Here is a 72,089-nt window from a genome sequence, read left to right as displayed (position 1 = left end):
GGTGGTTCCACAACTCATACACATAGACCAAACTGGGTTTGCCCCAGGCAGAAACACTTCACAAAACATATGCCGCCTCTTTCACATTCAAGACCAGGTTCGGGCCATTTTCCCAATGCTGCATGCCTCATATTAGATCTAGAAAAAGCATTTGATACCTTATCCTGGGATTGCCTCTTTGCAGTGCTCACCAGAATGGGCGTAGGAAAGTGTTTGTTGGCATAGACTTGCCTGCTGTACAGGAACCCCACATAGTGGATATGGCTGGGTCCCCTTATCTCAGACTCATTCGCAGTGGGCCGAGGCACTCGTCAAGGGTGCCCAGTTCCCCCCTGCACTTTGCATCAGCAATGGAGGCCCTAGCTGTACAACTTTGCAGGGAAAGCCAAGCATGGGGCATTTCCCTCTATGATTGGACACATACCATCTCACTCTATGCTGCCGATTTGCTCATATATCTCCTGGAGGTCACATCAGACCTTACCCCACTTCACATCATACTGTCCACCTTCGCCAACATTTCTGGACTATGTGTCAATTGGTCTATGTCAGCAATCTATCCACTCAGTCCTACCCAACCAGCACAAGTGGAAAGCCTGGGCGAAATGTGGCTCCATTGGTGCCATGATGCAATTTGTTACCTGGACTTGTCTGAAGGGAACCTCCATAGAACCCTGGTGGGCATTCACTCACAGGTAAACGTTTGGCAATCACTCCACCGTGCGCCTATTGGTAAAATATCCCTGTCGAAAATGGTCATCCCACCAGAACTGTTATACTACTTTGCCAACCTCCCTGTTATTTCCCTGTGGCTGTACTTCACTGAACTAGATTCCCTCCTGTGTGTTCTTATTTGAGGCCCCAAATGAAAGGTGCATTGCCCTTAAAAAATTATGACTACGAGTAGGATGTGGTGGGCTCGGCACCCCCTCCTTCTATCGTGGAGTGAGAAACCCAGTAGTCATGCAGACTTTCTAACTGCACAATTACAATGGGTCTCATGCTGGACTGCGGGCCGAGACATGGGTGAAACTAGTCATACCCTAGGAGTTCTGCCAACTACTACTGTGCATAATTTCCTACTCCCTAGGGTGTTGCCGCCATATCCCTGGCCCCTACTGGTGTCTGTAGTGTGAGCTTGTATGCTCAGGATCCACCATCTGGCACAAGATAGACCAGCCCATACATTCAGCCTTCTCCTTGTTGGCCTACCCAGATTTCCCAACTTTTTTTCCCAGCTGATATGACCGCCTCGACAGAGCGCTCACTAATTACAATCGGCAATCTCTTTAACAGGGGCAACTCCTGCCCTTTGAACAGTTAATAACAGATCACGCCCCCAGATCAGTTTACTGCTTACAGACAACTTCGTAATACTTGCCACACTTTATGTGTCACCTTGGACATGGCACCTTGACACCTCTCCGGTGCTACAGCAAGTACCCATGATGGGTGCGGGCCATCACCTCATCACCTGACTTTACAAAACGATCTGAGAGCTCCTAAAAGTCTCTCTTACAGTGCTAAGAAATAGATGGGATGAAGATTTTGAGCAAGCCTTACATGATAGGTAATGGGAACAGGCCCACAGTAGGTCTCACGGAACTCCCGCAAAAAATATCCAATTCTTCATACTGCATAGAGCATACCTCACCCTGCCCAGCTAAACTGCTACTACCCAGATGCACAGGCTAGGTATCCTCGATGTCACGACCAGGATTCTGACCGTAAGCATATACTATGGTCATCTACATTGCAATGCAGCTATTGGAACAATATACACACCACTTTGCAGGAAATCACGGAAATTACAGACCTACTCACATGGGAAGCGAGCGTCCTAGCTATCTTTATTTAACAGAAGAAACACAAAGTACGTACCTGATTCACAGCTCTAGTGTTTCTCCTCGCCAAACGTTCCCTCACACTTCACTGGTGCTCCTCAACACCTTTGCCAGTGGAGGCTTGGTATGGGGCAATGAGTAAGTGGGAAGAAGCCCTTCAGTTTAAGGAGGCTCTGCGCCTACGCATGCATTCCATCTCTGCCCAGTGGGCCACTCTCCTACTGAAATTCCAACAGAATGTGCAAAATGATGACTTGCCTCCCTGAGATCCCCTATTCGCTATTTCATTCATTATGTTCACATAGCTACCATCTCCCAATAGTCCTTTGCCACATTCCCAGGCCACGATCCCCTTTATCCCACTCCCCCTCTCACCAATAACACCCTTTCACTTAGCCCCAGGCCTCAGGCACCCTGCCCGTACTATAGTTCCACCCTCATTGACACGGTTACACACCACAACTGTATGCTACAGGGTGCTGTCATCACCTGTATCCGCTTGATGATATACCTACCCCACCCTTGGTTATACTACCCTTACCAGTTCTCAGCAAAGTGGTTAAACACATCCCAGAACTCCTTGATATCCTAAGCAGTGCTTCAGAGCCCTCTCCTCCCCACCTAGGCTACATTTACTAGCCTTCTTTTGAGTTATATTGAATAAATGCCTATTTGTTTCATTGTATGCTTTGGAAGAGCCATTCAATTGCCTTGCTGTGAATTGTTCTGTTGTCTCACTGATGTTGCACTTGTTACAAAAAATAAATAAACATATTTGTCACAAAAGGAGGGTTTTAATTTACCAAACTCGACATTCCTATTTGCTCCCAATTGAAAGTTATCACTTATTAAATTGAATAAGGGGACCCAATGTTATCCTACGGGGAGATAGGTGTTAGAGTAGTGAAACACAAATGTATGAGTTTTTTCACTACTAGGGCATGTAAAAGTAAAAAGTACATGTCCAACTTTTTTAATACACTCCACTCTTCCCTAGAGATGACTGATATATATATTAAACAAGAAGGTTTAGGCCTAGCAAAACGTTTGTTTTGCCAGGTCAAAATGGCTGTTTAAAACTACACACAGAGGCTGCAATAGCAGGCATAAGATATGTTTACAAGACCAACTTAAGTTAGTTACACAATCAATGCCGCAGGACCATCAGTAGCATTTAACTTACAGGCCCTGGGCACATGTAATATTACTTTACTTGGAATGTACAAGTAAATTAAATGTGCCAATTGGGTGTAAGCCAGTGTTACAATGTTAAAAGGAGAGAGCAGAAGCTCTTTAACACTGAGTAGCAGTGGTAACATGTGCAGAGTCCTAAAAGCTAACAAAAACGAGTTCAGAAAACAGGAGGATGAAAGAAAAACGTTTGGGGATAACCCTACAGAAAGGGGCAAGTCCAACAATGCTGTAGTATCAGTCATGCGTAGTACTTAGCTTCTACGTCAAGCGGAGCAATCATTTGGTAGTTGGCAGGATTACTTCTGTCACCCTCTTTAAAAATGGGGTGGATAATTGATCCCCCCAGGAATTTGGAACATCCTGTTGCAGGCTAAGTGCGCTGTACAGTTTGTCAAGATTTTCTGCCCAAAATGCTGGAATAATTTTAAAGAGTGCTTATGGTAAGCCGTTGGGGCCTGTGTCCCCGTCTGCTCTGCTTTTCTTTATAACAGCTTCAACGGGTGTGTCCTTTGGTCTGCAGCCCCTTGATGCCCATTAATTTCCTTGGACTTGATCATGATGGGGATGGGTCTTATTTCATGCCTGTTTTCCCCACCTTGGGCACTTTGCTCTTCCTTGTTGGCCTCTGGGTCGGATAGATTTTGAATTCCGTCACAGGGTTTACGCTGCCAGGAACATGTATTCTTCTGGTTTCTACTATGTCTTGATCTTCCATGCTATTTCCTACCCGTGGTCGCTTAGTGGAAGCTGCTGGGTGCGTTGGGATTTCGAATAAAGAACTGACGGGCCTATGCATTCCCTTTCCGATGGTCGTTGCAGAGCTTATGCAGTGATATTTTCTCAGGTAGGATACTCAAGACTCCTCACTTATATTTGTATTATATACGTCAATTGAGTCCTTGTCTACCTCGTTGACTATTTTCCAGGAACACTTTTAAAATTTTTGGTTGGAATGTATGAAATACTTCAATCAAAATGATCATTCTTGGCCGTCCAGACTGCCCTCTAGTAGTTTTGGCACAGTCTTCTCACCCTGTCTTGTTACGCATTGTGGAAGCAGTCTTGTTTTAATAACCAATACTCTCTATTTAGTGGTCTCTTTAGTATAAAAAGCTGTTTTGTCTCCCAAGGCAATTTTCTCCTTCTGTAAGTTACAAGGTGCGAAGAAACATTCTTTGTACTGTATGTTACCAGTAGGGCCTCACAGGACTGCTCCCAGGTGGTTATGGCAATATGTAGGGTGAACTGAAAAGAACCCAACGGCAAACCTTCCAATCTGCACCTCACGCTAGTTCCGTTCATCCGATATTCCTGCGCACAATTAACTCCACCACCTGTTGTTGCGCGATGCCCCTGTGTTCCAGATCCTTAGTCAATAAAGCAAAAGGAGGTGCACCAGGTAAGGTAGTCCAGTCAATCTTTTTTGTTCAAAAACCTTTATTTGCACTTTTTTTCATTGACGATAATTCCTTATTAACACACACTGGTCAGCCAACGCATTTCGTTCCATAAACAGTAGGAACTTCATCTGGGCTTGATCATCTATGATAGTAAATTCAATCTCCACTGAGAACTCAATATTCTTGTTCCAGCTCAGGTGTGCTGGCACATTAGAGATTATTCCAAGGCATCACTGTGCCCATTAAAGAATACCCTGATAAGTATCCTGCTCCTTCCTTAAATGTATCGGTGAGCGTGAATTAATGTTCATTCAGCAGGTTCATGTAGTTTGTTAGGAATTTATACTGCGAACTGTGCATGCCAGTTAGCCTCTTTAGGTTTTCTGTGTTTGTATTTGAAATTAGGATATTGGATATTGGGTGTAGATGTGGCTTGAGATTCATGACAATTATTTGGGTATGATGATCACTCTCTTTGCTCTTTTCACTTCTAATATACCCTATGTGTTTGAAGGAAGTGAGGAAGATTGGCGCCATTTGCTGAAATGTGAGTCCAAGCCGGGGGGTTGTCCCTCTTGAATCATCCAATCAAAGCTTGCTGACTTGAGACTGTTAATGAGGTGGAAAGTTTTAGGTATCCTTTCATTTATTCAGGAATGCTCTAAGCTGCATTTGGGATATCACGTTTCATTGTACTTTTGTTGGTAAAAGAGGTTAGAATTGAAATCCCCTGAGATCAGAATGTATTGAGCATCATATTTGCTAAACATTTACTGATACAGAAAATACTTGTTTTTTAAAGGTCATCATTTTTTTTCACTTTTGTCGGGCGCTCTGCACTTTAAATGTCTTTCATGGCCAGATGAACTGCAAATTATAATGAAACCAAAATGATTGTAAATTTTTTTTTTAAATATTAATTGAATATTGGAGCGTATAAATAAGGAAATTTTAACAGATACTTTTTATATCCCTGTGTGAGGAAATCATATCTTAGATGAGTTGACATGGCAGATGCATAATGTGTGCAAAGATTTTTTATTATGCTTTTGTCTTTTCTGCATTTTATGTATTTTTATGTTACTTTTATGGTTGTCAAACCGACAAAGTTTGGTGACTGACTGAGCATCATATTCTGATTTTAGGTTAGTGAATATTATTTCAGATTTCGTTATTGTTACTACTGTCACTGTTTCCCTGAAAAAGGGTTGATGCATACATTTAGCAATATAAGAGAATATTTCACTCCTTGGCCTAGTTTTGAATTTTAACAGCCTGAATCCATTTCTCTGGAAGATTTAACTGTTTGACCTTTATTTTCAAGTGACTTGAGATGTTTATCGCAAGCCCCCCCTTTTAGCCGGCCTTTGGGGCGAGATCTAAAAGCAGTATTATTATATTCCAAGTATCCCGGCAGGGGCACGGAGTGCTCCGACCATGTCTCCTGTAAGAATATGATTTGAAATTTCCTCAGATACTGAATAATGTCTGGGTCAGTAACCCTGTTGGGAATGCCTGATATATTCCATGAGCAAATGCAATGGTCTGCCCGGTTGTGTCTGTGCAACTGATGGCATGAGTAGTGGTCGGAGGTGATTGTGCTCAGACCCTTATTCAAGTTACCTTGCCTCCTACCAAGGCCGTACTTGCTTCGGCGGGGGATTTCTTTCCCAATGGAGCATGTGAATTGATGGCTTGGTTCCCAGCGTCGGATTTTGGGTGGTGCGTCAATGAGGTTCCTTTTGACAGAAAAAGGTATGTAAATTGATGGCTTGGTTCCCAGGGTCGAATTTTGGGTGATGGTTCTCTGTATTGTTTTATCACCTGTGATGCTTTGTCATTTTTCTGAGGATACCAACTGCGGGGATCTACTTAGGCATGTTGAGTCTGATATCTCAGGATTATTATAATTTTAAAATAATTGTGCTAGATTGCCCGGATTTAATATATCATATGCTCCCTTCGATTGCTATTGGGGAAGAAATAAAAGTTTGGTGGCCGTTATCTCACTCGATGGCCAATGATGTGGTCTTAGGACATAGTACTTTCTTTTTATGAAGGGGGTAATGTGGGGGTTCCAATGGCGTGCTGCAGGTCCCAGAGGTCATCTTGTTCTTGTGCTTCCATACTGGGTCGTTTTGTATCGCTTTGGTTTCTTTTTTATTACATTCTCTTAATTTGTCTGTACTTAAGACTGGTTTTAAGATCAATGATAGAATGAGTGGTTTTATTGGCATAGATAGGCTAATGTATGCCACTTAGTGGCTGCCTGTGGCTTGACTGCCTCCTGCTATGGTTTCTACCTCTGGGTTATTTGACTACATGTTTTCCCCTGGTGAACCTGATCCTTACGTTTCGCCTGAGTTTTTGGTGAAGATTGGAAATAACCTTCTTTGGCTTCCTTCTGTGCCAGGGCAGATGATCTGAATGCAAGTTTCTGGTTTTTATGAAGCGTTTTTTGTTCTCTCTTAGTTTCTGCCCATTGAATCTCCTTGTGGCACCGCTTTTATCATATTCCACTTCACCATGGGTTATTAATCCAAGTCGTTGAAGTGCCTGAGCTTGGGTGTCTGTAGGTGTTTTTGTTTTTTGTGCCTGCTTTGCTCTGTGTTGCCCCTTCTTGGTAGTCTTTTATGGATCCAGTTCTCTTGCCAGAAGGTTGTGGGGCGAGGTGAATTACCTATGCCACTCAAGGCATATTTTGTTGGCTCCTGTGTAACGGTGGAGGCGATTTCGAGTCGAGTCCTGGACATGCCCTGGTTGGAGAGGGAACTTCCTTGAGTTTATAAATCTGCAATTGGGGTTTGCACTCCCTTCAATCGAGGTGATTTCAGCATATTAGTTTTTTCTGAGACTGATTATTAGGCTCTGGTGCATCATGTTCCTACTGGCATTGTGATGGAGCTGTACTATCCTTCACACAGGTTCTTTCTTTGTCGCCATTTATTAAACGTCTTTGACTTGTGCTTTTTTTCATCTCCTCCACCAGGCTGTTTAAAAACTGGGGCCGCAAATTCAACTTTTCCACCATCGGGAAGCAGTAGCATATACTGAATACTGCGTCAGTGTGCCTCTGGACTCTGAGGATTAGGTTGTTTAGAGTCTCCAGTTTGGCGTCAGTTCCCAAAAACATAAGCGGACATGGTATTTAACAAATCAACCTGTAGGTCTAGTTTAGATGAGTGATAGTTCAAGGCTTCTGCAGTTGCCTGTGGGGTAACTAAAAGGGCCGCCCAACACTCTAAATAATAGTTGGTCCCTTTCTCAACCATTCTTGGTCCTTCTAGTGCTTTTGTCAAAGATTGCCTGAAGATGTTGACCCCTGTTGGCTTATATCTTTGAATGATTGGGCTGCACCGGATTGTGAGGGTATATGTGTTTCAATTTCTTGCCTTGACACGATGGACCGTTTTTCCCAGGACTTCCTCCGTGCTGGGGTTCGAGTGCCGGAGATGACGGGATTCAGGGGGTTATCCTCTTCCCTGATACGGTCTGTTTTACAAATATTATGAACCTAAGCCTGCTCTGTGACTTGCCCTCACTTTTCCTGCTTATGCTCTATGACCAGGCTTGCTGTGGTATCACCGTGACATGTTTCCTACATTATATTATCATGATTTATGCTTGCAAGGCATTGGCGTTAATGACCTGATGCCATCTGCTGTTGCAAACCTATGCAGCTGGTCTTAAATTTCCTGTTGTCAATGCTTTCTCATTGCTGTCTACAGTCACAGATTCCCGGTGATCACGCTAAGCTAACATGACGTATGCTCTGTTTATTGGAAGTAAAAAAAAAAACTAATAAAACTTGTTAAAATATATATATATACTAAACGCTGACAGGAGCCTCTGGAGATGATAATGCGACACTGACACGGTACACAAAACTCAAGGAAAGTATTGACCTGTTGAGAGAGCCTTCTGTGAATAACAAGGCGCGCGCTGCTGGCGCCATCCGTTACCTTGGCACGTGAGCATTGCAGCCTTCCGCCGTGAAGAACTAAATAGCCGTTAGAGTGCTCCTGCGGTCAATACACCCGGGCTGTTTACTTGTCTTTTGTGATTCCACTCTCAGGGGAGCGGGCATAGCTGAAGATGAAGCTGGAGCGATTCCTGCCGTCGACATCCTAAACGTAGACTGGTTACCCGAAGGTGCTGTGTAAAGCTGAGCAGAAATTCCGAACTACTCATCAGTGGGGGCGGGGCTCGCTGGAACTATTTCACCAGAGGCTGGACACTGAAAGGCGAATAAGGCCGGGGCGGTGTCAGTAGCATAACAGTGTCAGAGTTTCCACGGTTCCACTAACAAGCGGCCTCAAGATGTATACATCACACTGAGTCATTTGGGTCTTTTTATAGTCATTGACACTAACTAAGACTATACCAGTAACAGCTTAACTACAAGTCCCATAGTGCAAAGTGTTGTTGGCAAAAAACAGAGGTGTTTTAAATGGGAAGGTACTCACAGGTGCTCAGTACTTGCAAAAATGGAAAGGGAGAGTACTTACACTTCTTCCTAGCAAGGGTGCAACGCATTTAATGGGTGAATATCTGCACTTCTCAGTAGCAAATAGGTACTCTGGGCTAATGATTATCTGCACTCTTATATTTCCATTTCAAGCACAGCTAAAAAGGTAAGAATGGAGGAAGGTTGTCACTCATGGCCCAGGGTCCCTTGGCAGCTGCAAGAATATGGCTGAGGTTCGAGCTCCACTGGCAGTACCACAGAAAGGGCGGTGAGTAATTCAGATTTCCAGTGGTTTATTGTTCCTAGTTTGCTCTATGTTGGCAAGGTACCATGTTTCCAGTCCCAAGCATTCATTTGACAAACTGAGGCATTCTGGAAGTTACAGTTCTGCCCAGCTCAATGGAACCAATTAGACTAATGTACGTAAAAAAACGTGAATTTTAATAGACCAGCTCAGCACTGAAAACAAAGTGTTTGTTAATATGGAGCGACATGGAGTGTGGTGATAATCTGTGCACTTAACGCTTTTGGCCTCTTGACTGCCAGCATCACCATGCGACCATCTTAGCTTCAAACTGCACATGCCCTAACCCACTTCACATAAAAGTTAGGGATCCGGGTTTCATGGTGTCCATTTATCCAACTTTATTTTTGGTACATTAACAATTTAAGTTGCATTTAGCATATATTATTTTTACATACTATGCACTACTAATATATTGTATTATTTGGTCAAAGATCAATGCACACACTTTGATCTCTGTAGGATTTTGAGTGCGCCGAGTCCGCATATCCAATAAAAGGATTTGGTCACCTGGGGACATTGACATTCCAGGACATGCACGTTTGCAACTGCAGCTATTTAAGTATCCTTAGGACGTTTCATAACGTTATGCTTTTTTGAATGAGCACATGTGCATATTCGGCTAAAAACCAGTCACTGTAGTGGCAGATCTGTTGGGCCGATCTCTGTTTTCATTTTTTTTATCTGTTTTGCGATAAGTCATTCATTTACTTATTATTTTTGCAAAAATGTGATGGTCACCTTTAGATAGTCGCCTATTTACTTTTTATGCCGGAGTGGCAGAATGGCCAGTCGGCCATAGCGGTCACCCACATAACATGGGGCTCTTTGGACGTCAAACGCTGAATTGCTACCTGCCCCGACTTCTTTCATGCAATGGTATTAGAGGAGAAAGGCTCCACGACAGGCTGCGTCGAACATGATGAGCTACAAGGCTTCTTGGACATGGGCTCAGATCCAGACGCGACGGATCAATGTTGTGCTACATCCCGATCCAGGGTAAATGAGCATCTTATCTTTTTCCCTTGCACTCATTTCCGCTTGTTATCAGCCTTGTGTCCAGTGGCAGCAAGCTGTCTCTGGAATACAAAGAATATAAGAGAAGAAATAAAAGGACCCTCGCAGACATGTATTTAGCAGCGCGCCTATCTCCTTTGTCCTTCTTTAATATTTGTGCTCAGGAAAATGATTACAGACTATCTACTTAGCACAAACTTAATTGTGTCCTAAATCATTAATTAACTAATAGCTCCCTCTGTTGCAACAGCAGAAAGGCTAATAACCTTCAGTTCTGTCTGTCTCGTCCCAGTATTTACACGTAGGGCATCAGTACCATGGAGACGCCTGAGTGCTCCTCCTGCAGTGGTTCCGGTTTGGAGGCAGGAAGTATGGAGACTGCACATGGGAAGGGCATAAAGTTACACCACGAGGAATGAAGGGGACGAGCTCCTGCTTCGGGGTTCCTCTGTACATGCCAAGCTTACCACACCAAGAAAGTGCGACAAAATACTCCTGCGGAACAGTGTGAACATTATTCCCTAAGAAGTGCCTCCAGGAACTGGTGAAGACGCATATGCAAGGGCGCAGCTAAAAGGGGTCTTCTGTGGTGCTACACCCCCTAATAAATGCATTTTCCAGTAAAAAGTTGGGTACAAGTGCTCTCAGCCGAGTATTGTGCGGCGTCTGTTGGATTTCACATGGGATTTTCACATACACACAGACAAAAAACACACTTTCTCACTACCTCTGCTTTGAAGGTCTTCTAGAATTTTGGTTATTTTACAAAATCTTGTCTTTCCTCCCTCTTAGTACTACTAACAATCCACACTCTTCTCCTTTTCCACTGCCACTTATGCTCTGCTTGTCGTCTAATGTATTTCAAAAGTCTATGTCAGCGTGATTGTTGGAACATCTGAAGGTCAGATAAAGATAGAAGACGAAGAAAAAAAACTAACATTTAGTGAGAAGGAGCTGGAGGTGGCCCAAAATGATGAGCTTTTTGGCAAAAGCTCATGAAGTATTCCTGACTCCTAAAAAAAGAAGATTTGGAAAGTGATGCAAGAAAATATGCTTTCTAATGGTGTGACACAGGGTATCATTGAGGAGATCTGAAACGTTAGTATGATCTGTGCTCAAGCATAAAGGAGAAGGTTGCAAATCCTCTAACTGAGGTGCATGGAACAGGCGGGAGACCTTCGACACAGCAACAACCAACTCTTCTTGAAGACCTCTTAGAATTGACTTTGCAGCCAGAGAGTAACATACATCGACGCATTCAACCCACTCACTACATCTAAAGGTAAGTCTTAAAATGATGATGCTAACTTTTAAGTGTGTATTTAAAATAGCACTACGTATTAAAATGACTAGAATTGTGTAAACCACTCCATAGAAATGCTTACTTTTAAGTTCCTGATGCATTATTTGATTTATAGTTTATACAGTTTAATGGGCTTGTTCCACTCAATTAATCTTTAATGAGAAACAAATAGACTTTAAAACATGTGTTAGAAAATACTTTAAAGTTTAGGTAGTAATCAATGAATGTTTTAATAAAAAATGTTTGTGACTTTAAAATAAAAATTGCTTTAAATTTCACCATAGTAATCTAGAGATGTGTACATCACAGATGTTCCAACACAGAGAGGTGAAGAGACCTAACAAGAGGCACCTCAAAACAGTCTGTCAGACATGAAGGAAGCTGTAAAACCCACAGCCACACTGTAAGAAATTGGGTTATTAATTGAGCGAGGTGAGAGTGCCAATCAAGCAATAAACGCAATCCTTGTCAGGGTGAACCACAAAAGTTACTACATAAACCTGTGTTTACCCCTCTGGTAGCTTGCCACAAAAACAGCCAGGCTTAACTTAAGAGGCAATGTACCAAGTACTTATACAGCACTGAAACAGTAATAAAGAGAAAACACAACATAAGAAAAATCTCAACCCAATTTAGGGAAATGGAAAAAATGTTTATATACAAAATGACACCAAAATGACAAAAATCAAATAAGTAGAACCAGAGCTATGCATTTCTTTTTCTTCAGTAGATCACAATTATCTGGTCATGCTGGACCACGTCAAAGTAAAACATTACGGACTAACCTGGTGGAGCGTGGGTCGGATACAGGGATTGTGTTCATCCCAGTGGAAAGTTTTATTTTTCAATATAGTCCAGTTTTCAAGCGAGAAGCACTCATCAACAAAGTCGATGGTGGTAGGGATGCAGGCTGGATCTGTAGAAATGCTCGTTTCTGGCGTGTTGCTGAAACCCCAGCCCTTGGTTGGAACCTCACATTGGCGATGCTGCTTTCATTTGTGTGAAGAGCGGGTTGAAGTTAAGGACTTCGCAATGGTGGAAAAGACGGGACAGTTGTTGATGACACAAACAGCTACTGATGGCAAAGTCCAGGGTCTGTAGCCAAGAAGAGCTCGTTAGCAGTTTGATGCAGATCCCATATTGGTCTTGTGATAGGCTGCTCGTGTACACAGGGGACTATGGATGGTTCATTTTGATGCAAAGAGCTCAAAACCTCTGGCTTTATACCTGAAGTTCAGTTCTTAAAGTTTTGTGGATGGGGGAGTACACTGTAACACTAGCCAAGCTGCCAGGAGCTGGAGGGCACATCTTTGGGGTTAGCACTCACTCCAGCAGAGGCCAGGAGCAAGGTTCAGGGAGGTCCAGTTGCTAAAGGCGAGCTGGGCAGTTGCAGGGAAAGGCCTCTGAAAGATTGCTGTGACACTTTTGCAAAAATAGGAGGTCAGCCAACTGGCCTTGGAGTCACGTCTGAGTTCTGTGCTCAAGGGAAGGAGGTCCAGTCTTCCTTCATGCCTCAGATCATAGGGGAGCCCTTCTTCTGAGTCTTAAAATGTCCAGGAGTGTTCTGATGAGTAGCTCTGCGGGTGCCATTTTTATACCCAGGTCAGCCTGTGTGTGTGGGACAATTCCTTTGTCTACTTCTAAACTGGTGCTGGTCAGTTCTTCCCTCTTCTCTGGGCTTGGCTTCAAATTGTCCAAGGAAGCAAAGGGTAGGTAGTCCCAGGTGTGGACTACATTTGCCAGTGACATTGCAGGCATCTTCAGAAGTCAAAAGGGGGATCAATATAGCCCTCTGGCAACACTTTGAAGCCTAGGAAGGGCTGATGACAGCACCACAGGTCATCCTATTCAGAAGAGGAACAACCTTCCCCCACACTCAAGGTCCCTTTGTTCCCTCTCTGAATGGAATACACATCACACCACATAAGCGCCATTAACAGTCATCGATTAATCAATATAAGTACACAAAACAGTACATTAATCCTGTGTGTCAGTGTATATTATTCATTTGCCATATTGATCATTTACATCATCTTTTTACACAAAATCGCCACGTATCAAAGAAATCCACTTTACAGTATAAAAGTGGAAACAAAGGAAAAAGATTCCCTACATGCAAGAAAATATTATAACACCATAAAACATTTACTTTCAATGATCAATACATGCCACTAAATAAATTCTATTCAGAGTCCATTTCACCTATAATCTAGAGAAACTATCCATAAGGTCAATCAATGGATTAGCCTGAAAGAGTTCGTCAAAGGCCAAATGTTGCACTGAGGAATAAGGTGTATATAGATATTGATCCCCTCTCCACTGGTTTCAGTTAATTTTTCTGAATGCATTTTCACTTGATCCTTTCAATTGTATTTTACAATTGAAAGGAGCAAGTGAAAATTGTATCTCACAAATGAAAGGATCTTACAATTGAAAGGATTGTATCCTACAATTGAAATACAATTGCATTGTATCTTACAATTGAAAGGATGAAGTGAAAATGTATTATCAGAGAATTGACTGAAACTAGTGGAGAAGGGGGCCAATATCTATATACATACATACATACAGAGGCATCTTTGGTTAGACCAAAAAGTGGATCCCCATACTCAAAATCTGAATCTGAATCAATTGGTATATTGGAAAGACTCCTCCTTTTTGCAAGGTTATGCAGCATTACAAACGTGGCTATTATTTAGCAGCATATGCCTTGACCATAGTGCAGTGCTCCTCCACTTTTATCTTTCTTTCAAAAGGCCAAATGTGTGTTCAGCTACTGAATGTTTGTGCTTGTGCACTCGATTTTATCTGTGCTCCCTTCTCATTACCCTTGGCCGTAAAGCATTAGCATTGTGGCCTACAATCTACAGATGCCATCTTGTGAAAGAGATGGTCTAGCTTCTCTCTCAGGCTCACTTCCTCCTAGGATAAAACCAGAGGATGGCGCCGCGGTGCAGCGGGCGCGCCGCCGGCATGCCAAAGGCACGCCTAAGGCAAGCCCTTCTGCACCCGTCCACGCTTGGACCATGCCTAGCTCATGTCCCCCTGGTTGAACAACCCCAGAATCATGGTGGAATATTAGATATTCATGAGAAGCCCTACTAGAGCTAACCCATTGGAAGTGCCCCCGCATACTATGCCTAATACTTCTTCCCTGAGCCCTCATCATCATATAGGCCCTAATCCTACACATTTTAGACGCTCGATATCCAACTCTGTAATGAATCTAGAACAAACTGATATACTTGATCAGCAAAGTAATAATAAGGCCGGCATTGCCTAAACAACTATTACATGTATGCTTTGAAATACTAGGACCTTAGTGAAGCATCATGTAGAGTTTTATGATTTAGTTCAGGTGCAGCGCGCGGATATTGTGTTCGTTACCGAAACATGGGCAGATTCTAACTCAGGCCCAGGAAATTATTGCTGCTTCTCCCCCAGGATATGCTGTCCATCGTCTTGACAGACAAGAAAAAAAGGGGAGTTGGGTTGGCAGTTTTCTATCAAAATCATTTTAAAGTTAACTTTGAGCCTTTAACATCATCTGACTTTAAGGCCGTGGTATTTTCTGTGCAATTGCCCAACATGCAGCCCTTTAGGGGCATGTTAATCTACCACCCACTGGGACCCAGAATCGGTTTTGTGGATAAGCTCAGTGCGTTCCTTGAATCATCCATCCTCAACTCCAACTTTTCAGTGTTGGGTGATTTTAATTTTCTTCTGGAAAATCAGACTGATTTGGACTCCACAAAGCTGATCGATATTATGAACGGTCTTGGATTATCTCTAATATCCAGAGGACTGACACTCATATGTTATATGGCGTTTTTTCTAATCATCCATCTATTAACATATTACCTTCGCCTCCCCTCACGTTGTCTGACCACTGGGCAGTTAATTGGCAGCTAAAAATTCAGGAGACATCATCACACAGACATGAAGCTGAACAAACTCCAGGTAGACATCTTGCGCACATTTTCAATATAAAGCTTACGGAGGGTGCCTTCCCTGTGCATTAGAAATCTGCCTCTGTTTTGCCTCTTCTTAAAAAGGACAATCTCAACGCTCTTTCCAGAATACCTTTTGCCGCTAAAGTGGTGGGGAAAGTAATAAATAAACAGCAATCTGAGTATATTGAAGAAAACTGTTTGTTGGATGACACCCAATTTGGGTTCAGGAAAAATCATAGTACAGAATCTGCCCTGGTGGTAGCCACTGAGGAAATTCGAGAAACTCTCACTAGTGGAGGGAACTGCTGCTTTGATTTTGTTGGACCTCTCCGCGGCATTATACGGTCAACCATGATATTTTGGTTGACCGTATGAAGTAACTGGGGATAGAGGATACTGCACTTAATCTCCTTCAATCCTTTCTAGCAAACAGGCAACAAAGAGTGGCTCTGGGTAAGTTAATCTCCAAGTCCTTCTCCCTGCCTTGCGGGGTCCCACCGGGCTCCGCATTGAACCCGACATTGTTAAATGTATATGTCACGCCGCTAGCTACTAAACTTATTAAAAAATCAGTTTTTCCCTAGCCTCTAACGTAGATGCACACAAATTGTGGTGTCATTGGCGAAACACGAGAACAACCCTGGCCATGCCTTTAGAACCTGCATGAGCGGTGCTAGTTAATGGATGGATAATAACTGCCTGAAGCTAAACTCAGAAAAAACGGAGGTTATCCTTTTTGGCAATAATCCATCATTTTGGACGCTTGAATGGTGGCCTCTCGAATTGGGCCCCCTCCCAGAACTAGTAGCTAAAGTAAAAAAACTAGGATTTTTGCTTAATGGAGAACTGAAGCACAAAGATCAAGTGAACAAAGTTACATCTGCCTCTTTTTGTTCCCTGAGGCTCATGAAACAAATTGATTTTATTTTTTGCCATAAGATCTTCTGAAAACAGTAATCATTTTGCTTGTACTTTCAAGGCTTGATTACTTTAATAGCTTATATCTCAGTCTCTCAGTAGGATCTTTGAAGAAGCTTCAGACATTGCAGAATGCGGCAGCTCGACTCTTTTTTGAAATCCCTAAATTTGAATCAGCCAGAGGAGCCATCCAGAAACTTCACTGGCTCCCAGTCAAACAACGTGTTAGGTTTAAGGCCTACAAATCATTGCAGGGACTAGGGACTTCCCGGTTCAAGGATAAGCTCAAATTGTATATCCCAGGGGGGACTCTACGATCAGAGTCAGCTACGATCCTTTTAGTCCCTCTTTTCAGGAGATCAACATGGGGTGGGAAGAGCATTTTTAGGACCACAGCTTTGGTCTGGAATAGCCTACCCTTGGAATTCAAAGCTGCCGCCCATGCTACCTATTTTTAGAAAAGCCCCGAAAACCTGGCTCTTCTCTCAGGATTAGGAGCGGGGTTTGTCCCGTCAGAGTATCTACAAGGACAACTGTTAAATAGTATAACTTCTCATAAATGACGTTGATAGGAGATGGTTTTCATAAGTATTTATTTTCTAAGTACAGGTTCAATACAGCTCATCCACCCAACTGCCTCTGGCTCCTCACAACCTCATGCGCATTCTACATGAAGTCAGAGCAGTCTAGAACACATAGATGTCATAGGAATACATGAGCATGAACAGCAGAAGATGTCATAACAATACATGAGCCAGTTTAGTAAAACACATTATAACACATCTCCCCCCGTCATACCAAAACATAAATAGTAACAGTCAGCTAAATTACAAAGTACAAAGATTCCCATAAAAGTAAGAACGATAAAAAACAACTTAAGTAACATAGTCCTTCAAATATGAAGGTTCATGTACATCTCTCTTAGGCCTGTTAGGACCATCCACTATGCCTCTCTGACCAATATTATCAAACTCACCTCGTTCATGAATAGAATTCCCACACACCGCAACCCTGCTGAGGTTCCAAACCTTGTGATCAGAGGTCCTGATTGCATTGCCAAGGACCTTAATCACTTTAAATGGCTTCGAAAATTTAGAACTAGAATCACCAAAACCAGGTTTCTTAATTCTCACAAAATCACCAACTTTTACTTTAGTGGATTTAACAGCATGTCTCACATCAAAATTTTCCTTGCTTTTTGAACAAACGTGATCCTCCTTATTCTTCCAAGAACTTAAATCAGGAGTCACACCTTTATCCACCAGAAATTTGTTGACCCATGGCGGTTCTAGAAAAGTATCAGGTTGCCTCCCATGAAATAAAAGAAAAGGAGACTTCCCAGTAGTAGAGTGCGGTGCAAAACGGAAAATACAAACTCTCTTAGAAACTTCCTCCCTCCAGTTAAGACAATTTTGTTTTGCTAGTGAAATGGTAACCTTTATTACCCTGTTGAATCTCTCAACGGTTCCATTGGACTCAGGATGATAAAGAGCAGCTTTCTTGTGGACAATACCACAATTACTAAGAAAATCCTCCATTTCTTTGAACACAAGCTGCACCCCGTTATCAGTTAGAAGAGTCTCTGGTATACCCTCCCTAGAAATTATACCTTTCAAAAAATCAATCACCGTTTTAGTGTTGGTGTTCCTCACAAAAGAAATTTCAGGCCACCTGGAAAATAAATCCATCACAACAATGACAAAAGTATCAGAACCATCCCCATGCACAGGACCTAATATGTCTAGAGCAATATCCTTCCACGGACCACTCGGACGTGATCTCTTCACCATCGGTTGAGTTCTGATCTTCAATGACTTTTCACTGAGGGAACACTGAACACATTCCCTAACCAACCTTTCAATTTGGATATCCATCCCAGGCCACCAATAGGTGGAACGTATCCTTTCCTTAGTTTTAGAAATGCCCAGGTGTGCCTCATGAGCTAGATCTAACAACTCTTTCCTTAAAGACACAGGGGGAACAAGCCTATGACCTCTCCATAACATTCCTTGACAATCAGACAACTGGTCTCTCACCGACCAAAAATCTTTTACCAAAAGACCCCCTTGTTCCTTGTACTGCCATCCAACACGAATAAGATCCAACACATCTTGAATTGTTTGATCCTCACGACAAGCAGCAGACCATCGATCTTGGGAAATGACCTTATAATCTATACCACACACAAAATCATGAGGTCGACCAAAACTTGGATCATCATGACCATCAGAAGGGTTCAAAGGAACTAATCTGGAGAGAGTATCAGCAACAAAATTTTCCGAGCCAGGAACATGTTTCACTATAAAATCAAAGCCCTGTAATCCAACAATCCACTTAGATATTCTTGGTGAAATAGAGTCAATTCCTTTATTAGACAACACCTCACATAATGGCTTATGGTCTGTCCTCACAACAAACGAATTGCCCCAAAGAAATTTTTTAAACTTCTTAATGGCCCAAAATACAGCAAGCGCCTCTCTCTCAATAACCGAGTATCTAGACTCCGCCCCTTTTAAACTTCTTGAGATAAACATTATGGTGTTGTCAGGGTCAATACCCCCTTGATACAAAACAGCACCCAAACCCTTAAGACTCGCGTCTGTAGAGATAATAGAAGGTTTGGAGGGATCGAAATTCCTCAGCTTGGGTGCAGCTTGTAATTTGCCTTTCAACTCAACAAACTCATTCTCACAAGACTGATCCCACGAGAATTTGACCCCTTTCTTAAGTAAACTTCTCATATTGAAAGTGACTTCTGCAAAATTCTTAATGAACTTATTGTAATACTCCGCCATTCCCAGAAAACGCATGAGCTCTTCCTTCGATGACGGTGGAACCAGATCCCTGATGGTATTAACTAGTTCAGCTTTGGGAATAACACCATCAGTAGTAATAGTGTGACCCAAATAGTCAATCCTATCTAAACCAAATTTACATTTCACACACTTAATGGTAAGGTTGTTTTCAGAGAGACTATTCAGGACAGAACGAACTCTCATACCATGTTCTGCTTCATCACACCCATACACTAAAATATCGTCCTGATAGACACAAACTCCAGGTATACCAACTAGTACCCTTTCCATAACCCTTTGAAAAACAGAGGCAGCTGATACGAGCCCAAAAGGGAGCCTCACAAACCTGAATGTTCCAAAAGGTGTCACGAAGGCGGTCAAATCCCTGGAAGATTGGTCCAACATGATCTGATGATAAGCGGACGTTAAATCAATCGTACTGAAAACCTTGGCACCACGCACCATGCTTAAAAGCTCAGATATATTGGGTAATGGGTATTTATCCACAAGTACACACTTATTGAGTTGTCTGAGGTCCACACATAACCTCAGAGAACCATCCGATTTCCTAGCGGCCACAACCGGAGCCAACCAGGAAGTCCCTTCCACTTCTTCAATGATGCCTTGTGACTTCAGCTTTTCTAATTCTTTCAACATCTTATCCTTGACACTAAAAGGCACATTACGTACTTTGCTGGATATAGGAATGGAACCCGGCACTAATTTTATTTTGTGGCTATATCCTTTCAAACACCCAAGCTGATCCCCAAACACACGGGGAAACTCCTCCATGAGCTGAGACTGCAGTGACGAAGTATGATTTACAGATTTCACTACCTTTCTTTCTTTGAGGATTATGGAAGGAGTGCTATTAGGATCCAACATAACCTCCAAATCCTTTTGATGCCACCAACTGATGATGCTATCACCTTTCTTGGATACATAAACTTTCCCAGAAGTGTAGCAATTTTCATATTCTATCAGTCCAATGAAATATCCTCTCAACTCAATAGGGTCACCACCATACGCGGTAGGATATATGTCTGCTTTTAGCAATTTCACATTCTGACTCAGACAATCATCAAAAAATTTTGAAGAAACATTCGTGATTTTAGCACCAGAATCAAATAAAACTTTTGTTCTTTTACCCTCTACAAGAATATAATCTAAAGGTCCATCACCCCCAATCTGGACCACAATTTGACCACATTCATAATCATGTTGATCGCAAGAGTTTTCATGATTTATCTCATGAATGCTTTGTTTGGCAGACTTGATCTTGCAAGCCACAACAAAATGCCCTCTCTTTTTGCAATAGCTGCAAACAGCATTTAATGCAGGGCAAGATTTGTCATTAGCCCAGTGACCAGTATTGTTACAACGGTAACATTTATTGCTCCTATTAAACTGTATGCGAGGTTTCTGTAACTGTTTACCTTTAGTTTGGGACTTTGTCTTAAAGTCTTTTAATTTGGTATCAGGAACAGAACTTGTTTCTGTGTTAACCAATGAGACATCTTTGTTAAGGTCTTTTTTGATTTCTTTTACACACTCAACGGAATGTTCTATCCTTTTAGCCACAACAAGGACCTCATCCAGGGCAGGTTCATCTTTCATCCATAACTCATCACGCACTTTCTCAGACACGCACCCTAACATAAATTGGTCCCTGATCCTTTCTTCTATAAGGGTGTCAAATTTACAGGTTGATGCTAACCTTCTTAAATCAGTGACATAATTTTCAATACTTTCTCCCTCCTTCTGCATACGTTTCCCAAAATGATAGCGTTCAAGAATCGTACTGACTTTAGGCAAGTAGTGAGTGTCCAACTTATAGATACAGATTTCAAATTCATTTAGGCCAGCAGCTACACTTGTTGGAACATCTGGAAGATGGTCAAATACGTCCTGACCTTCCGACCCAAGACAGTGCATAAGTAAGGCTGTTTTCCTTTCAACGCTAAGGGAGGTACCACAAACACGAACATATCTATCAAAAACTTTCTTCCACTTAGACCATTTTATGGGAGGATCACCCGGTGTTTGTAAAAAAAATGGAGCGGCTGTGACGTTTTGCATGGCATGGCAGGAATGAGAAAGTGTGAGATGTACGTGTACAAATTAGACCTTTTCCTTTGAAACAAATACTTATAAATACTGGTACTATCTAACTTAAACAACTAGATAATGAAATACAGTCAAGATAAAAAAAATAAAGAGAACTCTGTTGTACTCCAGTAGAATTCATGAAAGTGTGCACACCATTGTGCCAAATGTAGTATATGTAGACACCATTAGGCTGTGCACATCAGCGCTGAAAATATATCAAAACGAAGAGACTGCATGCATAAAGCTGTGCACACCAGCGTGGGAATTAGAACGAGATAAATGTGTGCATGAGCGTTGTATTATAACAAATGTATACACAGGAATATAAGAGGCTGTGTACATCGGCGTAGAAATTAGTACAAAATCAAAGTTGTATTATAACAACAGTATGCACAGGAATACATGAGGCTGTGCATATCAGCGTTAACAAATAAAAGCAGATGTCTTTATCATATGAAGGTTGGAGCTGTGTATCTCAGCGTCAAACATGTCAACGAAACTGTGAGCACCAAGCTGTGCACATCAGCGTTGAAACCAGCAATTCATAGCGTGCGAGATGTCACTGACGCGTCTGATCCTCGTTGCCTAGTTACTAGGAAGAAACATACTGAAGCTACGTTTCAACGTTGAAACCAGCAATTCATAGCGTGCGAGATGTCACTGACGCGTCTGATCCTCGTTGCCTAGTTACTAGGAAGAAACATCCTGAAGCTTAGTTTCAACTCAGCACGTTGTATACGTCACTGAGCAGCGTCTTGTGCGTTCCAACTCGGCACGTTGTACACGTCGCTGGACAGCGTCTCAGGGAATGGAGAATGACGCTAGCAGCCGGTGATTAAGACAGAGAGACCACGAGCACGAGTCCCACAGCGCGAGAGAAGTTCTCGAGGATAAATTCAAAAGTAAGTCATTAACACCGCGATGTTATTCTACAGTTTTAAAGCTCAAGTAAACCATTGACTCCACAATGTTACTCTACAGTTCCAAAAAAAATCAAAGTTGGCACCAGTTCACACCAAATAAAAACGTGGAATATAACGTGAGAGAGAGCGCTAAGGGAAATCTTCACTTGTGATGGAAATGGCAATAAACAAGTTTCCAGAGGTAGTAAATAGATTTAAGCCATAAGCGCTTGTAGCAGGACAGAAAATGCCCTCTCAGACATTAACATGCAGTTATTTAAAAATCACTTAGTGATTATTTGTAGAGTACTTTGAATAAATGAAGTTATAAATGTTAAGGAACAGTCTTACTTCATTCGAAGGAGATGTAGAAAAGTTGTTTTTCTTTCTTCGCATCTGTGGTTTAAATTTATTCAGATTAAGCTGGTACTTGATCAAAGTAGAGAGAAATGAGCTTTTCCTTCGTAGCCAAAGGAGTCTTATCTTCTTGGAGTTGAGCTGTTTTCATATCCCATCCTCGTCGCCAGTGTTAAATAGTATAACTTCTCATAAATGACGTTGATAGGAGATGGTTTTCATAAGTATTTATTTTCTAAGTACAGGTTCAATACAGCTCATCCACCCAACTGCCTCTGGCTCCTCACAACCTCATGCGCATTCTACATGAAGTCAGAGCAGTCTAGAACACATAGATGTCATAGGAATACATGAGCATGAACAGCAGAAGATGTCATAACAATACATGAGCCAGTTTAGTAAAACACATTATAACAACAACCGAGCCAGTTTAGTAAAACACATTATAACAACAACCAATTGTGAAGCTGTACCCGTATCTATAGCGCCAAGACGCCACTGGGCAAGAGTTTGCGCTTTATACATTTCTTATTCATTCATTCAAACAATAGCAAAAAACATAACCCATAACTAAATCATATTTAATCAGTCTACGTGTGTTTGCTAAATATTAGACACACTTTCTTAGCAAATAGTCATCTCCAAAGTCACATCTAGAAAGATGATTATAAATCCCACTGTCAGACCATGTAAGAGTTGTATGTGCTGCCAAGGAAATGGGCTACAAGGTCTGAAGAGACATAATCCACAACCTGTATATTGAGCAAGTGGCTATGTTTACGATTGTGGAATAAGAATTAATTTGCAGATGGTGGAGATATTGCAATATGAGTTCCATCAACACAACCTAGAACATGGGAGAAATGTGAAATATGGTTTGCTTTGTAAGTCATTTTGTGACCTACAAAAAATATACTGATTAATCTTTACCAACATAACATCAAAAAATCTATGAAAAAACATGCTAATGCACTTTTTGAAACACTCTCTGTTACTGCAGAGACTCCCTAGAAACTCCCAGAATCTAAAAGGCGTAGTTAACAAAATACTTAAACATGCGGGGGGATTCATCCCTTCTCTCTCTTATCCTTTCTAAAAGTGGCTGTAAATAAGCAAATGCAGCTAAAATGACCTGAATCATGTATCTCCTCCTCTGTCTGTTAGAAAGGATTATCCTAAGCTAAAATTCCTGTCTCCTTCTCTACATACCAGCCAAAATTCCCATCCTCCTCGCCAACACTTATACAGCCACCACTGTGAAAGGACCTGCTGCATTTTGGGGCAGTTTATATAGGTTGCACCTGATTAAACTCATTTTGGGAATGACAGGACTAAATATAGTTGCAGATACTGGGTGGACTCCATGACGTAAGTGTGACGAGGGGCCCATCCACCTGTACTGTCTGTACTGTGGCACTGACCCATCATAATAAACATTAAAGCGCCAGGTATTTCCGAGCAAATGGAAAGAAACACTAATCAAAAAGTCGGTTTGCCTGTATGAGTGTACTTGGCATGGAATGAATGAGGAGAGAAAAACACTTGCAAATGATCAATGACATCCATGTAAGTCACTTATATAGGGATCCGACCGGTCTTGAAAAAAGCCGGGTCACCAAAGGGGTGATTTAAAAACCAGGCTGAAACATGTTGACCTACATAGACATGAGGACATAGTACTCTCCAGGCATATATCCTTTTGTTTTTAATATAGTGGAAAGCCCCTAGAAATAAAAATTTCAGAAGGGGATTCAGAGGCTATTTTAATTATAAAATAAGATCCCCAGAATACTCAATAAGACCAACTAGTTCCCATATCTAGGCAGGAGAAGGTAAGGGTTGAGCCCATCCAGGTCTATTAAAAAACAGATGAGGACTTGAGGATAAAGCATGCAATTGCGACACAAATTTTGTGAAGGTAAGTGTCCTCTGAAAATAATGAATATTCATAACAGTAGAGACACATTATCCAGCACAATTTTCATCATGAAAACCTTTAAAGTACTTACAGTAAAATTTAGAAATGACCCCCACCCGGGTCCTCAGATCCTCCTATGCTTTTGCGGGCCCAATTTATCTTATAAACGGTCTATTTTTCATTGGCACAATAATCTACCCCTGAGCCAATTGCTAATAAGGTGTCCACGCTCGATGTCAATTGCGAGCTGTATCTCTTTCACAATTACTCGGCCAGTGGCTCCCAGCAGCTAGGGTCCGTGAGACCTGTCCTAGTCACCCATGATTCCCAGGAGGGCACCCTTTGGTTCAGCAACAATCAGGATCCTAGTAAAATGCATGACAATGTCATGGATTTGTGCCCAGCAGTCTTGAACAATGGTACATTCCCATTCTGTGTGAAAGTAAGCGTCTATAACTGCATTACAATGCAGACAATTCGTGTTGGAGCGTTTGTCCATTTTCCACAGCCTTTGGGATTATAGTGAACTCTGTGGAAGTAGTTAATCTGGATAGGACAGAGTATTGGGCCACCATGTTGGCTTCCATCCTTTCTTCTTCCTCCAATATGCTCGAGTCTAGTTCTCAGTTAGCTCTAAGTTATTAAAGAGCGTCGGTGTGCTTACCGCTAGGTACCTATAATGTCTTGGAGATGCTATTTCTTTTGATTCTTACCATTATCAGTTTAGGTTCGAGAGGGATGAACTCCTGGAGGTGGCACCCGTCTGTCTTGATATGTGTTGAGAAAATTAGGCAATTGCAAGTAGCTGAAGAAATGTGATTTGAGAAATGAAAACTCTTCTGATAATTGGTCAAGGACTTGATGTGGTTGGAGTCTCCAAGATGTGGGTTCCCTCTCAGTTCCCAAAACATCCAGGTGGACCAACCCGCTAGAATTGAAAAATGGTGGTTTAGGCCAACAATCAACTTCTGCAGATAGAAAAATATACCTTCCTTCCACCCCTAGTCCTGATAGGAAATTAGATGAACTGTGGTTGAGTTGCAAAGGGTTCTGTTCTTTGGAATTTGCAAGGCAGCACCTTCATTTTTCTCCCATAATGTTCTACATTATTCTCTAAATGTTGATGGTGCTAGAGCAACCAGATATGGGGCTGCTCTTTCATATGTGTCAGAAAGTCCTTATGGAATAGAAGTTCATGGTTTGCAGAAACTTTTTCTTAGTATGATTTTTCTGTGGATACTTACTCCACCAAAGCCATGATCTGATTGGGAACACAACAATTGTAAGGGCAGGGTTAAAGAAGAGAGATGGAGGTAATGCTTAGTGATGAATCATATTATTCCTCTGTTTTGGGTCTTGCCTACTGGACAATTCAAGCCGTTGTGGTTGCTACAGGCCTTTTGTGGACTTCTAAAAAAGCTACACTGGGCTTAAAGCCCACCAATAACTTACCATTGGTTGGCTTTATCGTCACTCTCATTTGCTTGCTTTTTATTTGATGGCTTGCCTTCCTCTTCTTGTGCTTGTCTCTTCCCTGGAGCATAGCCTCTTTACCTTCCTTTTTATTGGCTGACTTGTATATTTCCATTGCTCACTTTTAGGGAACTACTTTTCATTTGCAATTAAGTACTCCATTTGAGTAAATGTGTTTTCCAGCCTGCCCTTCGCTTGGTATTGGGCTCTCCCACTTGCGCTGCTTACTCACTCCCTCGCGTGCTTCTCCCCTGCCCCCGTGTTGCATTCTCACTTTTGTGCTGCTTTTTCCCTTGCCCCACCTGTCATTATTTTTATGTTATTACCCCTTCCCTCTCCCTATAGCTTCCCCCGCACAAGACCGCCACCCTCTCCTATGTTGCTTCAGTGTTACTTTTAGAAAGAAAAATTATTTTAAAAACCAGCAGCAAATTGGTGCCTGCACCTCTGCCATACAAAAAAAGCGTTTTTGCACTACTTCAATTTCCTCTAGGGAATGAGGTCATCCTGCATGCATGCACTTATGAATCATTGTACTTTTTCTTTTTTGTTCATTCCTCGATGCTGCACACCATTGGCAAGACCTATTGGCCTTGCTGATGCCTGTTCTTTTCTCTCATCAAAGCCTCAAAGAAAGGGACTGCTGTCTTTTTTATGTCCATTTTGCATGATTGTTTTCAGGTGCTTTTTGGGAATACATACAGCGTCATTTACAGAGACCCTGCTGGACTGGTACTAGCTATTGGAAGCTCAAGCCACATGCTGGCTGAGCTCGAGGGCCTCTTGGAGCCTCAAGCCCAAAACGATCCGAGGTTTCACGTGCCTTCTGCCAGCCACCCACATTCTGACCTCATTAGCCAAGAATGAAAAACGAAGCATTAATCTTTGATGAAACACCAGTAATCCTGGAATCAATCCAGGCTTCCCTGTTTGACCAAAGTATCCTAGGCGAATGTTTTATTTCACATTGCCTCCTTTTTCTTGATTTAAGTACTTGATAGTGCCTTGAAATTCGTGCAGATTGTGCGCTATACTAATCCTCTCTTGTGATTGCTTTAATGGACTACAATGTTCCTCCATGTATGATAAGAATCTAGGTCATATGTAAGGTGCATACAACTAATTGAATTGCTTCTTGGCTAACTAATTGGCATTGTGGTTGGTGGAAGGGGTGATATGAATGTGTCTCTAAATTCATGGTTATAAAGTGCACCTTTAATAAACACTTTTCAATGCAGGGCTGTAATCTAATATATGAAGGTGAAACGCATGTTAAAGTCATACACTTTTTTGAAGACACTTTATCATATTTTACAATTTTTTACATGATGTTTTTGCTTGATTCACAGGCAAACTATTTACATGGCTCGGCTTGTGCATGGGCTCTTAGAGCCAAGCCAGACCTTGTCTCGGCTCTCCCTGAAGATTTGCTGACTTGCCCAACTCTCCTCCCAAAATATCGAATTTTAAAAAGCAATCTGCGCATTGACAATATCGACTTGTACAATATCATTAAGGCAAATAGTTGTAAACTTGGAATAGTACATTTATAGATCCCTAAGTATGCCTTCCTTGATGATGTAGTGGTGTTCGATATTTCAGATTCTTTATATCCGGAGTTTACTAGTTCTATAGTCAATGTTTTAATACAACCCTCATGTTCAGTGGGAGTGGCGAGCAGTTTCAAAACTGGAAGCAGGGCTGCCTGTCTCAGAGACAGGGTCCATCTCCTTTTTTTAGAAGTGTGATCAGTGGCGGCTCCGCCGCTATGACAGCGGAGTGCTGCGTACCCCCCGCCAGCAGCCCAAAAAATGAAAAATAAAATGATAATAAACCCTTGTTATAATAATTTTATTTTTTGCTCTTGGAGTCGCGGCTTAGGGGGCGAGACCAGGGGATGACAGGCACTAGGGGGGAGGTTGAATTACTTTCAGTGCGCATGACGGTTTGGTCGGCCGTCTCAGGACTGCCAAACCATCATGTGCACCAAAGCTCTCGCCAACCTTAGCAGTCTTACTGGGAGCACAAATAAAGGGTACTCAGGCCAATCCTGATCCTGCGCTCTTGTATGAAAGCAGCGTCAGGATTGGCCACAGTGGAGCCTGGAAGCCTGTGCCTGTAGTGGAGAGGAGCACGATGCGGAAGGTAGGTGTTTTTTGGTTTTTTCTTTGTTTGTCTCGCCATCCTTCCATCTCCCTTCTCCCCCCCCGCCACTCTATCAGGATACTGGTCACTACTGAGTGTGATGACCATTAATGCCCAGCAGGATGTGGCAATAGTAGAGTTATCCAAACCATCAAAAGCCATTTTGTCTTTCTCATAATGAGAAAATACCTAGTCATTCCTGCTGGGAGCTAGACCTGGCAAGTGAAGGATACACTTAGAGACCCATTAGTATAACAGGCGGATCGCCACCGCCCGTATGGCGGTGGCGATCTGCCCGTTAAAAACCTCCGCCCGCTGCCAATTTCCTCCACCACATTACCATGGCGGGGGGGACCCCAGCGGACGGGAAGACCGTCCGCCGGTTTTCCCCCGGTAGGCAATCCGCCCGATTGCCTACCGGGCGGAGAAGCAGTTTATATGGTGGCGGTGTCTGGTAGACACCGCCATCCATATTACTATGCAGGCAGGGACCTGCCGTTGCCGCCACGGAAAAGCAGGCGTTTTTTGACATTGGGGGCCCGTAGCGGGCCCCCAGGGATTCTGGGGGGTGCACATTGGGGGTATCTATGGTACCCCCCTGCATTTCAATGTACAACGTGGCAGGCACCGCGCGTTGCCTGTCACGTTGTGCATTGAAAGGCACGGGCTGCCTTGTGCATTGCGGCGGGCGGTGCTCTCTGCACTGCCCGCCGCAATGTTGCAGATGCGCCATACGCCCGCCAGTGTGGCAAGCGCATGCTAATCGGGAGTGTGGGACCGCCGCACCCTCAGCGGGCAGTCCCGTTTCTGAGGGTATGGCGGGTGGACAAAGTCCGCCCACCATACTAATGGGGCCCATAGTGCTTTACTGTATCTACTTAACCCACTAAGCTCTTTACTGGCATTCTGATAAAGCAATCCTTACCGGATCACTTCTATTACAAATTACTTTCTTCAAGAAAACTCTTTAAAGATTGTGTTACATCTTTTTTCCAGGCCACTAATTGGGACAAATGCATGGAAACGTCTTCAAATATTCACTCCCAACCCACATTATCACATTACTTTTATGTTTACCAGCGGGTGATCCCCCTGGTTTTATCATTTTATCTGCATTCTGCGTTTGATGTTTCTATAGCAACAGTCCTCTATCTGGGTCGCCCGCATATGAAATGCACATATCCTCCAGTCCTATACACAGGCATTTAAATATTTAAAGAACCGTGGCTGCGTGGTTACCATGAACAGCTTTGTGGTAATGCAGGCAGGGGTAGGTCCCCTGCTGTAGTGTCATACGTAAGCAGCTCCTGGCAGGGGATGTCCATTCTACCTGTTCGTGCCCCCTGATGACAACTCTAAAATGGAGAAAACCTGATGTTATTTAGAGAAACACACAGGAAAGACACGAGTGTCCGTACCTGGGATCTCACAAGCAAGAATCCAACATATAATTATCTAGAGCAACAAAAATATAAAACAAACACTTTTTTTCTGAAGATGAAATCACCAAGAGAATGTCACCTTGAAGCTAATTATAATAACTTGTTTTTTGCACAACGCTTTTCTGCAGTTGTGCCCTTTCTAAGTACTGTAAAGTGGGCCTAGCTGACGAGACGTGCAGACCACCGTGAGTCATCATGCCGGTGATATTCTAAGCAGGTCGCTTGGAATATAACTAAAATCTGCACTAAAATCGGAAAGTTAGGCCTTAAATTCATTGTGTCGTTAATAAATGCCCCCTGTATTAGAGAATGTAACATTGTGGTAAGATAATTTGGAATGAAGAATGTTGATAAATAATAACGTTTTTCACTGTATAAGAATCATCACTTTGTGTTCTCAAATGCATCGTGAGAGATCCAACTTTCACAGATAGGCTGTTAGTTTGTCTACAAAGTGGCACTTCTTGAACAAAATGCTCCTGCACCAATTCTGGGCTTCACCTAACTCTGAGATAGACTTCTCCTTGACCCTGCTCTGTTAAGCGAACACAAGGAGATGATGGACAGAGCACTGAAACTTTTCAGACACTCCATCATAGTTCTTTAGCTCACTTCACCACCCCAGTCCAGACCCAGCCATAAGCAAATCAGTCTTGACCCTGTTCCTCATAGGAACAGTCCAGCCCGAACTGCCAAGCCACTTACTAGCTGGGCATAGCCTCCACAGGTAGGCAGTTCCACCACAAGTATAGAATGTTTATTTGGTGTCTATTCAATGACAATGAATTCAGAGCAGAAAAACAACAACTCAGCTGAGCTAGAGAACCTAACAACGTACTGCTCCTTGGTGGTAAGGATGAATGTAGGGGAAGCCAGTAGCAGAAACAGATTCAGCCTCTACTATCCTCTTTTGGCTTTTTGGCTTCACCCTTACACTACCATCTTACAGTCCAAGAGAGGTTCTTCCCCTTTTCCACCAGTTGGGTGATGATCACAGCGGATTGATGGACCATCCAGTTGATCTGCAAGGACTACACTTTTCCCTTCCTGTTCCACTCTGTGGACTGTCCTTCTTTCACCAGGACATACCCAACAGTCCATGCATCGATTTTGAAAGTGTGAGTTCTTGCACGGCTGAATGAAGGCGCCTTGATGTTGTTGTGTCTTAAGGAATGGAGGTATTTTCCCCAAGAAGGATAGAGGTTTGTGACCCATCTGGATCTCCTCTTTCTGGACTTGCTCATTCAGCAGTGCAAGTTAATGATACTGTTCCTGGGCCAAGTATTGCTGGTACTGACTGTTGGGGATTGGTTGGCATCCATCAACCTCCAACACATCTATTTCCATCTTCCAGTGTTACCTGAGGTTCATTGTGGGATTCCAGTACAGTCAGTGCACAGTCTTTGCTCTCAGACTGATGATTGCACTGCATATTTCATGAAGGTACCGCTGTCAGGATTACATGCATTTACATACTTAGTTGACTGGCTGGTGAACGTGGAGTCCCTGGCACTGGCTGAGGAACACCTTCAGCATGCGCCTCTCCTCCATGACTTGGGCTTTACTATTAATTCCAAAGAATCTGACCTTAGTCCAAAGCAGATGTTAACCTTAGGAGTGGTGTTGGTGATGACAGGCAGGAAGGATTTTTCTTTCAGAAGATTGCAGATGTTCAGGAGATGATTCTGAGATTTCTGACACAGGCACAACTCCTGGTTCTGCATGTCTTTCTGACTGGTGTCAGAAATCATGTTGGAGATGAAAGGCGGATGGTGGATGTGGGCCCTCCAGTGGTGCCTGTCACAGGATCAAGGAGACCTCCTTGCTTGGGTGCAAATCCTCTGTCCGTTCATCCAGATCAACATTGGTGGATGAGCCCCTCCAACTTCATGGTGGGTTGTCCCTTCAGGCCACCACAGGCACAGGTCACCATAGTCATGGATGCCTCCTTACTAGGCTGGCATGCCCATCTAGTCAACATGATAGTGCAAGGCCTTTGACCTGCGTTAGAGCAGCATCTGCACAGAAATGTGGTGGAGCAGTGGGAGGTCTACCCTGCCATAAAGACTTTTCTCCCTTCCATCTCAGGGAGCACCATTCAGATTCTGTCAGACAACACCATGATTGTCCATTATCTGGTCCAGTGTGATGTCATTGACCCTGTGTTGAGTGGTGATTCACTTCACTTCACTTGTGCCAGTTGATGCAACAATAGGACAATTCCCCAGCCGTGTCTCATATTTGAAGTTCCCTCCGTGTGTGAGTAGATGTAGTCGGTCGCATCTTGCTGAAGGACAATGAGAAGGAACTACACCCCAAAGTAATGGAGGTGATTTTCTCCACACAGGGGTGCCCGTATGTGGTCCAGAAAGGAAGTGTTTCCATTTCGTGTCATGTATTTCCCCTCCCATCTCTGGGGGACGACTTCAGGTTCAGCTGGGCTTCGCCCTGCTAATTTCTACTGATTCTGCAGAGCATGTATGTCTTTAACACTGTGTGCACAACTGATTCAAAACCTACTCCGATTCCAAGAAACCTAAAAATTGTTCTTTCCTTAGCACGCTTCTTTAAAGATCTATAATTATGGGTCCAGCTTCTACTGTCTCTTCAGTACTGTACACATATTCTAATACAAAAGTAAGGGCAGTGATGCTCTTGTTGGAGAAGATCTAAGGCAGCTGAAGCATTCCATTCCTCCTGTGCCTAGGCTGTGCTATAAAAATATTACAAATGAAGTCAGGTTTTGAGGCCATAGGCCTGTGTCATCCTGCTGTATGCCAGTCTTCATTGGGGTTTGGCGAGTGAAAAGCATTAATCTATCCCTGCACTACTAGTACCATGACATCCCGACATAACATTCCCCAGGCAAGATCAGAAAAAGGTGTCAGCACATGAAGACTTCTTAAGAAGTGCACTCACGTTGTATGGGTCAGATAGCCTAAGCTACAGAGCTTGTTTTAAGATGATCCTTCCCTCCCTATCAATCTCCTCAACTCCTCTCCTGACCCAACTCCCGGGGCACTGTCCCTAATTCAAAATGCAAAACACGCCCACTGCTTGCATCTGGATCACCTCATCCTGCTGGGCACTTCTCATTGGTGATTCTTCAGTTAGTTTCGATATTCCCATCTCCTCGCTCGATGACCTTGAGTCCCAGGCCTCCTTCAGTGAGAAAGAACACCGTCTCCCAATTATCAGCATTCATTGCATAAAAGTATCATCTCCTCCCCAACCCTAACTCCTAAAACAAAAGGCTTGATTCTAACTAACAAAGACGACTTTCTCCACCTGCAACAGAAACGTGAGAACTGAACAAATCCAACATGCACATGAAATTCATCTTTTTACCCCAATACGAGAACCGCCAGGGAGGATACATTTCAGTCCTACAGAAATCGACCAACATAAGAATAAAGCACATAGGCGCTACGCAAATACATATAAATGAACATTTTACTTAAGCATTTCTAAATCATTGTGTTACATAAACACACTGAATGCACAAATTATTGTGAGCAGTCTATGATTTCTACACATTTAAACTCGAGTTGCCACATCCGTGTACAACTTTAATCTGGTGCACGTTAAATCTAGAAATTACATTATAAATAAGCAACTTATTTAATCAATTGTAGGCAAATGCTAAAGATGACATTATTCAAAATCCAGCTGACACGTTTATCTCTTTACATGGCATGCAAGGATTCTAACATTTCATCTCTTACATGTTATTACCAAGTACATTCTAATGACCAAATGTTAACACAACAAAGCAATAAATGTATGTGCAGACTTCTCAGGATTATGATGCATCCCTACAAATGAAAGAGCACCATTGCGCTCCATCAGATTTTTATAATGTCTATTTGCCCTTTTGGACAACTTTCCCCAACTTCGCCAAGTATTAATAAGCAGTTGGATTTTTTTTTAGCTTTCTTTCCTTGCTAAGCAGAGCCTTTTGTCAAGGACTAGATGCTGAGAGTACTGTTGAGTTTACTTCTTGAATGCCTGAAGAAAGGGTGATTCCTCACAGGAGCCACAGTGTCACCATGCACTAAACAGTATATGTGGAAGGTGCGAGCCAGGTGGCTCTTGATTGGAGATGAAGATAAGTGTAGAATTTATAAGGAAGGCATCAATGTCATCTCTGAACTTAGAGAAGATGAAAGCAGCAAGCAAAAATATCAAGAAGTACAACTAGTAGAGGTTATGTTATGTTATATTACATTTATAAAGCACTCAGCTACTCAAAGTGTCCCGGCGCTTGCTCCATAACGAAGGTGAACTTCCACTAAATCAGGACCTAAAAGAGCAATGTTTTGAGCTTTTTTCTAAACAACAATGGGTCATGAGTGGCCCGAAGTACCAATGGTAGCTCATTCCAGGCCAGACCGGCTTTACGAGCAAAAGAGTTCCCACCCAGCCTTTGGCGCTTAAACCTAGGGATTTGCATCAACAGCTGATCAGAGGAACGAAGTTGTCTGCCAGGTCTGTAGAAAACAAATCTTTTTTGAAGGTAAGATGGACCTGACCCGTAAAGGGCCCGATGTACAATGGATAACATCTTGAATTTCAGCCGAAAGTTGACTGGAAGCCAATGCAAATTGCATAGATGGCTCCGAACACTCTGAGTAGAAGAAAGGCCAAGCAACAGTCTAGCGGCCAAGTTTTGAACTACTTGCAACTTTTTAACCAAATAGGCAGGACATCCAACCAGAATGGCGTTGGCATAATCCAACCGAGACACAATCAATGCCCGGACCACAGTTTCCTTGGCACAAGTAGGCAAAAGAGGGAGAAACTTCCTCAATATTTTTAAAGTGCCGAAGCAAGTTCCTACCAGTTTATGCGCATGAGTAGAAAAGTTCAGGTTTTCCTCGAACCAGACCCCGAGATTTTTTACAGCGCCCTTACCCATAGATGGGCGGGGAAAGTCCGATGGCCACAACCTTTCCCTAAAATCCACAGGGAACGATCCATATAACAGCACTTCCGATTTTTCTTTGTTGCACTTTAATTGTGCATTCACCAGCCAATGAAACACGGGTGTCAAACAGAGCTGAGCGGCCTCAACTGAATTTTCTCCTTTCCTCCAAGAGAACAGTAGCTGGGTATTGTCAGCATAGGCCATCACCTTAGCCCCCAGTGACTCAGCAAGATAGATCAGCGGAGTCACATAGATGTTGAAAAGCAGAGGGCTCCGTGATGACCCCTGTGGAACCCCAGTAACCAGCTGCAAAGGGGTAGTGGCGTAAGGTGGAAGCCAACCTGTTGAGATCTGTTTCCTAAAAAAGATCTAATCCAGCTCAGCACCTTTCCTGAAACACCGATAACCTTCAGTCGGTCGAGAAGCAAAGAGTGGGGCACAGTATCGAATGCCGCTGAGAGATCAAGCATGACCAAAGCCGCTCTCCCACCGGCATCCAAGCTCTCCCGAACGGCCTCAGTCACCTCCAGCAATGCTGACTCCGTGCTCTAAGAAGCACGGAAACCAGATTGAGCTGGGTGAAGCAAACCGGATACCTCTACATAGTGGGTGAGTTGAGATGTAACAACCTTCTCGCAGACCTTCGCCAAACTTGGTAGGAGCGAGATAGGTCGATAGTTCTCAGGAAGCAGAGGGTCAGAAAAAGGCTTCTTGAGGAGGGGGAGGATCAGAGCCTGTTTCCATGATAATGGAACACTAGCGTCACGAAGTGATGCAATAACCATATGGTTGACTTCGAAGTTGATCGAGTCTGCTACTTCAGATAGAAGCCTAGCTGCACAAGGGTCCTTAGGCGAACCAGATTTAAGTGCCTTGAGAATCCTAAGGGTACAGGACAGATCAACAGGTTTAAAAGTTGAAAAAATAGAAGTAATCTTTAACATCTGCATCCCCAACAAGGCAGAGGTAGGATTCCTGGGGATCGTTGAAAAGGACTCCTGAATGGCAACTATTTTGTCCCTAAAAAATTTGGCTAAGGTGTTACACCAAGTGATCGAGGAGGGCACCACTAAAGCCTGGGCACTAGGAGATACAAAACTTTTCACAATAGAGAACATTTCTCTGGAGTTATTATTTGCTCGATCAATCCGTTCAAACTGCAAGAAGAAAATATCTTGGACAATAGTAGCAAAAGGTAAAAAAAGTGATGAAAAATAAGGGAACAAATGCACTGTGATACATCCATTACTTGTAAATGCCTCGTTATATATTATTCAACCAGGAACTGACATTGCGTAAAAAGACTGTATTTCATCTTGGATCAGATACCTCTGATAGAATTCTTTCAACAGACCACCATCTTTGAAAGGGAAGTTTATAAGGCTTGTCAATTCCCTTTTCTTGAAAGGTTTGGTACAAGAGGAAGAAGCCCAAATGTGGCATCCTTTGCCCAAAACTAAACACTGCAGTCTCGCCACTGATTTACTCCCCCTTGTTCTACTTGGGGGATGGAGCAACAGTTCAGGTGTCTCAGGTGAGGAAAATCCAGTGTGATGCAGGAGATGTGGATGTTTAATGACTTGCTTAGCGTGGCATCCAGCAGCTTGGTGCCTGACTGCACGGAGTCTTCTCCTGAATTCTGCAGCCTCTGGTAAAATCTTGGCACAGATGTAACACATTTATAGTGGTTTGTTTCCATGTTAGTTATATGAAAGACTTCCATGAAGGATTTGTGACTTCAGAAAACAGATACCCATAAATGATCGGCAGCCTGTGTGTTGTCCCACAGGCCTGTTATGAGGTTCTTCTCATAAACATCACTTCTGCTCCTTAGAAGCTCTTGGCTTTCAGTGCAGGAAAGTTAGCGGAGTCCCTTTCCCCCTCTACAGCTGCTATCACCAAAGGTCAGTTGAAACACAGCAGCTGCCAGGAGTAAAGATGGATATATCAGGGACTGCATTTCAAATTCATGCGAACCCTCCGGTTGAGGAATTTCTTTGAAAATGTAGTTGCTGAAATTCAAAAGTTTGTATAAGGCCCCTACAAGCCACAAAATACTTGATTAATTTGAGACCATCATCAAGAAAAACACATCAATCTAACCTAACAACCAAAGAAAAGGTGATTATTCATCGCCTGGCTGTGAACCCCAACATCATTTGTCGAAAAGCAGACAAAGGGGGAGCACTGATGGTCATGAATTCCTCTTATTATAACCAAAAGGTGAATGAACATGTTGGTGATTCATCCACGTACTTGAGATTGGAATAGAACCCTACAGGAGAATTTATGAAAGAACTAAAACAGATTATCGACATGGCCGTTACCAAGAGAACCATCACAGAAGCTGACAAAAGGTACTTGATACAGGAACATCCCAGATGACCCCAGATATATATGTTACCCAAAGTTCACAAAAACCTGTTGAAACTACCCTCCAGAACCATTGTATCACATTTAGGTTCTATTAATGAACCAATAGGTAAATACCTGGATCACCATCTGCAGGCATTGGTGCGCAATATGACAACTTACATCAGAGACACCAATGAGTTTCTACAGAAAACCCAAGAATTGGAAATCAATTGGGATCAGGATATCCCCATGTCAAAGCTCTATTCACACCAATCCCCCGTAACCTGAGTATAGATTCAGTGGAATTTATTCTAATCAATTTTAGTATGAATGAAGATTTTAATGTCTTCTTATTGGAACTCCTACATTTTATGCTTTATCACAGTTACTTCTGTTGGAACCGGGAGTTTTCCTTATAACTCAAGGGTACTTCTATGGGCAATTGTGCAGCCCCAAACTATGTGAATCTCTTCATGTAGAAGTTTGAAATTGACCATATCCTGTCCAATCACCTATGGAAGAGTAAATGTATCTCTTTCTTGAGATACATCGACAACATTTTTGTACTGTGGCATGGCACTAGAGATGAATTAGTTTCAGCCATAGAAGCATTAAATAACATCAACAACTGCATTGGGTTCACCTATGACATCAGCAGTGAAAATGTACATTTTTGGAATGTATCAGTTTCCATAGTAAATCATAATTTTGAAACCAACATACACAGGAAGGACACGGATCGAAACAATCTGTTAAAATTGCTTCCATCAGAATTCTCTTAAAGTATATTTACCACATTCACAATTGATAAGAGTAAAATGAATTGTTTCCAACCCAGATAAACTGAAAGCCAACACACATCACATGACTGAACTATTAGAAAACAAGGGGTACCCTTTGTTTGTATTAAATGAAGCGGTGTTAAGATCATCTAACATCACCCGAAACCAGTTATTAACCTCCCAGAAGGAGCCAGCTAAATCAAAAAGAATAGTCCTAGTATCAAAATGTTCTACCAGAAGCGCACAATTCAGGAAAATTATCGACAAATACTGGCCAATAATACAAACGGAGCCAGACTACAAAGGAATTTTTGACGAGTTGCCCTTAATTGCCTTTGAACGCAGCAGGAACAATAATGAGTAACTAGTAGAAAAGAAAGTGGAACCCAGTGGCAAAGTGGAACACAAAGGAATTATTCCCTGCTTGAACTGCAACAATTGCAATAGCATTATAAAAGGAACCTCGATCAATCACCCTTTGAAAGGCAACAAGATCAAAACACATACCTCAGCCACTTGTGATTCGAAGAATGTAGTATACCTGCTGAAATCCCCATGTGGTTAGGTGTATGTGGGGAAGACGGAACGATATATAAAAGTGAGGCTGAACGAACACAAGAGCAATATAAGAGCTAAAAACACTTTGTCCTCTGGAAAAAAGGGGAGGTTGTTACATTTGCTCCTCTGCAGGCCACCTACGGCTTAGTGCAGACAGAACTATTCTGATACATGCAGATTAGGCACGCACTCCAGTCTTTGATCCTGCCAGGAACACGACCTGAAGAATCCTCGCCATTAGAAGACCGGCTTCTCACTGATCACCTTCACAAAAAGGCAATTTCACAAACTTAGCGGAAAATTGTAAATAACCGCCCGGACCCCTTGACAGCATTAAAGGCAAGATGGGAAATAGACACAGGTGAAATAGATGAGGCAGACTGGAGGGAGGTACTGGCATCCCTTAGGGAGGCAGCGATACAGTCAAGGCTTAGATTGGTGCAATTAAAAATTCTGCACCATTCATACTATACTAGAACACTATTGCATACAATACACTGGGCAGACACGCCTCTTTGTCTCAGGCAGTGTGGGGAGTCAGGTACATTTTACCACACTCTCTGGCTTTGTCCAGAGAGAGCGCGCTATTGGAGAGTGGTGATGCGCACACTCTCACAAGTTACGAAAGTCACGATTCTCCCCGAACCAAAATGTTGTCTTCTTAATATCTGGGAACCCACGGATTTAAACAACACAGCCCAAGAATGGGTAACACTGGGCATGACAATGGCAAAACTGAAGATGCACAACTTTGGGGGTCCAGGCTCAACCCTACCCTAGGGCAATGGTGCAAAGATATGGACATGGCTATGGTGGCTGAGAGGTCAGTCTACGTTCACCGAGGGTGCCCCAAAAAATGGACAAGGGTGTGGGGGATGTGGAACACCTATCGTGGAAACATATGTGAACCCCCCCCCCCCACAAGATACATCTGGGACAGATATTAGTGAATAACCACACCTTGATACATGGCAATACTGAACTGTATTACTTGATTTTTTTATCCCCATTGACACAGATGGACAAGTTGGTACTGTATATACACTGCGAGACTACTATAAATATGATATCTCATCTTTGTTTGTACACCGTAAACGATTACTCTACTACAAGACATTGTAACGATAAGCGAAATGTCACTCATAGCTACACACTTCATGGCTCACAATCACAGCATCTGCCAACTAAGTTTCAAGATAATGGAAACCATCGATCCCAAAGAAGGGAGAGACAATCAGAAGTTCCTTTGCAACACAAGATTTACTGGATCAAAAGATTGAATGCACCGATGCCACATGGTTTGAATGACCGCATCGAATATAGTTGTTTTCTTTAATAAGCTAAACGTTAGACATCCTATGCTTCTAGACTTTGAACACTCCATATTACATGAAACCACGTTTTGGCTACTAGATCTTGAACATTCCATTTTACATGAAACTACGTACTGGCTATTTGACACAGATGCATGTTCTTAACTTTTTGTGTTTTCCCTACAGTTTTTTTTTTTTACTTTCATGTACATTAGACATTCAGTTAATGCATTCACACTTCCAATATGTCGGCTCCACACCACACACATACACATGCCCTCCCTTTATGTTTATGCATGCCTTTAACCTTCCAGAAAACATGCCCATGGCTAATAGCTATTCAGCAGGCTGCAAGTTTTCGAACACACGTCTTCTTGTAAGTCGGAGTATCATTTTATTTTAAATCAGGACTGGTGCATGTTTATAGACATTGTTCACTAGCATGATTTCATATCCTGGTTTGCACCATGGTTACATATTTGTGTTACATTGCATGGCGTCTACTGTTATAACTCCTGCATATTTACCATACGACCTGGTTTATATTATCGGTTTCATCGGGGACAGTTACAGTCCATTCACAGTTTTGCATGTGTCTATTGTTCTCCAGCATCATTTTAGATACGGGATTTGTGCCGTGGTTACATATTTGTGTTTTATCGCACGTCTTCTACTGTTGTAATTTCAGCGTATTCACCATATGACCTGATTTATATCATTCGTTTAATCTGGGACAGTTTTGCATGTGTCTATTTCACATACCCAATGGCGTTCAATTGTTTAAATATCACTGTTCACTGACCAACAAAGTAACTTATACACCCACTACTAACATATCAACTGGGCGAGCATCTGACATAACAACAACAACTTTATTAATAAACGTAACGTACAAACCAACGTTATGTACACCATACTAGGCACTGAACACACAGTGACGGTACATTCTAGTGCCGCAGCAATCATTTTCTCATTTCGTTTTACTTTTCATTCCAGGAATATATCCCCTGTTGAAGGGCTAAATTAGCGCAAAATGCATTGTGATGGATAACAATGTGGGAAGAATGATGATGTTATTGATACACTTCATGGATGTATTTACAAAAAGTGATTCACATTGATGTTGGAATGCATACTTGAATGATGAAATTCAAGATGGAATAAAATATTGAAATTGAGTACAGTTGGTGATTACAAATCAAGAATAACGTGAACACCCGCCTCCATTTGGAACTCAGCAGTGCATCAAAGGGATGCCACCCCCTAGGGAAGAGCAATTCCCAATTATTTAGACACACTTCTGATCAGAAAGACCTACGCCACTAGCAGACAGCAACGCAATAAGGTCAGAATACTCTACTTACAGACTACATGAGTCAAGTTAAATGATAAAGTTAGATGGGACATAAGGGAGTTCTAGGTGGTAGATTCAGAAAGGGTTTGCTTTTGAATCTGTGGTGCTTGAAATGTCAACATTTCCAGAAGTGACTTCTTACTTTTGGATTCTCTCGAGCCTCCTGTAATTGTCAGAAGGTTAGACAGGTAGTTCGCTCTATGTGTGTTTAGGGTTTTGACAATGAGACAGTTGATTTTGAACTTTAACAGAGCTTCGAAGGTTAGACAATGAAGATTCCTTAGAACTGGAGAGATGTGATCACTTTTCTTTTTCTCTGCAATTAGCCATGCCATAGAATGAGGGATCACTTCCGGTTCCCAAAGCTACAATTATCAGCGCAATACCTGACAGAAATTTAGAGTTGGTCCTTTCAGTAAACTAAGTATGTTACCTACCGCTCTCTGTAATCCTGAAGTCTGGGTAAAAGTGTTTTTAAGCTCACACTGTATAATTTTGAACTATTAAAGTCCACACTCACTACAAATTGCATATGAGGTCATGATCACTAAGCATATCTGAGGCCATTCTTGCCAAACGTGTTTTGGATCATTCCAATCCTGGCTGATGGGGGGGAGGGTATATTGGTAAATTTCTATTGCTGTTTCACCACATCAGGAATACCGGAAAAAGAAACCTAACCATAGGGAGAACAGGGATTTCATTGAACTTGTATGGAAAACCCTCTATCCAGAACAAAAAATATTTTCTGGAGTCCTCTCATCCACCAGGGTTGCCCCTAGGTGGCATGCTTCATCATTGGGGTCTTCTCAATCCGCTGCGAATTGAGGCATGCTACGACTTGCGAAACTACATAGGAGCACTTCGTTTTGAAATTATGTATGGTGCAGTGATGTGGAGTGGAACAAAATAAGTTAAAAATACCTAGCTAGTGAGCTAATGTTTTATTACTACTCCTAGTCGGTATGTTTAAAATCAAGGGTTAATATTAGGGAAAGGCCTAACTATAATGAGTATGGTGTCCCTAATATTGGGTCAACATGTTTCCAGCTGTCCCCTACAAGCTCTTCTTCAGGACCACATGAGGACCAGCCCCATGCGTACCACTATATGTTCCTTTGGCCATGTATACTATTGCCAGATTCTATTAAAATAATTGTTATTCTCCATGCAATAATGGTGGTATTTTGGTTTTCGGTCTATCAATGCCTGGTACATTTTATCAAGCTTTGATCCCATCTCAAGCCCCCAAGTGGGCGGTTTATACAACTTGATTTTAAACTTCCTTTTAATCAGGAATTTAAACATTGTTTGTTGTTAATATTTGAATACATGCCCTCTAGTGGGCCTGGTCTCATCAGTTGTAAATTGTTAACCGGAAGGGTTTTATACACTTTGTGGGAATCAGTAATGATTGCAATTATACTATCCATGGCCTATCATAGTGCATTGATACGCGCAATTTTGTCTGTATCTCATGTAGTCAGCTTTAAAACCTATTTAAAGAGGGGCAGTGTAGAGTGTAGTGTGTGAAAAAAGGTGCAAAAGGAAAAATAAAAATAAAATTAAACTAAATTAAGAAATTGTGAAAATAGATCAGCACTTTAGATGGCAACTTTTGATGTGATTGGACGCAAACTATGCGGATGTGATTTACACTATATATTTACATTTCATTTGTGATTTTACATTTTCATATTTAAATTTAAAGTCTGTCTTTATAGGTGTGAGTGCATCTCCTCATCCTTGTTAAGCCCATTGGGGGCCAGAGTTCTGAAAGACAAAATGTGACGCGATTCCTTTTGTCTCAAAGTTCTTTCCCGATTGCCACCTCTCACAAGGCGATCGACCATCTCCACAGCATACAATTTGAGCTTTTTCAAGTACCCTTCATGGTGTTTTTCCATGTGTTCTGCAACAGCATAACTCCGATCTTTATTTGTTGTTGCCCTTACGTGCTCCAATATACGTTTCTTCAGTTCGCAAACAGTGCTCCCCACATATTTCAATTTGCAGGGGCACTCAATTATGTAGATAACGTATTGACTTTTACAATTTATTAGCTGGTTTATTTTCTACATTTTTTTGTTTGCCATTGGAATTTCTTTGATGTTTTGTGCAATCTGACATAGTTTACAGGTGGAGCACTTGTAGAATCCCTTGATTGTAAGCCATATGTTTTGTTTTTTTGTATCAAAATGACTATGAACCAGTTCATCTTTCAGGTTCTTGGCTCTTCTATATGTGATTCTTGGGTAATTTCATGCTACTTTTGCCATAGTGGGGTCCAGACATAGAATGTTACAATTGTTCCTTAAAATATTTTCAATTTGTTTCGATTCTGTGGAGTAGGTTTTGATCAAGCGGATTACATCATCTTTCTTGTCTTTCTCTGGCATTTGTTTCTCCTGTATGATTTTAGTTCGTTGTTTCTTCTCAGTTCTTTCCAGAAACAATCCCAGAGTACTTTTGTTGTATTTCCTTTTCTTGAATCTGTTCATTGATAGTTTACTGTGATTTTGCCATTCATGGTGCTCCAGTGGAAAAGGGAAAATTTACATATCCTCCCTGCGCCACAGACCTGTCGTCACGCTAACTCATTCACGCACGCATTCATTGGTGGGGCCCGTAACACCAACACTCATACGTTTCTCTCACGAGTCTGCACACAGGAGGAATGAGGAATCCGCTGGACATGTGGGGGGGTACCTTATTACCTATAGGGAAGGAAAACTTGTTACAATATATACATTTTTACATCAATACCTATAGGATCCTAACCTTAACATCAAGGCACTCCACCACTTGGTCGACGGACCAATTAGTTGGACTGGTTGATGGTGATCTAGAACCAGCTAAAACACATTAAAGCTTCGGAATCCTTATTTAGTGTCCTACTCAAAAGAACCACAAATTCATTCTTTGTTAATCAATGTTTAGTTGATCTAATTTGCTTGCTTTCAGTTGCATAATTAGCATTTAGGTCAACAAGGTTCAAATTTACTTATTCAACACAATTTAGCATGACATTTATATTTACCCATTCTTGCTATTGGGGGTCTTTTCTAATTCAGTTGGCTATGCATAACCCAAATCCTTTTGAAAAATTGTCCCAATCGAATGCAGGCCAAAACACAATAAGTCCGAAAAGTTATTTCGCTCAGCACGACACAGTCCCAAAGATATCCAACGGACCAAGCAATCGTGCAAGTAAATTCAGGACACCCCTCTGGAACGCACTAACTCCTCCGGGACGCACTAACTCCTCCCTATTCCACTATCCTTTTATAACAAATTCGGGGGAACGTGTAACATTTACTGAATTGGGAACGTTTTGGGATTGGTTGAACCCCTTAAAGTTGCAATTTAGTTCTTTATTTTTCATAAACCGGGATTCTCATAAGATTTGTCATGTCTTTCTCTTAGCTCATACAGTTCTCATGCGAAAATGTCCGATGTATCAACGTTTTGGCTTTCCGTTATAGGTGGCTATTGTTCCTTCGGGTCATTTACACTGACTGAAATCTGGCAGTCCTCCACGTTCCTATCCTTGACAAGGAACACTGTGCTCTGAATTGAGGATGCCTGGAGATCTTCGAAGCCATCCGAGTCTGCGCAGTAGACATCGCGCTCACAAGATGGTGGCCACTTACGAACTCCATTTTGAATGTCATGGCTTGGTCGGCCCGAATGCCAACTGAAGCAAAACAAACATAAAACAATAATTAATATATGGAAATGAAGATTCTAATGTTTAAACCCACACTAATCCCAATTATTTATTAGTATTTTCCTAGCTTATAGCGACATTTAAAGCAATAATACTCACCATTTGGTCCCAACAGGAACGCAAACGTCACCAAAAGCAACATAAATCATGCAATTTTCTATCACCACACATTCTATTGTTAATAGGCGTACCACAGTTAGTCATTAAAGTTATTCTGCCATGCAAATAGCAATTAGTCCCACGTGTAATTCGTGTTCATCAAAGGTGCACTTTGTTGGTTAATAAATCACAGCACACAGTTAATACAGGTTAATATATAAACTGATTACGTCATTAGTATTTTCATGCAAAATAGAGAAGGTATACAAATTTTTGTTTTACCTGCTCTATCAATGGTCATCAGAGCATATTCGCCGTATTCTCAACATTTCTCCATATGGAATATTTCTGATTAGCGAGGCTTGGTGGAAACTTTCCACATGCAACATTGCGTTGCTTGCTGTGTCTTTATGGTGTAGTGTCGTGTGTATTTTATTTTCCAAGATATAGATCTCTGTGTCCAGGAAGACCACTCGATTTTCACTTATGTTGTACGTGAAATGGAGGTTGGTGTCGGTATTGTTAAGGATTTTAAAATTTAACTCAAACTCTTCCATGGACCCGTCCCATATTATGAGAAGATCGTCTATGTACCTCAGCCATGTTCTTGTTTTCTCCACATACATATATATATATATTATTCACCAAACATCCATCAAGGATTTCACCAAGAAACACTGAGGAACTTTTCAGTAAGCTTTATTTTTTTTAAACGTGCAAATTACGCCATGACCACAACCTACGTGTTTCAACCCTGCCGGGTCCTGTTCACGGTCAGGGTTGAAACGCGTAGGTGGTTGTCGTGGGGTAATTTGCACGTTTTTTAAAAATAAAGCTTACTGAAAATGTCCTCGGTGTGCGGTGAAATCCTTGATGGATATTTGGTGAATAATAATTACGAGGAGCAGTTCACCCTCGACAGCAGCACCCTCTGTGAAATAGAGCGTTTCATTATGAACTGTTTGGTGAAAGAATAAATAAATAAATAAATAAATAAATATATATATATATATATATATATATATATATAATCTACTGGCGGTCGTCAGTAGATAGTTATAGTTAGGACCGTGTTTCCATAGGAAATCTGAAAATTCTATTTTGATTAACTTTGGCGCCGGTTGACGAATCCTCGCGAAATTTTCAAAACTAATGGGGCGCTCCGCTCAGCTCCTACCCTGAAAGTCTCGGGGTGATTCGTCAAGCGGGGGCCGAGAAAAAAGGGGGGTCCCAAAACGCGTTTTCCCCATGCATTTTCTCATAGGACCTTTAGTCGAAGGTACAGCCCGAACGGCTGAACAGAATTACTTGAAATTTGGCAGAGAGGTAGTCCTCAGGTCAGGCATGTGCCTTTTGCATGTATGGAGTCAATCTGTTCAGTATTTCCTGAGAGAATTGCAGTTAAAAGCACATAAATATCTATAAGCGCGCACCGTGCGCGCACCTTGCGCGCACCTTGCGCGCACCCTAACGTGCGCGAGCGTAATTCTGATTGGTGGTTACATGTCAGTCAACGTTCGAATCGGTCAAAATCAGGAAGTGCCGCCCACCATTTTGTTTGTTTTGTGTGCGACAGGGAAAAAGGAAGGTGGCGAATGTGAAAAGGGGGCAGGGTAGAGAGATTCTGACCCCCTAGCCTTTGACAGGGGGTCCCTGAAGGACCCGAAGGGTGAAAAAACATTTTTTTTTTTTTTTAAATCGCGGGGTGCGCTCACGGTGCGCGCACGGTGAAAAAGCTTAAAAAATATATATAATAATACATACATAACTTAGCATTTAAAAAAACGTTCAAATTCACTTAAAAAACCATAGGTTTCACACACGTTATAGTTAGGAATTAGCATTTAAAAAACCTTGCAAATTCACTTAAAAAACCATAGGTTTCACACATGTTATAGTTAGGTGGACATTTCACTCGTAAAAAACCAATGAAATTCCCCCGGTATAGTTAGTTCAGATAACTATAACTCGCGCGACCGCCACTCTATCACAAGGATGATGTCACCACTGACCATGTCATGAGTGATGTAATATGTAACGTCATGAGCAGTGGATTGCGGGCGCGCGAGTTATAGTTATCTGAACTAACTATAACGGGGTAATTTCATAGTTTTTTTACGAGTGAAATGTCCACCTAACTATAACATGTGTGAAACCTATGGTTTCTTAAGTGAATTTGCAAGGTTTTTTAAATGCTAATTCCTAACTATAACGTGTGTGAAACCTATGGTTTTTTAAGTGAATATATATATATATATATATATATATATATATATATATATATATATATATATATATATATATATGTATATATATATATATATATATATATATATATATCCAAAGCAAATGTTGATTCCTCTCCTTTAAATCAACAGCCGAAGACCATAAAGTTGCAAAAAGCGGTGATTTATTGTCGCTTCGCACACAACCCAACGCGTTTCGGGGACAACCCCTTGATCACGAGTACAGGTATCGTTAGCCAATCTGCTTAAGTAAACAAACAATCATGTGACAAATAATAATGGAAAACAGACTTAAAGGGTTACCATCACTCCAGTAGTCATTTGTAAAATTATATAAATGTGACAAATACATGAAATGTTATTCAAAGCATTGGAAAACATAATAATTGCTGTTTTTAAATGTTTTTTCTCACAATATTCCTTCACAATGGAAAAATGAATAGTCCCATGGATTAGCTCTGAAATTCATTAATCATGTCATTTTTAGCTTTCAGTCCATTCAATAGAACCCAAGGAAAAACTTTATTGTTCCCCTCTTTGAATTGATAAATCATAACTTGAGTAATACTCAAGAAAATGTTAATATATATATATATATATATATATATATATATATATATATATATATATATATATATATATATATATATATATATATATATTATCTACTGGCGGTCGCCAGTAGATAGTTATAGTTAGAACCTAGTTTCCATAGGAAAAGCATTTTTTGATGTGCTTATAACTTTGGCGTCGTTTGACGAATCTTTAAGAAATTTTCCCAAAAGTTCCTCTTTTCAGATCAGCTCCTATCTTGGAAGTTTGGGGGTGATTCGTCAAGGGGGGGCTGAGAAAAAAGGCGGGTCCCAAAACATGTTTTCTCCATGCAATTTCCATAGGAAACTTTAGACAAGGCTACAGGTCAAACTGCTGAACTGAATTAAGCCACATTTGGCAGGGAGAAAGGTCTTGGTCCAGAAAGCACGCTTTTGCTGAAATGGTGTAAATCCGGTCAGTAGTTTTTGAGATATTAAAGGAAAAATATAAATATACATCAGGGCGGACCCTAACTCCCGAGCACGAGCTTGCCTCTGATTGGCTGCTAACACTTCAAACCAGGAAGTGTTAGCAGCCATCTTGTGCCTCGCATCGAGTGAAAATAAAACAAAGGTCCCGGGGCAATTTAATATACTGGAGCTCTGTCTGTGCGAGATACCCCTTTCACGCTCCCTCTCCCCACATCACCAGCTCGCAGCTATGCCTTTAGAAGCCAGTCCGTTGGCTCGCAGCTCTCTACCTTTGCGAGCCAGTACGCTGCTGTGTCGGCTCGCAGCTCTCTACCTCTGCGAGCCAGTACGCTGCTGCGCCTTTGCGAGCAGAAGGCCCGTAGTTCTCCCTCTGCAAGTTGAGCCCACGGGCTGCAGCTCTCCCTCTGCGAGCCTGGGTGCGAACTGTTTAAACTAGGAACTGTTGGCAGCCATTTTGTGATTCAGTCCACGTCAGCTTGCATCTCTCCGTCTACAAGACATCGAGTCCGTAGTTTTACCTCTGCGAGGCAACTCTGAAAACATACTGGAGCTCTGTCTGTGCGAAATACCCCTTCCACGCTCCCTGTCCCCAAATCACCAGCTAGCAGCTATGCCTTAAGAAGCTAGTCTGTCAGCCCGCAGCTCTCCCTCTGCGAGCTGACGGGCCGCAGCTCTACCTCTGCGGGCCAGCCCATCAGCTCGTAGCTATGTGTCTGCTAGCAGGCCTGTCGGTCCGTTGCTCTCTCTGTGCGAGTTAGAGCACAGCTCTCTGAAGCATAGCCCCCAATAACCTTCTCGGGCCCGCAACTCTTCCTCTGCAAACCACCGGTCGGCTCACAGCTCTTCATGTGCGAGTTCTCGGGCTCGCAGTTGTATCTCTGGAAATATACCGCAGCGCTCTCTCTGCGAGATACCCCCTTCACGCTCCCTCTCCCCACATCACTGTTCCTCAGTTATCCCTTTGCAAGCCGACAGCCCGCACCTTTCCCTATACCAGTCAGCCCGCAACTGTTCCTCTGCAAGCCGGCCAGCAGCCCTCCCTCTGCGAGCTGACGGGCTGCAGCTCTCCCTCTATGAGCCAGCCAGTCGGCTCACAGCTCTTCCTCTATGAGCCAGCCCGCCGGCTCGCAAGTGTCTGTCTGCGAACCACGGTCGGCTCTTCGTCTGCGACCCAGCCCATTAGCTCATAGCTGTGTGTCTGCTAGCAGTCCCATCGGCCCATTGCTCTCCATCTGGGAGTCAGACCACAGCTTTCTGAAGCATAGCCCCCAACAACCTTCTCGGGCCCGCAGCTCTACCTCTGCGAGTCAGCCCATTAGCTCGTAGCTGTGTGTCTGCTTGCAAGCCCATCAGCCCGTTGTTCTCCCTGTGCGACCACAGCTCTCTGAAGCATAGCTTCGTAGATGGCATAGCCCCCAACAACTTTCTCACAAATAATCCCCTAAAAGAAAGGAAATAGACAATACCATACACATCCACTTCCTTTCCACATACAAAAAGAGGTGCAAAAGAGAACACACCACAACAAAACCCATAGTCAACGGGGGACAAAGATCCATGTCATAAGAGAAGCAGGAAAGGTAGGAGAAAAACACAAGAAAATGCTCAGCGGAAACGTAAAAGCTGAAGGTGAAGCGACATTCATCTACCAAGCACACAAAAGTGGTAGATACGAGTGACTCAAAAACATAGTCCACTCTAACCAACGCCCATAAGGGAGACAAACCCAAGTCCACCCACAACCACACAAAATAGTGGTAGGCCAGAGAGGCCCCAAAACATAGAGTCCTCTCACATACACACCCCCAACAGTGAGAGATAAACACACTCCCACTGTTAGACCTGGCATCATTAGCGTGGATCTCTCTTCCTCTTTTCGCTTCCTATCTTTTATGTTGGCTAGATTTAGATGCTCTGGGCGCTGTGCCACTGCTAATCAGTGCCACAGCGCGAATGCTCCCCGTGTAAAGATGACTGTATGAATTAGGATAACCATAATGCCTAGGTCTGTGTAGCATGTTCTAATAGCGAGTTACCCTCCATTTCACTGTTACTATTGTGAAGCTATCTGTTCTCATAGGCCAGTATGGGCCCGGTTGAGGATTACCTTCTATAATCCTATCTGACCCCCAGAACCTGATAGGAACTTCAAGTTTGATATGTTTATGCTCAGGACATTGAGATACACCTTTTAGTAAGAACCATTTTTATTTCCCATGTTCGAAAATGCCTCTTCTGGAAACGCGGTATTTTCTTGCCTGAGCTTTCCTGTAGACTTTGCTAGTATGTGTATTGGCCGTCTGGTTTGGGAGCAGCAGGGCCTGCTGGGTCAGACCTGGCTGGAGAGAGAGATCGGTATTCAGAGCATTGGGAGGGGTGACTCCTTTATCTGAGCAAGGCTGTGCCCAGCAAGGTGAATGATGGCTCCACCCGCCCACTGGGCGTCTGATAGCAGACCCCCACATTCTGAAAGGGCAGGACGTCGCCTCGTAAACCAAGTGCTCCCCGACCCCACCAAACTGGTTCTGACTGGATTTAGTGATTTGTGGCTTTAGAGAACAAAGACCTTTTAGGTATAAAACTCTGCGCTGGAACCTTGTCCAAGTGTGTTCCTTCTGGATGTCAAGACGAAACTCTGTTCGAGTGAACAGAGGAAAGGACGTTTGAAACTTTCACCAAGCTTGCTGAAGAAACTACACGACGGCCTGAATCAAGAGCGCCTCCTGCCGAAGTCTCAGGGACATTAGACTTCACCCCGCCAGCCATCGGAATTCCTGTGCGAGGAATTCTGCTTGCAGGTGAGGCCTCCGTCGAGCAATCCGTAGCCTCTAGTTCTACTGTGAGGCACGCGGACTGGGAAGCTTTGCTGAATCTGTGGGGGCCGCTGCAGCTAAGAGAGAGCTGCCGCCGCTGAGAGCCCGCCTGAATTTGAACCTCCGGAACCTTCACTGAATCTGCGTGTGCCGCTGCAGCTAAGAGAGAGCTGCCGCCGCTGAGAGCCCGCCTGAATTTGAACCTCCGAAACCTTCGCTGAATCTGTGTGGGCCGCCGCAGCTAAGAGAGAGCTGTGGCCGCTGAGAGCCCGCCTGAATTTGAACCTCCGGAACCTTCACTGAATCTGTGTGGGCCGCTGCAGCTAAGAGAGAGCTGTCGTCGCTGAGAGCCCGCCTGAATTTGAACCTCCGGAACCGTAGCTGAATCTGTGTGGGCCGCTGCAGCTAAGAGAGAGCTGTCGCCGCTGCGAGCCCGCCTGAATTTGAATCTTCGGAACCTTCGCTGAATCTGTGTGTGCCACTGCAGCTAAGAGAGAGTTGTAGCCGCTGAGTGCCCACCGTTGTGCCAGCCTGGTCGAGACCATCCCTTGTCCTGTGGGCCACCCCAGCTAAGAGAGAGCTGCTACTGCTGAGTGCCCGCACCTTTGCCAACTTTGCATTATTGTGGTCTGTCCTGTGGGCCGCCGCAGCTAAGAGAGAGCTGCTGCCGCTGAGTGCCTGCACCCTTGCCAACTTTGCATCATCGTGTTTCGTCCTGTGGGCCGCTGCATCTAAGAGAGAGCTGCTGCCGCTGAGTCCCCACACCTTTGCCACTTTGCATCATCGTGATTCGTCCTGTGGGCCGCCGCAGCTAAGAGAGAGCTGCTGCCGCTGAGTGCCCACACATTTGCCGACTTTGCATCACTGTGATTCGTCCTGTGGGCCGCCGCAGCTAAGAGAGAGCTGCTGCCGCTGAGTGCCTGCACCTTTGCCACTTTGCATTATCGTGATTTTTCCTGTGGGCCGCCGCAGCTAAGAGAGAGCTGCTGCCGCTTGTGGAAATATGGATTTTCATGATCAGTTATGTCCCCTATCTTGGACCCCAACGGTTTCATGTATAAATCACAAGTACATGTATGTTCCCTCCAGTTCCAGTTATGAAGACGCAAACACATGTGCGTCCACCGTCAACATGTCCTCTTTCAGATCCGCCATGAATGGGCCGGATATTCCATTCCTAAGTATGAAAGGCCACCGGCTTTATATGGTTCACTTATGCCATTTCCCAGTCCAGGCAAGTAGGCCCTGATTCTGCCATCAAGCTTTTCTTGCCTTCTGCCTCTGAAAGCTCCAGTCCGAGCTCGCATCTGTATCCATGAACTTTGTCCTCATTCTCTGCGCAGCTAACGGTGCCTGACATCAGCCTGTTGCCTGCCAAAAACTGTATTTCACCTTCGAAATTATCTGCTCCGCTCCCTACCCAATGCATTCCTGTCTAGTAGTTTAAGTAAACATTCTTCCAGCTACCGAGCAAAAGGCCCGGCTCCTCTGTCATTTTGCAAGTAATTCATAGCCCTGTTACTATGGAAGATTTCTGCCCCCGCATCTAGTGTAGACACTTAGACGCTTGTACACGCACTCACAGTCAGTATAGTCAGTATAGAATAAGATTCTACTCTGAGAGACCTCTCTTTTGGATAACATAGTTCTTTAAACATAGGATGTTAGATATGATTTGGGATTAGGTTGACTTGACCCTCCAGACTTCTGTCGCCACATGTAGAGCTAAATGTCAAGTCCCCTTCACCCCCTAGTTGCACGTCAATCACACGTCATGCTGCTGCGCGCGCATTTCTGCCAAGTATTTCTGCTGACATTGCGAAATTCTTTCATGGAACCACCCTATTATGATATCATACCTGATGACGTTCTCTAGTTACGCCCAGTTACACCCACTTTTGCTACGCATGTATGTTTTATCTTTACTATCAATTGTTACGCCTCCTCCATCTGTTTCACTGTAATGCCTATTGTATAAAAATGATTACTTATCAATAAAGTACGGTCTTCACTTCCTGAACCTTCGTGGTGATGGAATATGGAGCTCATCAATTTAAATTGATCTTGGAATAAAGCCCGTTCCGAACCTCTAATACCACGGATTCTGCCTCTTATTTTACTGAGCTATTGTTATAGATTTTCCGCATCAAATTAAAGTTCCGGTAATTAAATTATTTACCACATAAATGGCGCCCGAACAGGGACACTTTCTCATCTCACGCGCCGGCGGTGCGTTGCAGGCCCGGTCTCCTGTCACAGCTGGACGGACAACAACGCGTACCCACAGGATTTCCTGTATCTCCCTCCTGCCGAGCGGGGGTAACTGAGGCTGCGATCAACACCCAGACGAGGCGGTGAGAAGTGCGAAGTATCCCGACCAGAGCCTAGCTGAGAGAGCAAGATCCGAGGTATACAGAGGCCCACCAGTTTCCGAAGTTTCCGAAGTTCCGAGTCGAGTCCAGTCCGGTTCAAGTTCAGTTCAGTTCCGAGGCCTTCCGTTCCGAGCTACCCGGTGAGTACCATTATCGGGGAGGCGTTCTGACGTGCACATAGGTTGTGCCGGTCAAGACGGGTTTGGGTACACAAATCCGGTCTGCACTGTTTCAGCAGTGTATCTGTACTGTTTAGCAGTATATCAAGTATGTCTAGTATATAATTCAGAATTACCTAGTTAGTATCGAGTATTATGCTTAGTGACGAGTTTCCCTAAAATGCCATCATTGTCTATTTCATTTAAATGTTAAATGTTAAAATGTTTTAAATACGTTCTGTATACTGTGGTGTGAATGACTGTTCATTATTGTGTTTTATGGTATTAAACGTGTTCAAAATTAGGTATCAGATCAGTTCTCAATATGCCGCTCTTTTCAAAATTAAGACAGATCAAAACCAGGAAAGGGGTACTCGAAGAAGCTGTTCCCATTCCTCCTAGGGACACTCCAGGGTACTTCATGTATCATAAACATGGCCTAGACGCCATATTATTTCTTGATCTATGGGTAGACTACACCAAGGAATTACCAGAAAGTCAGAGGTGGCCCGCAGCTGGGACCTGGGATGCAGATTGCATTATGAAAGTAGAAGAAGAATTGTGGAAAAAGAAAGCTAGACAGTCACAGAAAGATGCCATTGAATTATGGCGTAAAGAATCATATAGACGTACAGAAAAAGCGCTCAGACAGGAAGAGAAAAGTAAGGAGAATTCAAATAAAGTTCGAGAAAGTGTATTAATTGAAGAAGGTACTCGAGTAAAGTCAGAACAAACAGATAGACAAAGAAATGCCATTGTGAATGGTATGTATCCTCTTCTGGCCGAAGGATTACCTAAGGCTACTCCGGGAATACCAAAAGACTTGCCACCCCCATTGTTTCCGATAAAAGTACATCTCAAAGGGCATCCCAGAACCGCAGAAGATGTTTTTCTTTCCTCTTATTTAGACGGCGCAGCTCCCGAGTATGCTAATGCTGCGCCACATAGACCGTCTGCCGAGGGGGTTCAACGCCAAGACCCCCCTTCGTCTGTACCTCTGCAACAGCAAACTCCGACACAAGTTCCGGCAAGCACATCTGTTTCTACATCCGCATCCACACCTATGGTTGCTATATCCCGTTCAACGAATCCTTTCACATCCAGCACCCCAGGTGGTGCTACCGGAGGTGCATCAAGCATTTTTTCTACGCCACCCAGAACAAATAAACTTTCCTTTCAAGAATTAGCCCACCAACGTACACCCAAACTAGTAACTCCCAACACGCTCAAGGAACTTCTAATAGATTGCAGATATGACCCAGTGCCCGGAAAAGGGGACGAAATGATGCTGGCATCATTACGTATCCGACGAGCTGCAATATACTTAGGAAAGCTACCAGGAATGACTGCACATTTAGAAAATATATATCATTTTGTTCAGTCAGGGCGAGACCCTGAGAGTATTAAAAGAGCCATGGAGTACCAAAAGGTGGAAATACAGGGGGAACTGTTACGTTTCCTCATAAACTGTGTGATCAGAAATCAAGATCAACCAGGGGTAAGTCCGGAAGAAATGCAAATTCTTACCACATGGGGTAAGAATATATCAGAGGGGAGACACGATAAACGATCATGTATAGTAGCTATGAGCCGAAAGATCCGCAAAGAAATAGAACGAATACACGAGGAAAGATTAGCAGTAGACGAACCTGAACAAACCGAGGACGAGGAAGAATTAGAACTGCCCACAGGACAGTTAGAAACCATGGCCTATGTAGGTAGAGGAAGATCTTGCAATAATACTAGATGCTTTACTGATCCGATATATCCGATACGTCCAGATAATAACCGAAAATTCCAAACTCCTATGATAAATACAAGGTCCCCCGAACATTCGTTCCAAGCCGCAGACAAATTACTCCGAGAACGAAGGGGTTATCATATACTCGATTCTATGGACGAACAAGAATTAGCCAGGTCAGCCGTTCACTGGGTTGATAGTCCTGGAAAATATGGTGATGATACACTAGCACATACGTTTTTGAACCTCGCCCCAGATGAACAGCGTTTAGCTGGTATCTATATGATTCAACAACTCCTTATATTATATAAAAGCCAACACTCCGATCCTGGCCCCTTACCTGATATATTGACTGAATTACTAACGAATAAATGGAGAGGTTCCGGTACTAAGTTAATTAGAGAAATACTAGAATTTAGAAGGCAGTACATTCTTTTTGTATGTCCTGAACATGTCTCACTGCCCATCAAGGAAAGAACGACGTATTACATGGATAGACAGAATCCATTACGCGAAGTACACCCGATAAAAGGTGATGACAATGAGTTTAAACGTGTGTTTGTATACATACCCATATCCAAAATAGAACTATTAGAAATGAAGAAAGTGGTACCCAGTCATGACAAAGACCCAGCGGGTTTCCACCGTGAAATTAAAGATATGTTACTCATGGGAGAATATACCTACCCCGACATTATGACAATATTGAAGGTATTAATGCCTGCGGGCATTTACGAAAAACTCAAGGAAAAGGATTGGGAGGTGGGAGACCAGAAGATAGATTGGACAGCATTAGAAAACGAAGAAAAAGCTCGAGGTCCAGGTTCAGGGCTCGGGGACAAGACCAAAGCACTACCAGGTTTACTAGTACAGGTACTGCCACGATTATTAACTACGAAAAAGGAAGACTGGGGTGCAATCTCAGCCTGTAAACAAAAATCAGATGAAGACACTAGTGATTTCTATTGCCGATTTGAGAAATGTTTTGGTATAAATAGTGGAATAAAAGCAAGTAGCGAGTCGTATCCACATCTGTTTGTGACAAAATTGGTTGAAAATGCCTTGCCCCAAGTTAAGAATAGAATATTGAAGTTCGAGAGTACCTGGCAAGGTAACACCCCGTCACAAATGTTACAAATGCTACAGTACCATCACAATAGAATCAGAGAAGAACAAGAACATGAACATAGACGCATGAAAGACACGAAAATGAAAATGCTAGTTTCCCAGACAGTTCCAGCTGATAGTCATAAGAAGGGTATAACACAGTCCAGTGTTTCAACAGGTCCTGTAAAAGGGACATGTAACTATTGTAAACAGCCAGGTCATTATGTACACGATTGTCCAGTCTTAAAACATAATATCGCCATAGGTAATACAAAAGAAAGACCAAGACCACTTAGACAGGATCAGAACCAACAAGGAGCACTGCAGCATGCACAGTCCATGCCAGCTCCGCAACAGTCTATGCCAGCTCCGCCACCGCAGCCTATTGCTGCCACACAAACAACGACCCGACAGATGTATCAGACCGCACAGTATGACTATCCTGATTATCAACGATACTCATGAAACAGCCTAGAGAGGGAAGTTGGCTTACCCCTTATTGAGGTCCCTGTAGATCAAGAAGGACCTTATGTACACAGTGAACTATTAGGTCAAGATAGAAAATTCTTACTTGATACGGGGGCAAGCCGAACAACAATAAAACGTAGTGAAGTTCCAGGGGCACCCCTCTCAGGCTTACAGAATATTTCCCTTGGCTTTTCAGGAAAACCTATCATTAACGAAGTAACACAGCCTCTTCCACTTACGATTGGTCCCTTGACACGAACTACAGATTTACTACTTACTAAATCATGTCCAGAAAACTTGTTAGGCATAAAAACTTTGAAAGCTCTAGGAGCTATTATATGTTGTTCTCCGGAAGGAGTAAGATTGTTTTTACGTGATTTTAAAGGGCACTACGTGTCCCGAGACATGGATCACCGACTGCAGACTTTACCGACACATTTATGGGCACAAGGCCCTACCGATGTTGGTTGCATGAACATTACACCATATCGAGTCACACTAAAGACAGGAGTGGTACTTCCACGAATGCGACAATACAAGTTACCCCCAGATGCTGTAGTGGCTTTACTACAAATCATTGACGAGCTTATTACCCAAGGAGTGGTTGTGGAAACTTACTCCAATGTATGTAATTCACCGATAATTCCGATTCTTAAACGAACCGATCCAACAGCCCCGCCAGTATATCGATTGGTTATTGATCTGCGCGAATTAAATAAATGCATAGTACCACAATACCCCGTAGTCCCAGACATTTCTTCATTACTGACAGCCATTGATTCCGAAGCAACATTCTTTACTGTAATTGATCTCAAGAATGCCTTTTTCAGCGTCCCAATAGATCCGGAAAGCCAATACTTGTTCGGATTTAGTTTAAATGGACGAAGCTTTAAATTCACACGCGCACCTCAAGGATTTACCGAAAGCCCCAGCATCTATAGCCAAGCACTGAAACGAGAAATCGACAGTATCCACATGCCAGTCAACACTGCCCTGCTTCAATATGTTGATGATCTGCTGATCACCGCTAGAAGCGAACCTGAATGTGAACAAGCCTCACTGACGGTTTTACAATTTTTGGCCGAAAAGGGGCACAAGGTGTCCCCTTCTAAGCTGCAATTCTGTGTCCAGCGAGTTGTTTACCTTGGTCACTCGCTGTCCAAGGAGGGAAGGCAGCTTACACCAGATCGCATCCAGCTAATTGCTAATATGCCGATACCCAAGACACAAAAGGAGGTGCGGGCTTTCATAGGCCTCACTTCATATTGTAGGCAGTGGATCCCTCAGTATGCATTTCTAGCAAAACCACTCATTCAATTGACAACACAGGAGGCAGCCACATCGACTGTTCTCCCTTGGACTCAGGAACATACACAAGCTTTTGAAAGCCTAAAGAAAGCCTTATGCCAAGCACCTGTTTTAGCAACACCATGTTACAATAAACAGTTTACACTCTTTGTTACAGAACGCGAAGGTACTGCCTTGTCAGTACTCACACAGGAACAAGCAGGATCACACAAACCATGTGCTTATTTTTCTAGTACATTAGATCCCGTAGCTCAGGCTTTGCCTGCGTGCCTGAAATCAGTGGCAGCAACAGCTTTAGCAATCAGACAAAGCGATGCCATAGTATTAGGACATCCATTGACAGTACAAGTACCACATGCAGTAGAGGTTCTCTTGAACCGCACACAAACACAACACTTGACTATAGCACGACTTACTGGTTACGAATTAACATTGTTTCAGCCACATATAGAAATCAGACGTTGTAGTACATTGAATCCTGCCACACTGTTACCAATAAACGGAACAGACCCACTTGCACATGATTGTATTGAAGTTATCACTATCACGACGAAACCCAGACAAGATTTGACAGACGTCCCATTGTCAGACCCAGACCTGACGTTGTATGTAGATGGTTCATGTATGAGAACAGGTACAGGAGAGCTAGTGGCCGCTTACGCAGTCACAACAGACACTGAAATCGTTGAAACAAATTGCATAAATACCTTGTCCGCTCAAGCCGCAGAGCTCATCGCTCTGACACAAGCCTGTATTCAAGCCACAAATAAAAAAGTCAATATATACACTGATTCACGTTATGCATTCGGAGTTGTACATGACTTCGGCGTGCTGTGGCGAGAGAGAGGTTATTTAACTTCTCACGGTGCCCACATTCAGCACGGACCCCTCATTCATGCCTTATTAGATGCAATACATCTACCCACGGCAATATCAATTATGAAATGTAAAGCTCATACGAAAGTTACTGATATCATTTCTCAAGGCAATGATCTAGCTGACAGAACAGCTAAACAGACTGCTCAAACTCAAACATCCGACATGACAAAGACAATAGTCCCGACACCAACATATTGCATGACGGTTAAGGATCCCGCTCTTGACGTAATCGACATACAGACACATGCTACACCAGACGAAATAAAGAAATGGACTGAATTAGGAGGGATCCAAACGGATCAAGGATGGATGACGAAGGAAAAATCTGTGTGGTTCCTTCCTGATTCAATGGTCCAAGTTATAATTAACACTGTACATAGTCCAGCGCATCTAGGAGAAAAAGCTATGCTAGACAGCATTCAACACATTTGGTTCAACAAACATTTACGAGCAGCAGCTAAACAAAAAGTTCGTACCTGTATGATCTGTTGTCAGTTTAACCCAGGTAAAAGCATTCCCGTAGAACAGGGTGAATTTCAGCCTCCTGATCACCCTTTTGAAGTCCTCCAGATGGATTATATCCAGATGGAACGATGTCGAGGATTCAAATATGTTCTCGTAGTTGTCTGTGCTCTTTCCCGTTGGACAGAGGCATACCCGGTTTCAGATTACACTGCCCCGACTACTGCCAAACAGTTAGTTCGAGAATTCTTCCCACGGTACGGTTTACCACGTGCTGTCTACTCAGATAACGGCCAGCCGTTCTCATCCGAACTAATGAAACACGTTTCACTTTTGTTAGGCTATCAGTGGAAATTTCACTGTGTCCGACACCCCGAGGCAGCCGGTCTCGTGGAAAGACATAATCAGACCCTGAAAATTAGATTGTCCAAAATATGCAGAGAGAAAGGTGTCGACTGGGTAGTAGCCTTACCCGTTGCACTCTTTTACATGAGAATGGTAGCACACTCTCGAACAGGGCTATCCCCTTATGAGGTGATCTTCGGTAGACCACCAAATATGTGGGGGACGCCTATACCACGCAAAATAACTGATATTGACTGTAATATGCTGACAGATTACTTGGCTTCCTTGATGTCTGCACTACAATCTTGTCGTTCACAGGTAGCTGCAGCCTTTCCCGACAACACCGAGGTGAAACCCCATGACGTAATTCCAGGAGATTTAGTTTTAGTGAGGAACTTTGATCGGAAGTCTCAGCTGGATCCTAGGTGGAAGTCGCCTCAACTCGTATTGTTAACGACGAGGACAGCCGTGAAGATCGAAGGTCGCAAAGGCTGGATACATTCAAGTCATATCAAGAAATTTCATGGACTACCGTCAGACGTAAACGACACACCTTGCGTGTCTTCACCGATTGACTCTAAACTTCCTTTGGTTGAACTGAATAACCATGAACTATATAAACTAAAACTTAGGTCTAACAAGTCAGGCAATTTGATTGTTTAAGTCCTCTCCAAGGTGAATCGGTCGAATTTGTCTTTGACATGTACCCCTTAGACCTGTATAGAGAAAGAAACAGAAGGATAAAGTTGAAACGACATGCGTACTGTAAATCACTGCGTAGTCATTGCACAGTGACGTTATTAATTTTGTTTTTCTTAAGTCTTTTAATAATTACTGCAAGTATATTGTTGCATATATATTATCCTATTTCTAGACATGTTTATAATGTTACTGCTGAACATTCTTTTAGTGAATTACCTCCGCATGAATTGTCTTATAGATTTGCGCTGCGCAATAACACTTTTATTAGTATGTTACATCATTCCCATCAGGTTAGCAATGCTACAAATTGTTGGATATGTGGCCGACTCCCTCCCTATCAGAACTATAAAGGAATTCTACCTCTCTTTCCATACCCGTTCACACACAATGGATCCTGTGGAGCATGGTTTAGTTTAATTAATTCCTTAGATTCAAACTCAATAACTTATCAAGACAATTGGGTATGGGGAAACCTGAACCTAGTTTTACTCAAAGTCTGCTACCCTAACAAGGAGGGACTTCCCAAAAGAACAGGAACTGATCTAGAAAATGAAGTGTATGGATTAGGTAATTTTACGCTTAATCTCATGATCCTGAATGTCGAATCCGAAGCTACTCCAATTTTGCCCACCATGTCAGTATTTCCAGTTAAAGGTGAATTATGTGTAAGAAAGAATGGTTCCATACATATGGGCCATAGTAGATGCACCAATGTAATAGAATTTAGTGATCAAGGCAAGTCTACATTTAGAGCTTCCCGCCATTCCTACTTCATATGTGGTCAGACGGCATACATACGTTTGCCACTAGATTGGGATGGTACCTGCTACATCGGATTCCTTTTGCCACCTGTTTTCCTAGCTCCTCCTGATTATCACAGAAACACTCATTTAGTACACAATAGAGAAAGGAGAGATCTCCCAATAGTCGATTACACTGAGACCGCATGGGAAAAATACACAGATTTCAATAAAGGTCTCTTTCCCTATATAGGTACAGTTACCAATAGTAAGCTGATACGTAGATTAACCAGAACCCTTGAAGCAGTAGTGAACAAAACTATTTTCGCCTTAGGCAATTTAACAGAAGAGCAGTCTGCTATGCGGATTGTTGTGCTTCAAAATCGTCTTGTCCTTGACGTCATCCTGGCCGATAGGGGCGGAGCTTGTAGGGTCATCGGATCAAGTTGTTGCATTTTCATACCAGAAAATTCGCCATCTGTATATAAAGCCATAACTCGCCTTCATAAGATTGTAAGCCAGATACACCAGAATCCAGGCACCTGGACTTGGTCCGGTTGGTTTTGGAGTGTATTATCTACCTTTGGATGGAAGGTCCTATCCTTCCTAGGTATTGGCTTTCTCATACTATTCAGTTGCTGCTTATGCCTACAATGTGGACCAGCGATTTGTGGTCTGTGTGCCACATCGTGTATTCCACCACCACGATTTCATTCATCCCGGAAGAAAAAAGAAGAACAAATGATGCTATATGAACAGATCGATGGATTGATGAAGATTGATATCTCTTAACGGGCAAGTAGGGGACAAGGAGGGAATGTGGAAATATGGATTTTCATGATCAGTTATGTCCCCTATCTTGGACCCCAACGGTTTCATGTATAAATCACAAGTACATGTATGTTCCCTCCAGTTCCAGTTATGAAGACGCAAACACATGTGCGTCCACCGTCAACATGTCCTCTTTCAGATCCGCCATGAATGGGCCGGATATTCCATTCCTAAGTATGAAAGGCCACCGGCTTTATATGGTTCACTTATGCCATTTCCCAGTCCAGGCAAGTAGGCCCTGATTCTGCCATCAAGCTTTTCTTGCCTTCTGCCTCTGAAAGCTCCAGTCCGAGCTCGCATCTGTATCCATGAACTTTGTCCTCATTCTCTGCGCAGCTAACGGTGCCTGACATCAGCCTGTTGCCTGCCAAAAACTGTATTTCACCTTCGAAATTATCTGCTCCGCTCCCTACCCAATGCATTCCTGTCTAGTAGTTTAAGTAAACATTCTTCCAGCTACCGAGCAAAAGGCCCGGCTCCTCTGTCATTTTGCAAGTAATTCATAGCCCTGTTACTATGGAAGATTTCTGCCCCCGCATCTAGTGTAGACACTTAGACGCTTGTACACGCACTCACAGTCAGTATAGTCAGTATAGAATAAGATTCTACTCTGAGAGACCTCTCTTTTGGATAACATAGTTCTTTAAACATAGGATGTTAGATATGATTTGGGATTAGGTTGACTTGACCCTCCAGACTTCTGTCGCCACATGTAGAGCTAAATGTCAAGTCCCCTTCACCCCCTAGTTGCACGTCAATCACACGTCATGCTGCTGCGCGCGCATTTCTGCCAAGTATTTCTGCTGACATTGCGAAATTCTTTCATGGAACCACCCTATTATGACATCATACCTGATGACGTTCTCTAGTTACGCCCAGTTACACCCACTTTTGCTACGCATGTATGTTTTATCTTTACTATCAATTGTTACGCCTCCTCCATCTGTTTCACTGTAATGCCTATTGTATAAAAATGATTACTTATCAATAAAGTACGGTCTTCACTTCCTGAACCTTCGTGGTGATGGAATATGGAGCTCATCAATTTAAATTGATCTTGGAATAAAGCCCGTTCCGAACCTCTAATACCACGGATTCTGCCTCTTATTTTACTGAGCTATTGTTATAGATTTTCCGCATCAAATTAAAGTTCCGGTAATTAAATTATTTACCACACGCTGAGCGCCGCACCTTTGCCAACGTTGACTCATCGTGATTTGTCCTGTGGGCCATCGCAGCTAAGGGAGAGCTGCTGCCGCTGTGTGCCCGCATCTTGTTCACCATTGTCGAGGATTGTCGCTATCGTCTCGTGGACCGCCGCAGCTAAGAGAGAGCTGCTACCGCTGTAAGCCCACCACGGAGCTGCAAGACGAGAGTCATTGCCACCACCAGCCCGGGCCGCCGCAGCCGCGTGCTGCTGCCGTTGAGAGCCCGCCTGTCCCCGAGTGCCCGAATCAGTGTGGGTGCATGCGGCGGACCCCTGCAGCCAATACTTGTGGTTGCTGAGAGTCCGCCTGTCACCGTCTCTGCTTCTTCGAGAAGCTGAGTGCTGTGTTCCCTTTCAACGGCAGGTATCTGGTGCGCAACGGGTCGCATAGGCCCCGGCTTGAACTCAGTCAGTGTCACGTTCTGGTGAATACGTTATTGCCTTTTTGAGTCCCTACTGGTTTATGTGCATTGCAGCTTGTTAAAATGCTTTGAGAGTCTTGAGATAAACCTTAGATAAAGATATTATTTTTCTATACCTACTTGAGTTGTGTCCTTTTGTGGTGTCGTTACTGCCTTATTGTGCATGGTAATAAATGCTTGACACACTGCCTCTGAGATAGGCCTTACTGCTCGTGCTACGTTACCATAGGGTTGAGCAGTGGTTGTCAAAGGGGAGAGCCCACTTGCCTTGACTTAGGAAGAAGGGTCCCTGTTTGGACATTGGCGCCAGCCATTGCCAACTAGAGGCCCCCATTTCTAACACCCACAACAACCACAAGAGGTCAATTACGAAACAATGCACACAAAGGTGACACACCAATGTCACTCACAAACACGAAAATAGTGGTTGCCTAGAGCCAACTCATACACACACCCCCAGCAGAGAGATACACACACTCTCCGAACAACAACAGGGGATGACCACGAGGGACTTGATGTGTAAAAGTGAACTTGACAACACATACTCAGGTGGTAACAAAGAGTGACCTAACACCAAGGATCGACTCAAACACACCACCGACAGGGTGACGTACCCACGACACCCACACAGATCTTAACCTGAAATATCTACAGATACTACTTGAGTGGACCTACTTTTGATTACAACACTCTCCCTATGCGAGCTAGTACGCTGCTGTGCCTTTGCGAGCCATCTCACAGATATCCCTCTGCGTGCTAAGCCCACGGGCCGCAGCTCTCCCTCTGCGGGACTGCCTAACGGCCTGCAGGTCTTTCTCTGCTAGCCGGACCGCAGCTGTCACTTTGCGAGCCGATATTGGGAATATAAGGCGGCTCTAAAAAGAGCCCTTGTGTTTATTAGTTGGAGCTACATGTAAGTGCGGATCCACAGCTTCAAGATGTCTGCTAGCAGGTCCGTCGGCCCGTTGCTCTCCCTCTGGAAGTCAGACCACAGCTCATCGCTCACAGGCTGTGCACACGCTGAGTGCTTCATGTGCCACTAATTGTGCAGTTCAACTCTATGGCACGTGCCTGTGGGTCCTTGCTGACCGCTGCCTCCGGCCAACACAATTCAAATTCAGTCTTGATTTATTAATTGTAGAGTCCAGTAGGCAAATAACTATAACGTCCCTGAAACCTACACATTTCGACAATGTGTTCCATACATATTTCATCTTTTGTTCCATACACCTACACTGCGGTCAGCAGAGCTCACAATTTGAATTGAGTCTTGATTTATTAATTGCAGAGAGAATTGTACTCTATGCCCTTTGATTTTGTCAAGAGGAAGTGACAAAAAGCATTGTAAAAATAAGAGTCAAAAAATCAATTTCCCATAGTAAACTTTGGGCAAGGCTACAGCCGAAACCGCTGAATGGAATTACCCCAAATTTGGCAAAAAGTTAGTGCTTGGTTCAGAAAGCGACCTTTTTTTAAGTGGTGTAAATTCGCTGAGGAATTCAAAAAATAAAAGTTTCGATATCTAGGGCAGTGGTGGAGTCGCGAACCCTCCTGACCACGAGCTTCATTCTAATTGGCTGCCACGACCACGAGCTTCATTCTAATTGGCTGTCAACACTCCAAACCAGGAGGTGTTGGTAGCCAACTTGTGACTCGGTAGAAGCGAGTCACCAGAAAACAGAGAAACAAAGATATAAAACAAGAGAAGGGGGCAGGGTAGAAACACCACCTCCTAGGCCTGCTCAGTGGGGACCCACAGGGCCAAAAAAAGCATTTTTAATTTTTTTTTTATTTGGCTCAATACGCGCTGGGGTCATGAATTCCGCCAAAATTGTTTAAAAAACAATGAAGTGCGTGTTCCCTTGTTTTATTTTAATGAGGCCCCTGGGTGGGCTAGGACCCGGGGGCATTTCTTAAAAAAGAATAGCGGGGGCCCGCTGGGGCCCCCACAGACCTGGGGACCACCACCTCCCCGGTGCTTCACTCATGTTGGGAGGGGGGTGCGCAGACCTCCTCCTGGAGCCCGTGATGGCCCTGGGGACCGCAACCCCCCAGGGCCGTCTCCTGCAGTGTCCCAGGGTGCCCACCCCCGGGACACTGCTGTTTGCTATGACAGGCAGGAGCTGCGCGACTCCCACCCTGTCATAGCAAACTTGCTTTGGATTTTGGAAGCGAGAGCAGGGAAACCTGCTCTCGCTTCCAAAATCCAAAGCTGATTGCTTTTCCACACGGGGAGCTGCATGTCAGCCATGAAGCGTTGTTGTCCCTCCCTATATGCGTAAGCAGATTGGGCTGGCCTGGTGTATGCCGGTCCTGCGTGAGACTGTGAACAATGACTCCGGAGCTCTGGGCGTGGTTCTGTCCTGGGCTGTATGAGGAATCAACTGATGGGGGTGTCCCTGTTGTAGTGCTGCCGCCACCCGGGCCGCAAGCGCCAATGTGTCACCCTGTGACCCAAGTCCTAAAACATGGCCAACATGGAAGGTAGGGGGAATCACTGACCCTACATTCCTCCATATTTCCACACATGAAAGATCGTGCACATGACATATCTGTGTGGATATGAATGTTTATTGCACATTCAGTGGAGTGTTGCAGCTGTAGCAATGCAAAGCCCAAATTTCCGTTTTTGGCACATGGAGGGCAGCCAATTAGAGCCAAGCCAAGCTCGTGCTCGGGGGTTAGGCTCCGCCAACATATGTACTTATCCAATCACTCCGCCAATTCCGAAGCACTTATAAATTTACTATACACTCTCCTTGCAGTACTCTAATGATCCAGTCTCTACCTATGTACTTATACTATGACCGAGACAAAGTTACATAACTGAAGTTTTCCCCACTGCCAGAGGTAACATGGTTGCGAGAGCTGTCCACAGCAGAATGTAATGTGGTAGGGCCCAGGGGCAGCATCATGCATACATAATGAACACACGGACACAGTTAGATAGATAGTGGAACTGGGTACGGGCATGTGCGCTCGGCTCCTTTTTATTACCAGGGTCACATGTCCAGTGACGTCTGTGCTGGATGCGTGTGGGGTGAGTGTAAGCCAGCCCTCAGGGAATGGTTGGTGCTGGCAACAAGTACAACAGTAATCATCGGATCACACACAGAGATTCAATCATAAAGGGTCCATGACTTGTGCTGAACTAAGTTTGGGGCACTAGATGTGAAATAATACACAAAAGATTCTATCGTAAAGGGTTCATACCTTGTGGTACACTGAGATAGGGGCAGCAGATCTGAAATTATACACATAAGATTCTATCATAAAGGGTCCATGAGTTGTGGTGCACTAAGGTAGGGGCATCAGAAGCATTCCGCGTGTGCACAGCTAGCGATAATGCGCGGTCTGGGAGGGTCGCACTGGTAGCAATGTCTGTTGCCTACTGGACTGCGTCATCGGCAATTGCAACTCGATCTGAATTGTGAGCCCTGCAGGCCGCAATATAGATGGAAGGCAGTAGTCAGCACAGACATCGAGGAATACTTTTTGTCACTTCCTCTTGACAAAATCCGAGGACATAGAGTACAATTCTGTCTGCAATTAATAAATCATGTCTCAATGTAAATTGTGAGCTCTGCTGACTGCAGTGTAGGTAACAAAAGATGAAATATGTATGGAATACATTGTCGAAATGTGTAGGTTTCGGGGACGTTATAGTTAGTTGCCTACTGGACTCTGAAATTAATGAATCAAGACTGAATTCGAACTGTGAGCTCTGCTGGCCGCAGTGTAGACTGCCATTCAGTGTTCCTTTGGACTTGCAAGATGAATTTGGTCATTGTACTAAAGCTATAATTGATATCAAAAAAGTTCTTGAAGCAAGGATACTAAAAGCATATTGTGTAGGTTTCAGGGACGTTGTAGGTAGTTGCCTACAGGACTCTGTAATTAATGAATCAAGACTCAAATTTAATTGTGAGCCGTGCTGACCGCAGTGTTGGCCAGATGCAGCGGGCAGCAAGGGCCCACAGCCACATGGTGTTCAGTTGAGCTGCACAGTTAGTGGCATCAGAAGTATTCAGCGTGTGCGCACCGTGCGATGATGCATGGTCCGGGCGGGCCACACTGGTAGCAATGGCTTTTGTCTAATGAATTCTGCCTCAGTAAGGCCACGTGGCGGTGACTTGTGGTGCACTGAGTTAGTGGCAACTGAAGCACTCAGCGTGTGTGCACCCTGTGATGATGCGTGGTCCGGGAGGACCGCACTGGTAGCAATGTCTTGTGTCTAATGAATTCTGCCTTAATAAGGCCACGTGGCGTTGACTTGTGGTGCATTGAGTTAGTGGTACCTCTGGCGCTCAGTGTGTACGCAGCCTGCGATGATGCGTGGTCCGGGCACGCTACACTGGGAGCAATGTGTCTTGCCTCCTGGACTGAGTCATCTTCAATCGCGAAGGCAGTAGTGTCATAACTCTGCAGTGCTGTGCCGCTGTGTTCGCAGGGGGCCTGTGTCGAAGAGGCTCGCGGTCCTGGAGGCAGCCACGTGGCAGGATGAGGGCCGCCACTCTGGCAGACGCGTTGGCCTTCACACAAGTGAACCACGCCCAGAGCCCCGGCATAGTGAGGTCTATCCAGCACATCACCGCTACACTTGGTATTGTGTTCATTATCATTGGTGGGTGACTTGCGTCCTTCACACATGTTTGGTTGCCACATTCAGCTATTGTGTGGCTGACGAGCCATGCCGTTTTTGGAAGGTTCGCTGTCCTGTTGTGCGCTGCCTCTGTGGTAGTAGGGGGGGATGGTCCGGGGGGGAGGTCCTGAGGGTGGTGGCAGTGGGTTTTAGTGGCCTTGGGTGTGAGAGGTGCATGATTAGTAGCTCTATGACATGTGTTGGTCTTCAGATGTGATTCTGGGCTGGGTTCCCTTTCACACAGTAGGTAGTCGTCCTTCTTTACATCAGTAAAAGGCAGATGTTACATTCCTACTGCTAACGCAGCTTATCGCCTGTGTTTGGATCGCACACCAGATTTGGCTGCTCGTTGAAAATATCGGGAAGTGGTGTTTTCGTGTTATTTTTGCAAAAGAACGCCTACTCTGCATATTATTAGCGTTAGTTGTTGCTCTCATTTGTGGCGATTTATTTTTTGCGGAAGCTATTGCTGGAAAACTGGCGATATCGGCTGTTTTCACCAGGTTGAGAATGAAATTATAATTTAAAATCACTGAAAAATCTATAGGTTTAATGAACATTATAATTAGAAATTAGCATTTGAAAAACCTGTGAAATTCACTGAAAAAACCATAGGTTTCAGGGACGTTATAGTTAGAAATTAGCATTTAAAAAACCTTACAAATTCTTAGAAAGTAACTGTATGGGTGAATTAATGAATGTGTGTGTACAGCTAGGAATTAGTCAGTGGGTATATAGTAACTGCTATTGATTTGTCGATGGTTTCGAAAATGGTAGTCTGTATTTTAGAGTGGGTGTATCAAAGGTTATATTAGGGTGTGAGGAGGTGCATCAGATTATCACGTGGATGATGTCATCAGTGATGTCATTTGAGATGTCATCAGTGATGTCATCAGTGATGTCACTGACCATGTCATGAGTGATGTAATATGGGACGTCATCAGCAGTGCATTACGGTGGCGCGAGTTATAGTTAGCTCTACTAACTATAACCTTCAAATTTCTCTGGTTTTGTACGAGTGAAATGTCCAAGTAACTATAACGTCCCTGAAACCTATGGTTTTTCCCTGAAACCTATGGTTTTTTCAGTGAATATATATATATATATATATATATATATATATATATATATATATATATTCACTAAAAAAACATAGGTTTCACACACATTATAGTTAGAAATTAGCATTTAAAAAACCTTGCAAATTCACTTAAAAAACCATAGGTTTCACACACGTTATAGTTAGGAATTAGCATTTTAAAAACCTTGCAAATTCACTGAAAAAACCATAGGTTTCACACATGTTATGTTAGCTGGACATTTCACTCGTAAAAAACCATTGAAATTCCCCCGTTATAGTTAGTTCAGCTAAATATAACTCGCGCGACCGCAATCCACTGCTGATAACGTCACATATTACAGCACTCATGACATGGTCAGTGACATCACTCATGACATCACTGATGACATCTCAAATGACATCAGTGATGACATCACTCATGACATCATCCAGTGAATATGTGTCTTTCTGAAAAATAAATATTTTTTATATATGTATATCTAAAGGTTAATGGAAGAATAAATGGGTAAATAAGTGTCTAAATGGATGTTTTTTTTGTAAAATTAATTGTATAACTGACTTGTTAACAGTATCTAATTAAATTTAGTGATGTAATATGTGACATCATCAGCAGTGGATTGCGGTCGCGCGAGTTATATTTAGCTGAACTAACTATAACGGGGGAATTTCAATGGTTTTTTACGAGTGAAATGTCCAGCTAACTATAACGTGTGAAACCTATGGTTTTTTCAGGTAATTTGCAAGGTTTTTAAAATGCTAATTCCTAACTATAACGTGTGTGAAACCTATGGTTTTTTAAGTGAATTTGCAAGGTTTTTTAAATGATAATTTCTAACTATAACGTGTGTGAAACCTATGGTTTTTTTAGGGAATTTGTAAGGTTTTTTAAATGCTAATTTATATATGTATTATTATATTTTTTCTATTTTTATTTTACAATAAACTACCTATGTATATAGTTATAGATTGACTGTATCCTGTAATATGGAATGGCTCGTTTAAAATGTTTTTTTTTTTTAAGGGGTTTTCACCGCGATTTTTGGGGAAAAAAAATGTTTTTTTCACCCTTCGGGGTCCTTCAGGGACCCCCTGACAAAGGCTAGGGGGTCAGGAACTCTCTACCCTGCCCCCTTTTCACGTTCTCCACCTTTGTTTTTCACTGCCACACACAAAATGGCGTCCGACACTTCCTGATTTCGACCGATTCGAATGTTGACTGACATCTAACCACCAATCAGAATTACGCTCGCGCATGGCACCGTGCGCGCATATAGATATTTATGTACTTTTAACTGCAATTTTCTCAGGAACTACTGAACAGATTGACACCATATATGCAAAAGGCACATCCCTGACCTGAGGACTACCTCTTTGCCAAATTTCAAGTAATTCTGTTCAGCCGTTCGGGCTGTACCTTCGACTAAAGGTCCCATGGGAAAATGCATGGGGAAAACGCGTTTTGGGACCCCCCTTTCTTCTTAGCCCCTGCTTGACGAATCACCCCGAGACTTTCAGGGTAGGAGCTGAGCGGAGCGCCCCATTAGTTTTGAAAATTTCGCGAGGATACGTCAAACGGCGCCAAAGTTATTCAAAATAGAATTTTCAGATTTCCTATGGGAACTCGGTCCTAACTATAACTATCTACTGGCGACCGCCAGTAGATAATATATATATATATATATATATATCACAAACAGAAGGTTGCCCTCGTAGGAATGCTACGCACGAAGGGGTTCACACACACGTGTCACTGGCAGCAGCTTCACAGCCTGTCTCACTCCTATCCTGTGGTGCCATACGCGTTTCGAGCGTCTCTGCGCCCTTGGTCACTGGCTGCACAAACGGGAAACAGTCTGTTTGATTACATGCACGTGTTTTATTTAATTATTTGAGTCCCGCCCCTGTGGGCTATGGCAAAGCATTATGGTAGTTGCTGTTCTTATAGCCAAACTCCGTGCACAACCCCAGTGGGTTCATCTGTAACTCCGTTTAAAAATATCATCCCAAATGGTTGGAAGAAGTAAGCAGCGCTGCTGGGTTGCTAATATCTTCCAGTGGCTCAGGCCCCCCTCGTTCTCAGCACTGCTCGAGTTCCTTGAACAGTAGAGATCCGCCTAATGCAACGGTGGAGCATTCCCGTGGCTGGACTGGCCACAATAAATCACAAACAGAAGGTTGTCCTCGTAGGAATGCTACGCACGAAGGGGTTCACACACACGTGTCACTGGCAGCAGCTTCACAGCCTGTCTCACTCCTATCCTGTGGTGCCATACGCGTTTCGAGCGTCTCTGTGCCCTTGGTCACTGGCTGCACAAACGGGAAACAGTCTGTTTGATTACATGCACGTGTTTTATTTAATTATTTGAGTCCCGCCACTGTGGGCTATGGCAAAGCATTATGGTAGTTGCTGTTCTTATAGCCAAACTCCGTGCACAACCCCAGTGGGTTCATCTGTAACTCCGTTTAAAAATATCATCCCAAATGGTTGGAAGAAGTAAGCAGCGCTGCTGGGTTGCTAATATCTTCCAGTGGCTCAGGCCCCCCTCGTTCTCAGCACTGCTCGAGTTCCTTGAACAGTAGAGATCCGCCTGAAGCAACGGTGGCGCATTCCCGTGGCTGGACTGGCCACAATAAATCACAAACAGAAGGTTGCCCTCGTAGGAATGCTACGCACAAAGGGGTTCACACACACGTGTCACTGGCAGCAGCTTCACAGCCTGTCTCACTCCTATCCTGTGGTGCCATACGCGTTTCGAGCGTCTCTGCGCCCTTGGTCACTGGCTGCACAAACGGGAAACAGTCTGTTTGATTACATGCACGTGTTTTATTTAATTATTTGAGTCCCGCCCCTGTGGGCTATGGCAAAGCATTATGGTAGTT

Source organism: Triturus cristatus, chromosome 9 (assembly GCF_964204655.1).
Source record: "Triturus cristatus chromosome 9, aTriCri1.1, whole genome shotgun sequence".
Taxonomy (NCBI): domain Eukaryota; kingdom Metazoa; phylum Chordata; class Amphibia; order Caudata; family Salamandridae; genus Triturus; species Triturus cristatus.
Note: the sequence above shows the minus strand (reverse complement) of the source record.